Genomic DNA, 72,089 nt, shown 5'->3' with positions numbered 1-72,089 from the left:
TGATGCATTATGATGTGAATATGTGTACTAATGATGCATTATAATGTGAATATGTGTTCTAATGATGCATTATGATGTGAATATGTTTACTAATGATGCATTATGATGTGAATATGTGCACTAATGATGCATTATAATGTGAATATGTGTACTAATGATGCATTGTGATGTGAATATGTGTTATAATGATGCAATATAATGTGAATATGTGTACTAATGATGCATTATGACGTGAATATGTGCACTAATGATGCATTATAATGTGAATATGTGTACTAATGATGCATTATAATGTGAATATGTGTACTAATGATGCATTATGATGTGAAAATGTGTACTAATGATGCATTATAATGTGAATATGTGTCCTAATGATGTATTATGATGTGACTGTGTATTAATTGATGTATTATCATGTGAATATGTGTACTAATGATGTTTTATCATGTGGATATGTGTACTAATGATGCATTATGATGTGAATGTGTGTACTAACGATGCATTATGATGTGACTGTGTGCACTAATGATGCATTATGATGTGAATATGTGTACTAATGATGCATTATAATGTGAATATGTGTACTAATGATGTATTATAATGTGAATATGTGTATTCATGATGTATTATAATGTGAATATGTTTATTAATAAGGTATTATAATGTGAATATGTTTATTAATGATGTATTATAATGTGAATATGTGTATTAATGATGTATTAAAATGTGAATATGTGCACTAATGATGTATTATAATGTGAATATATTTATTAATGATGTAATATAATGTGAATATGTGTATTAATGATGTATTAAAATGTGAATATGTGCATTCATGATGTATTATAATGTGAATATGTTTATTAATGATGTATTACAATGTGAATATGAATAACCCAGAGGACCTCGGAGGAGGAGCTACGAATCCGAGAGGATACCCAGAGGACCTCGGAGGAGGAGCTATGAATCCGAGAGGACACCCAGAGGACCTCTGAGGAGGAGCTACGAATCCGAGAGGATACCCAGAGGACCTCAGAGGAGGAGCTACGAATCCGAGGGGATACCCAGAGGACCTCGGAGGAGGAGCTACAAATCCGAGAGGATAACCATAGGACCCCGGAGGAGGAGCTACGAATCCGAGAGGATAACCAGAGGACTTCGAAGGAGGAGCTACGAATCCGAGAGGATACCCAGAGGACCTCGGAGGAGGAGCTACGAATCCGAGAGGATACCCAGAGGACCTCGGAGGAGGAGCTACAAATCCGAGAGGATACCCAGAGGACCTCGGAGGAGGAGCTGCGAAACCGAGAGGATACCCAGAGGACCACGGAGGAGGAGCTACGAATCCGAGAGGATACCCAGAGGACCTAGGAGGAGGAGATACGAATCAGAGAGGATACCCAGAGGACCTCGGAGGAGGAGCTTCGAATCCGAGAAGATACCCAGAGGACCTCGGAGGAGGAGCTACGAATCCGAGAGGATACCTAGAGGACCTCGGAGGAGGAGCTTCGAATCCGAGAAGATACCCAGAGGACCTCGGAGGAGGAGCTACGAATCCGAGAGGATACCTCGAGGACCTCGGAGGAGGAGCTATGAATCCGAGAGGATACCCAGAGGACCTCGGAGGAGGAGCTACGAATCCGAGAGGAAACCCAGAGGACCTCGGAGGAGGAACTACGAATCCGAGAGGATACCCAGATGACCTCGGAGGAGGAGCTACGAATCCAAGAGGAAACCCAGAGGACCTCGGAGGAGGAACTACGAATCCGAGAGGATACCCAGATGACCTCGGAGGAAGAGCTACTCCGCCGAGAGGCGAGGACTCGGGCTCTGTCAGCGGGCTGCCTCACCCATTCCCGGCTTATATAGGTGGGACAAGTATGCCGTCGGCCTTACCCCGTCCTGCCTCATATGTATACCTGAGCTCGATTCTGTCTGCAAAAACTGATAAAGGTGGAGGAGTTTGCGGGCTCTGCCGGCGTGCGACCTAACCCCACCCCGCCTTATATAGGTGGGGCGAGGACTCGAGCTCTGTCAGCGGCTGGCCTCACCCATCCCTGCCTTATAGAGGTGGGGCGAGTATGCGGGAGGCTTTAACCCGCCCTGCCTTAAATAGGTGGGGCAACCACTCGCGTTCAGTCGCCGGGCGGTCCCACCCCGCCCCGCATTTTATTTTTTATGAAAGTCCTCGATATAATAAATGTGTTTCCACACCAAAATAAGATTTGAAATTTAAATTTAATATGTCCATCCTTTGCTCTTATGTTGTATTTTGATGATTGTTTTAGTTTATTAACTGATTGCAAAGTGTTTAACATGAAAGCTTTCGCAAATGGATATTGGTTTTATTTTTGGAGTCCACTGAAGTTGATTCTTTGAAACTGTTTTCATGTTGAATCAATGCTATGAGACATTTTCAATCTTTACTCAATAATCTGTTTTTGAAAGATAGTTTCAATTTGATGGTAAAATACTTGTGCATTGGTGCAAACAATAGGGCCATTATAGTTGTAAAAACATCAGCATTTACATGTTCTTGACTTTATTACTTTCACCAGTATCTTGACATGTTTTGGATTTTGAAATCTTCCATCACAATCTTAGCCATCAATTCCTCTCCTAAAGAAGTTCACCAATCTCTGTGATTGAGGACCAGGAAGCTCAATGATAAATTGCAGTTTTGTTTTCTGTGCATGTGAAGATTATTTTTCAGCGATAAACATGTGGCAATCCTCACTGACTGCTTGGACTCTGGAGACCACATCAGGAAGCAGATTCTTCACCTTATTTGGTCCAAGGGTGGTGAAAAATTCTCACTTATTTCCTTTGATGGTGAAGTGGAGATGGAAGTAACAATGGATGTCCATCACTTTGACGGGCGAGGTTGGGGCCCGTCAATTTTTAGCCACGTCGCAGACGCTGCTCATAGAGTGCCCGCTGCTGTTGTTATTGTTCTTCTTCTTCTCCTTGTTCTTCTTCTTCTTGTTGTTCTTGCAGAGAAGACAAAACCTCGAAGCTCCACCCATTCTGGGAACCATAGCTCCACCCATTTTGGGAGAGGCTTCATAAAAACAAATATCCACCCTTTTATTAACTCGCATAGCTTTGAGGCCTGTTTTGTAGGCCCGTGGTGTCTTCCTCTCTCACACAGTTTTATTTCAAATCAAATTCGATATATCATTTCTTTTTTCACAGTCGCTAACATAGTTTTAGACTCGGTTGAAAAAAAACGGGAAGAAAATCCGATGAAAGTTGCCCTTTATAGAACAAAATGAATGCTCAAAGGCCTGTAACTTCAAGTCCATTGAGATATATATTTTTTAGATCGCGGCATGGTCAGTCATACACCGCCAGAAATAAGAGACGGGAAAATGCCGAGATATATTAAAAATTCGTCCATTTGATGACAATCGTCACGATGAAATATTTAATTTATACGTCATCACAATAATGTGGAGAGAGGTGCATAGCTTCGTTCACGTGTCGCCACACACGGGAAATTGCCGAGATATATTTTTTTTAAATCGCGGCATGGTCATTCATACACCACCTGAAATAACAGACGGGAAAATGCCGAGATATATTAAAAATTCGTCGCCACACATGGGAAATTGCCGAGATATATTTTCACTTTGCACAAAAATAACATCAAGTAATCGAATCAATAGGAATGTCCTGTGCCTATAACGTCGACGTTATAGGCACAGCTGCATCTAGGCATTGTGTAACATCGACGCGGCTTTTGTTTTAATGAAAACTTTTTGTATTGTTTCCTTTGGTGGGCATTGTTGTGGATGTGTTAGTTTTATATCTTTTTTTTTTCATTCATACAGAGATATCCTTGTTGTCTTTCGATTGTCAGAGGAAGGACCTTTTTAGGTGTTGTATTGTTTTTTATATGGTTCAATCACGACTACATTTTATGAGCAACTGTCTTGCAACTTACATGAGATATATGTCCTTTCTCGTGGAGAGTAAGTGTGGTCCAAACCTCACCCAAGTGGGCGACCTCACCTCGCTGCGCCTTATAAAGGTGGGGCGAGGTATCAAGCCCTGTCGGCGGGGGGCTTCACCCCTCCCCGCCTTACATAGGTGGGGCGAGTATGCGGGAGGCCTGACCCCGCCCTGCCTTGCATATACTTGAGCTCAATTCTGTGTTAAAAAAGGTATATATATATATATATATATATTGTTGTGGATATGAGAATGTTTTTTTTTTTTTGTTGTGTAATGAATTGTTGTAAAATGTCACCCTCCTTCCTGCATTTGTTGTTGTATAAAGGTCAAAGGGCGTTCCCGTAGTTAATTCCATAAAACATACACGAAGGACACCATATATCCCGGTTCGGTAGTTATATCCTTATTATGTGTATTAGTGTAAGGCTGTGTCTTCCATTAATTTAAATACTCCATTGCACCAAGTGAAATAAGAGTAGATTCCCTTCACCTTCCCCTTCCAACAATTGCCAACTGTTCCCTCCGCGACTCCATTCGCCACGAGGTCGGCTCGGAGAAGAAGGGGGAGGAGCCGCCGAATCCTGGGCGTGCCCGCCCATCGTCATCAAGGGCGGAGCCAGAGGGCCGTGCCGACCAATCAGGGCCGAGGCGAGCTCACCGATGGGCGTGTTCTAGAGGCCGGCGGCTTGATTGCCCGGGGGGGTTATAAAGAGCACGCGCGGAAGCCGTTAAGAAGAAGTGCGCACGAGGGCGAAGCAAGAGAGGAACGTCCTGAGAGAGATACGTCCTAAGATATACGTCCAAAGAGATACATGCAGAGATACGTGCGACGATCAAGTGCAAGCGAGTCAGAGCGGCGAAGTGCGAAGTGCCAAGTAGGGAAAGTGCCGAGTGCGCAGAGCCAAGTGCAAGAGAGTTCAAAGGAGCAGCTTTGGAGAGCGAACGGTGCACCGGAGGGGCTTCGCCGTGCAGATTGGAACTGCGGCTGTTTTGGCGATCCCAGCTCGGGTATTGACGGCAGCTATCCGCTTCCGGCCCGACCGATCCCCGCTGAACTTTCCTCCCCCACCAAGCCATTCCTCCTTCCGATCCTCCCTGCCTGCAAATTCCCAATTCGTGTGAGTCCGTCTTTCGTTTGTTCTGTCCAGGGTTCAAAGTAAGACTGCCATAGATAAGCTAAGTTTCACTTTGTCCGCTTCTTCTTCTTCTGTTTTTATTTTATTATCCTTCCTTCTCCTTGGTTTCTTTGATTGTGTAAATAGTAGAAATAAATTTAGTAGCATTTCCAACCTTTTTGCTTTGGTGTTCTTCTTCTTCACAACCTTCGCTTTAGTCTTTTCCCCATTGAATATCTGTGGCGCGATTCGGCCAACGTTCAGGAATCGGGTTAGTCGGGGTAACTGTTCGGGCGCGGCGGCCATCCGCTCGGCAAACAACATCCTCGCCGCGGTCCCGTAACAATATACTCGATCTCGATTCTGTGTACAAAAAAAATAAATACATGATGATGTGACTGTGTGTATGAATGATGCATTATAATGTGAATGTGCGTACTAATGATGCATTATGATGTGACTGTGTGTATTAATGATGTATTTTAATGTGAATATGTGTACGAATGATGCATTATGATGTCAATATGTGGACTAATGATGCATTATAATGTGAATATGTGTATTAATGGTGTATTATAATGTGAATATGTGCACTAATGATGTATCATTATGTGAATTTGTGCATTAATGATGCATTATAATGTGAATATGTGTACTAATGATGCATTATGATGTGACTGTGTGTATTAATGGTGTATTATAATATGAATATGCACACTAATGATGCATTATAATGTGAATATGTGCACTAATGATGTATCATTATGTGAATTTGTGCATTAATGATGCATTATAATGTGAATATGTGTACTAATGATGCATTATGATGTGACTGTGTGTATTAATGGTGTATTATAATATGAATATGCATACTAATGATGCATTATGATGTGACTGTGTGTATTAATGGTGTATTATAATGTGAATATGTGTACTAATGATGTATCATTATGTGAATATGTGTACTAATGATGCATTATGATGTGAATATGTGTACTAATGATGTATCATTATGTGAATATGTGTACTAATGATGCATTATGATGTGACGATGTGTATTAATGATGTTTTATCATGTGGATATGTGTACTAATGATGTATCATTATGTGAATATGTGTACTAATGATGCATTATGATGTGAATATGTGTACTAATGATGCATTATAATGTGAATATGTGTACTAATGATGCATTATGATGTGACTGTGTGTTTTATTGATGTATTATCATGTGAATATGTGTACTAATGATGTGACGATGTGTATTAATGATGTTTTATCATGTGGATATGTGTACTAATGATGCATTATGATGTGACTGTGTGTATTAATGATGTATTATAATGTGAATATGTGTACTAATGATGTATCATGATGTGAATATGTGTACTAATGATGCATTATGATGTGAATATGTGTACTAATGATGCATTATAATGTGAATATGTGTTCTTATGATGCATTATGATGTGAATATGTGTACTAATGATGCATTATGATGTGAATATGTGCACTAATGATGCATTATAATGTGAATATGTGTACTAATGACGCATTATGATGTGAATATGTGTAATAATGATGCATTATAATGTGAATATGTGTACTAATGATGCATTATGACGTGAATATGTGCACTAATGATGCATTATAATGTGAATATGTGTACTAATGACGCATTATGATGTGAATATGTGTACTAATGATGCATTATGATGTGAATATGTGCACTAATGATGCAATATAATGTGAATATGTGTACTAATGACGCATTATGATGTGAATATGTGTACTAATGATGCATTATAATGTGAATATGTTTCCTAATGATGCATTATGATGTGACTGTGTGTATTAATTGATGTATTATCATGTGAATATGTGTACTAATGATGTTTTATCACGTGGATATGTGTACTAATGATGCATTATGATGTGAATATGTGTACTAATGACGCATTATGATGTGAATATGTGTACTAATGATGCATTATGATGTGACTGTGTGCACTAATGATGCATTATGATGTGAATATGTGTACTAATGACGCATTATGATGTGAATATGTGTACTAATGATGCATTATGATGTGACTGTGTGCACTAATGATGCATTATGATGTGAATATGTGTACTAATGATGCATTATAATGTGAATATGTGTACTAATGATGTATTATAATGTGAATATGTGTATTAATGATGTATTATAATATGAATATGTTTATTAATAATGTATTATAATGTGAATATGTTTATTAATGATGTATTATTATGTGAATATGTGTATTAATGATGTATTAAAATGTGAATATGTGCACTAATGATGTATTATAATGTGAATATGTTTATTAATGATGTATTATAATGTGAATATGTGTATTAATGATGTATTAAAATGTGAATATGTGCACTAATGATATATTATAATGTGAATATGTTTATCAATGATGTATTACAATGTGAATATGAATAACCCAGAGGACCCCGGAGGAGGAGGTACGAATCCGAGAGGATACCCAGAGGACCTCGGAGGAGGAGCTATGAATCCGAGAGGACACCCAGAGGACCTCGGAGGAGGAGCTACAAATCCGAGAGGATACCCAGAGGACCTCGGAGGAGGAGCTACAAATCCAAGAGGATAACCATAGGACCCCGGAGGAGGAGCTACGAATCCGAGAGGATAACCAGAGGACTTCGAAGGAGGAGCTACGAATCCGAGAGGATACCCAGAGGACCTCGGAGGAGGAGCTACGAATCCGAGAGGATATCCAGAGGACCTCGGAGGAGGAACTACGAATCCGAGAGGATACCCAGAGGACCTCGGAGGAGGAGCTACAAATCCGAGAGGATACCCAGAGGACCTCGGAGGAGGAGCTATGAATCCGAGAGGATACCCAGAGGACCTCAGAGGAGGAGCTACGAATCCGAGAGGATACCCAGAGGACCTCGGAGGAGGAGCTACACCGCCGAGAGGATACCCAGAGGACCTCGGAGGCGGAGCTATGAATATTAGAGCATACCCAGAAGACCTTGGAGGCGGAGCTACGAATCCGAGAGCTTACCCAGAGGACCTTGGAGGCGGAGCTACGAATCCGAGAGGATACCCAGAGGACCTAGGAGGAGGAGATACGAATCAGAGAGGATACCCAGAGGACCTCGGAGGAGGAGCTTCGAATCCAAGAAGATACCCAGAGGACCTCGGAGGAGGAGCTACGAATCCGAGAGGATACCTAGAGGACCTCGGAGGAGGAGCTATGAATCCGAGAGGATAACCATAGGACCCCGGAGGAGGAGCTACGAATCCGAGAGGATAACCAGAGGACTTCGAAGGAGGAGCTACGAATCCGAGAGGATACCTAGAGGACCTCGGAGGAGGAGCTACGAATCCGAGAGGATACCCAGAGGACCTCGGAGGAGGAGCTACAAATCCGAGAGGATACCCAGAGGACCTCGGAGGAGGAGCTATGAATCCGAGAGGATACCCAGAGGACCTCGGAGGAGGAGCTACGAATCCGAGTGGCTACACAGAGGACCTCGGAGGAGGAGCTACACCGCCGAGAGGATACCCAGAGGACCTCGGAGGCGGAGCTATGAAAATTAGAGCATACCCAGAAGACCTTGGAGGCGGAGCTACGAATCCGAGAGCTTACCCAGAGGACCTTGGAGATGGAGCTACGAATCCGAGAGCATATCCAGAGGACCTTGGAGGCGGAGCTACGAATACGAGAGGCGAGGACTCGGGCTCTGTCAGTGGGCTGCCTCAACCATTCCCGTCTTATATAGGGGGGACGAGTATGCCGTAGGCCTTACCCCACCCTGCCTGATATATATATACTTGAACTCGATTCTGTCTACAAAAACAAACAAACAAAAAAAAACCTCATCCCTCCCCACCTTATATAGGCGGAGGAGTTTGCGGGCTTTGTCGGCGTGCGACCTAACCCCACCCCGCCTTATATAGGTGGGGCAAGGACTCGAGATCGGTCAGCGGGCGGCCTCACCCATCCCCGCCTTCTAGAGGTGGGGCGAATATGCAGGTCGCAGGAGGCTTTAACCCGCCCTGCCTTATTTAGGTGGGGCAACCACTCGGGTTCAGTCGCCGGGCTGTCCCACCCCGCCGCGCATTTTATTTTTTATAAAAGACCTCGATATAATGTGCATGTTTCCACACCAAAATAAGATTTGAAATTTAAATTTAATATGTCCATCCTTTGCTCTTATGTTGTATTTTGATGATTGTTTTAGTTTATTAACTGATTGCAAAGTGTTTAACATGAAAGATTTCGCAAACGGATATTGGTTTTATTTTTGGAGTCCACTGAAGTTTATTCTTTGAAACTGTTTTCATGTTGAATCAATGCAATGGGACATTTTCAATCAATACTCAATAATCTGTTTTTGGAAGATAGTTTCAATTTGATGGTAAAATACTTGTGCACTGGTGCAAACAATAGGGCCATTATAGTTGTAAAAACATCAGCATTTACATGTTCTTGACTTTATTATTTTCACCAGTATCCTGACATGTTTTGGATTTTGAAATCTTCCATCACAATCTTCGCCATCAATTCCTCTCCTAAATAAGTTCACCAATCTCTGTGATTGAGGACCAGGAAGCTCAATGATAAATTGCAGTTTTGTTTTCTGTGCATGTGAAGATTATTTTTCAGCGATAAACATGTGGCAACCCTCATTGACTGATTGGACTCTGGAGACCACATCAGGAAGCAGATTCTTCACCTTATTTTGTCCAAAGTTGGTGAAAAATTCTCACTTATTTCCTTTGATGGTGAAGTGGAGATGGAAGTAATAATGGATGTCCATCACTTTGACGGGCGAGGTTGGGGCCCGTCAATTTTTTCCTTTGGTGGGCATGGTTGTGGATGTCTTAGCTTTATATCTTGTTTTTTCATTCATTCAGAGATATCCTTGTTGTCTTTCGATTGTCAGAGGAAGGACCTTTTTAGGTGTTGTATTGTTTTTATATGGTTCAATCACGACTACATTTTATGAGAAACTGTCTTGCAACTTACATGAGATATATGTCCTTTCTCGTGGAGAGTAAGTGTGGTCCAACCCTCACCCAAGTGGGCGACCTCACCTCGCTGCACCTTATAAAGGTGGGGCAAGGAATCAAGCCCTGTCGGCGGGGGCCTCACCCCTCCCCGCCTTACATAGGTGGGGCGAGTATGCTGGAGGGCTGACCTCGCTCTGCCTTGTATATACTTGAGCTCAATTCTGTGTTTAAAAAATGTATATATGTATCTATATTATAATAGGTTACGGTGATTCTGTTGGACGTCTGTCCGGGGGTGTGGCTTCATCCGTTTGCAGAGTAGCTCCACCCGTAGCTCCACCCATTCTTGGAGAGGCTTCATGTAAACAAATATCCTCCATTTTATGAACTCGAATGGCTTTGAGGCCTGTTTAGTTAGGCCCGTGCTGTCTTTCTCTCTCACACAGGTTTATTTCAATTCTAATTCGATATATCATTTCATTTTTAACAGTCGCTAACATTGTGTTAGACTCGGTTGAAAAAAAACGGGAAGAGAATCCCAAGAAAGTTTCCGTTTATAGAACGAAATGATTTCTCAAAGGCCTGTAAACTAAACGCCCATTTTATCGAATTCACCATCTGATTTAATTTTTATCGATGGTTTTCGACTCGGTGTCAGAAATAATTGAGAACATTCACAGACGCACGGGAAATTGCCGAGATATATTTATAACAAGTACAAAAAGTTTTAATTAAAACAAAAGCCGCGTCGATGCTACACAATGCCTCGATGCAGCTGTGCCTATAACGTCGATGTTATAGGCACAGGACATTCCTATTGATTCGATTACTTGATGTTATTTTTGTGCAAAGTGAAAATATATCTCGGCAATTTCCTGTGTGTGGCGACGAATTTTTAATATATCTCGGCATTTTCCCGTCTGTTATTTCAGGCGGTGTATGACTGACCATGCCGCGATTTAAAAAAAATATATCTCGGCAATTTCCCGTGTGTGGCGACATGTGAACGAAGCTATGCTCCTCTCTCCACATTATTGTGACGACGTATAAATTAAATATTTCATCGTGACGATTGTCATCAAATGGACGAATTTTTAATATATCTCGGCATTTTCCCATCTGTTATTTCAGGCGGTGTATGACTGACCATGCCGCGATTTAAAAAATATATATCTCGGCAATTTCCCGTATGTGGCGACACGTGAACGAAGCTATGCTCCTCTCTCCACATTATTGTGACGACGTATAAATTAAATATTTCATCGTGATGATTGTCATCAAATGGACGAATTTTTAATATATCTCGGCATTTTCCCGTCTGTTATTTCGGGCGGTGTATGACTGACCATGCCGCGATTTAAACAAAATATATATATCTCGGCATTTTCCCACCTGTTATTTCGGGCGGCGTATGACTGACCATGCCGCAATTTAAAAAAAAAAAATCTCAATGGACTTGAAGTTACAGGCCTTTGAGAATTCATTTCGTGCTATAAAGGGCAACTTTCATCGGATTTTCTTCCCGTTTTTTTTCAACCGAGTCTAAAACTATGTTAGCGACTGTGAAAAATGAAATGATATATCGAATTTGATTTGAAAGAAAACTGTGTGAGAGAGGAAGACACCACGGGCCTACAAAACAGGCCTCAAAGCTATGTGAGTTAATAAAATGGTGGATATTTGTTTATATGAAGCCGCTCCCACAATGGGTGGAGCTATGGTTCCCAGAATGGGTGGAGCTTTGAGGTTTTGTCTTCTCTGCAAGAACAAGAACAAGAAGAAGAAGAAGAACAACAACAACAGCAGAGGGCACTCTATGACCAGCGTCTGCGACGCGGCTAAAAAAATCGCGCCATGATGATACACAAAAATACACCGCCTAAAATAACAGTTGGGGAAAATGTCGACATATATTAAAAATTTGCTTTTTCTTTTCGTTAAGATATATTACTTTTACGTTTTATGAGAGTCGGCACAAAAACGACATATATCTTCGTTCTTTCTTATTTCATTCAACATTATTATCCGCAAGTAAAATATGTTTCACGAAATTACCGAGAGATATGCCTTCGTTTTTTTTTATTAGTTATGTGCGCATACACTTTAAATAGGTTTGGCAATAGGGGTTGGCGAGGAGTGTGAGGGGTTGTAGAGGGGTGTGAGGAGGTATTGGAGAGGAGTGCGAGGAGGCATTGGAGAGGAGTGCAAGGAGGAATTGGAGAGGAATGCGAGGAGGTATTTGAGAGGAATGCGAGGAGGTATTGGAGAGGAATGCGAGGAGTTATTGGAGAGGAGGGCGAGGAGGTATTGGAGAGGAGTGCGAGGAGGTATTGGAGAGGAGTGCGAGGAGGTATTGGAGAGGAGTGTGAGGAGGTATTGGAGAGGAGTGCGAGAAGGTATTGGAGAGGAGTGCGAGGAGGTATTGGAGAGGAGTGTGAGGAGGTATTGGAGAGGAGTGTGAGGAGGTATTGGAGAGGAGTGTGAGGGGTTGGAGAGGAGTGTGAGGGGTTGGCGAGGAGTGTGAGGGGTTGTAGAGGAGTGTGATGGGTTGCAGAGGAGTGTGAGGGATTGGAGAGGAGTGTGAGGGATTGGAGAGGAGTGTGAGGGATTGGAGAGGAGTGTGCGGGATTGGAGAGGAGTGTGCGGGATTGGAGAAGAGTGTGCGGGATTGGAGAGGAGTGTGCGGGATTGGAGAGGAGTGTGCGGGATTGGAGAGGAGTGTGCGGGATTGGAGAGGAGTGTGCGGGATTGGAGAGGAGTGTGCGGGATTGGAGAAGAGTGTGCGGGATTGGAGAAGAGTGTGCGGGATTGGAGAGGAGTGTGCGGGATTGGAGAGGAGTGTGCGGGATTGGAGAGGAGTGTGAGGGATTTGAGAGGCGTGCGAGGGATTGGAGAGGAGTGTGAGGGATTGGAGAGGAGTGTGAGGGATTGGAGAGGAGTGTGAGGGATTGGATAGGAGTGTGAGGGATTGGAGAGGAGTGTGAGGGATTGGAGAGGAGTGTGAGGGTTTGGAGAGGAGTGCGAGGAGGTATTGGAGAGGAGTGTGAGGAGGTATTGGAGAGGAGTGTGAGGAGGAGTGGTATTGGAGAGGCGTGAGGGTAGAGAGCAGTGAGGGGGTCACATATTATGTGAAATAAATAAGTTGTGTTCATTACACCATTTTAACCATTTTGTAAAATTTAATGTGCAGCATCTAAATCAAGATGTCCAAATGTCACACACCATACCCATGGGATTCCCACGGGTGACCCCACGAGTATATATATACTCGATCTCGATTCTGTGTACAAAAAAAATAAATACCTGATGATGTGACTGTGTGTATGAATGATGCATTCTAATGTGAATGTGCGTACTAATGATGCATTATGATGTGACTGTGTGTGTTAGTGATGTATTATAATGTGAATGTGCGTACTAATGATGCATTATGATGTGACTGTGTGTATTAATGATGTATTATAATGTGAATATGTGTACTAATGATGCATGATAATGTGAACATGTGTACTAATGATGCATTATGATGTGAATATGTGTACTAATGACGCATTATGATGTGACTGTGTGTATTAATGATGTATTATCATGTGAATATGTGTACTAATGATGCATTATGATGTGAATATGTGTGCTAATGATGCATTATAATGTGAATATGTGTATTAATGGTGTATTATAATGTGAATATGTGCACTAATGATGTATCATTATGTGAATTTGTGCATTAATGATGCATTATGATGTGAATATGTGTACTAATGATGCATTATGATGTGAATATGTGTACTAATGATGCATTATAATGTAAATATGTGTACTAATGACGCATTATGATGTGAATATGTGTACTAATGACGCATTATGATGTGAATATGTGGACTAATGATGATTATAATGTGAATATGTGTACTAATGATGCATTATGACGTGAATATGTGCACTAATGATGCATAATAATGTGACTATGTGTACTAATTATGTATTATGACATGAATATGTGCACTAATGATGCATTATAATGTGAATATGTTTACTAATGATGCATTATGACATGAATATGTGTACTAATGATGCATTATAAAGTGAATATGTGTACTAATGACGCATTATAATGTGAATATGTTTACTAATGATGCATTATGGCATGAATATGTGTACTAATGATGTATTATAATGTGAATATGTGTATTAATGGTGTATTATAATGTGGATATGTGTACGAATGATGTATCATTATGTGAATATGTGTACTAATGACGCATTATGATGTGAATATGTGCACTAATGATGCATTATAATGTGAATATGTGTTCTATTGATGCATTATGATGTGAATATGTGTACCCATGAGGCATTATGATGTGAATATGTGTACTAATGATGCATTATAATGTGAATATGTGTACTCATGATGTATTATCATGTGAATATGTGTACTCATGATGCATTATAAAGTGATTATGTGTATTAATGATGTATTATAATGTGAATATGTGTACTAATGATGCATTATGATGTGACGATGTGTATTAATGATGTATTATAATGTGAATATGTGTGCTAATGATGTATCATTATGTGAATATGTGTAATAATGACGCAGTATGATGTGAATATGTGGACTAATGATGCATTATAATGTGAATATGTGTTCTAATGATGCATTATGATGTGAATATGTGCACTAATGATGCATTATGATGTGAATATGTGTACTAATGATGCATTATAATGTGAATATGTCTACTAATGATGAATTATGATGTGAATATGTGTGCTAATGATGCTTTATAATGTGAATATGTGTACTAATGATGCATTATGATGTGAATATGTGTACTAATGACGCATTACGATGTGAAACGTTTGATGTTTGATGTGAAAATGTGTACTAATGATGCATTATGATGTGAATATGTGTACTAGTGATGCATTATAATGTGACTGTGTGTATTAATGATGTATTATAATGTGAATATGTGTATTAATGGTGTATTATAATATGGATATGTGTACTAATGATGTATCATTATGTGAATATGTGTACTAATGATGCATTATGATGTGAATATGTGCACTAATGATGCATTATAATGTGAATATGTGTTCTATTGATGCATTATGATGTGAATATGTTTACTAATGATGCATTATGATGTGAATATGTGCACTAATGATGCATTATAATGTGAATATGTGCACAAATGACGCATTATGATGTGAATATGTGCAATAATGATGCATTATAATGTGAATATGTGTACTAATGATGCATTATGACGTGAATATGTGCACTAATGATGCATTATAATGTGAATATGTGTACTAATGACGCATTATGATGTGACGATGTGTATTAATGATGTTTTATCATGTGGATATGTGTACTAATGATGCATTATGATGTGACTGTGTGTATTAATGATGTATTATAATGTGAATATGTGTACTAATGATGTATCATGATGTGAATATGTGTACTAACTAATGATGCATTATGATGTGAATATGTGTACTAATGATGCATTATAATGTGAATATGTGTTCTAATGATGCATTATGATGTGAATATGTGTACTAATGATGCATTATGATGTGAATATGTGCACTAATGATGCATTATATTGTGAATATGTGTACTAATGACGCATTATGATGTGAATATGTGTAATAATGATGCATTATAATGTGAATATGTGTACTAATGATGCATTATGATGTGAATATGTGCACTAATGATGCATTATAATGTGAATATGAGTACTAATGACGCATTATGATGTGAATATGTGTACTAATGATGCATTATGATGTGAATATGTGTACTAATGATGCATTATAATGTGAATATGTGCACTAATGACGCATTATGATGTGAATATGTGTACTAATGATGCATTATAATGTGAATATGTGTCCTAATGATGCATTATGATGTGACTGTGTGTATTAATTGATGTATTATCATGTGAATATGTGCACTAATGATGCATTATAATGTGAATATGTGTTCTAATGATGCATTATGATGTGAATATGTGTACTAATGATGCATTATGATGTGAATATGTGCACTAATGATGCATTATAATGTGAATATGTGTACTAATGATGCATTATGACGTGAATATGTGCACTAATGATGCATTATAATGTGAATATGTGTACTAATGACACATTATGATGTGAATATGTGTACTAATGATGCATTATGATGTGAATATGTGTACTAATGATGCATTATAATGTGAATATGTGTACTAATGACGCATTATGATGTGAATATGTGCACTAATGATGGATTATAATGTGAATATGTGTATTAATGGTGTATTATAATGTGAATATGTGCACTAATGATGTATCATTATGTGAATTTGTGCATTATTGATGCATTATAATGTGAATATGTGTACTAATGATGCATTATGATGTGACTGTGTGTATTAATGGTGTATTATAAAGTGAATATGTGCACGAATGATGTATCATTATGTGAATTTGTGCATTAATGAGCATTATGATGTGAATATGCATACTAATGATGCATTATGATGTGACTGTGTGCATTAATGGTGTATTCTATAATGAATATGCATACTAATGATGCATTATGATGTGACTGTGTGTACTAATGATGTATCATTATGCGAATTTGTGCATTAATGATGCATTATAATGCGAATATGCGTACTAATGATGCATTATGATGTGACTATGCATTAATGATGCATTATAATGTGAATATGTGTACTAATGATGCGTTATGATGTGACTGTGTGCATTAATGATGTATTATAATGTGAATGTGTGTACTAATGATGTATCATTATGTGAATTTGTGCATTAATGATGCATTATGATGTGAATATGTGTACTAATGATGCATTATGATGTGACTGTGTGTATTAATGATGTATATAATGTGAATATGTGTACAAATGATGCATTATGATGTGACGATGTGTATTAATGATGTTTTATCATGTGCGTATGTGTACGAATGATGCATTATAATGTGAATATGTGTACTAATGATGCATTATAATGTGAATATGTGTTCTAATGATGCATTATGATGTGAATATGTGAACTAATAATGCATTATAATGTGAATATGTGTACTAATGATGCATTATAATGTGAATATGTGTACTAATGATGTATCATTATGTGAATATGTGTACAAATGATGCATTATAATGTGAATATGTGTACTAATGATGCATTATGATGTGAATATGTGTTCTAATGATGCATTATGATGTGAATATGTGCACTAATGATGCATTATAATGTGAATATGTGTACTAATGATGTATCATTATGTGAATACGTGTACTAATGATGCATTATAATGTGAATATGTGTACTCATGATGCATTATAATGTGAATATGTGTACTATTGATGTATTATAATGTGAATATGTGTACTAATGATGCATTATAATGTGAATATGTGTTCTAATGATGCATTATGATGTGAATATGTGTACTAATGACGCATTATGATGTGAATATGTGTACTAATGATGCATTATAATGTGAATATGTGTTCCAATGATGTATCATTATGTGCCTATGTGTGCTAATGATGCATTATAATGTGAATATGTGTACTAATGATCTATCATTTTGTGAATATGTGTACTAATGATGCATTATAATGTGAATATGTGTTCTAATGATGCATTATAATGTGAATATGTGTTCTAATGATGCATTATGATGTGAATATGTGTACTAATGATGCATTATAATGTGAATATGTGTACTAATGATGTATCATTATGTGCATATGTGTGCTAATGATGCATTATAATGTGAATATGTGTACTAATGATGCATTATAATGTGAATATGTGTTCTAATGATGCATTATGATGTGAATATGTGTACTAATGATGCATTATGATGTGAATATGTGTACTAATGATGCATTATGATGTGAATATGTGTACTAATGATGCATTACGATGTGAATATGTGGTCTAATGATGCATTATAATGTGAATATGTGTACCAATGACGCATTATGATGTGAATATGTGTACTAATGATGCATTATAATGTGAATATGTGTACTAATGATGCATTATGATGTGACTGTGTGTATTAATGATGTATTATCATGTGAATATGTGTCCTAATGATGCATTATGATGTGACGATGTGTACTTATGATGTTTTATCATGTGGATATGTGTACTAATGATGCATTATGATGTGAATATGTGTACTAATGATGCATTATAATGTGAATATGTGTGATGATGATGTATTATAATGTGAATATGTGTATTAATGATGCATTATGATGTGAATATGTGTACTAATGATGCATTATAATGTGAATATGTGTATTAATGATGTATTAAAATGTGAATATGTGCAATAATGATGTATTATAATGTGAATATGTTTATTAATGATGTATTTTAATGTGAAGATGAATAACCCAGAGGACCTCGGAGGAGGAGCTACGAATCCGAGAGGATACCCAGAGAACCTCAGAGGAGGAGCTACGAATCCGAGAGGATACCCAGAGGACCTCGGAGGAGGAGCTACGAATCCGAGAGGATACCCAGAGGACCTTGGAGGAGGAGCTACGAATCCGAGAGGATACCCAGAGGACCTCGGAGGAGGAGCTACAAATCCGAGAGGATACCCAGAGGACCTTGGAGGAGGAGCTATGAATCCGAGAGGATACCCAGAGGACCTCGGAGGAGGAGCTACGAATCCGAGAGGATACCCAGAGGACCTCGGAGGAGGAGCCACGAATCCGAGAGGATACCCAGAGGACCTCGGAGGAGGAGCTACGAATCCGAGAGTATACCAAGAGGACCTCGGAGGAGGAGCTACGCCACCGAGAGGATACCCAGTGGACCTCGGAGGTGGAGCTACGAATCCGAGAGCATACCCAGAGGACCTTGGAGGCAGAGCTACAAATCCGAGAGCATACCCAGAGGACCTTAGAGGCGGAGCTACGAATCCGAGAGGATACCCAGAGGACCTCGGATGAGGAGCTACGAATCCGAGGGGATACCCAGAGGACCTCGGATGAGGTGCTACGAAACCGAGAGGATACCCAGATGACCTCGGAGGAGGAGTTACGCCACCGAGAGGATACCCAGAGGACCTCGGAGGAGGAGCTACGCCGTCGAGAGGATACCCAGAGGACCTCGGAGGAGGAGCTACGAATGCGAGACGATACCCAGAGGACATCGGAGGAGGAGCTACGAATCCGAGAGGAAACCCAGAGGACCTCGGAGGAGGAGCTACGCCGCCGAGAGGCGAGGACTCGGGCTCTGTCAGCGGGCTGCCTCAACCATTCCCGGCTTATATAGGTGGGAAGAGTATGCCGTAGGCCTTACCCCGCCCTCCCTCATATGTATACCTGGGCTCGATTCTGTCTACAAAAACTGATAAAGGTGGAGGAGTTTGCGGGCTCTGCCGGCGTGTGACCTAACCCCACCCCGCCTTATATAGGTGGGGCGAGGACTCGAGCTCTGTCAGCGGGTGGCCTCACCCATCCCCGCCTTCTAGAGGTGGGGCGAGTATGCGGGAGGCTTTAACCCGCCCTGCCTTATATAGGTGGGTCAACCACTCGGGTTCAGTCGCCGGGCGGTCCCACCCCGCCCCGCATTTTATTTTTTATAAAAGTCCTCGATATAATAAATGTGTTCCCACACCAAAATAAGATTTGAAATTTTAATTGAATATGTACATCCTTTGCTCTTATGTTGTATTTTGATGATTGTATTAGTTTATTAACTGATTGCAAAGTGTTTAACATGAAAGATTTCGCAAACGGATATTGGTTTTATTTTTGGAGTCCACTGAAGTTGATTCTTTGAAACTGTTTTCATGTTGAATCAATGCTATGAGACATTTTCAATCTTTACTCTATAATCTGTTTTTGAAAGATAGTTTCAATTTGATGGTAAAATACTTGTGCATTGGTGCAAACAATAGGGCCATTATAGTTGTAAAAACATCAGCATTTACATGTTCTTGACTTTATTACTTTCACCAGTATCTTGACATGTTTTGGATTTTGAAATCTTCCATCACAATCTTAGCCATCAATTCCTCTCCTAAAGAAGTTCACCAATCTCTGTGATTGAGGACCAGGAAGCTCAATGATAAATTGCAGTTTTGTTTTCTGTGCATGTGAAGATTATTTTTCATCGATAAACATGTGGCAATCCTCACTGACTGCTTGGACTCTGGAGACCACATCAGGAAGCAGATTCTTCACCTTATTTGGTCCAAGGGTGGTTAAAAATTCTCACTTATTTCCTTTGATGGTGAAGTGGAGATGGAAGTAACAATGGATGTCCATCACGTTGACGGGCGAGGTTGGGGCCCGTCAATTTTTAGCTGCGTCACAGACGCTGCTCATAGAGTGCCCTCTGCTGTTGTTGTTGTTGTTGTTCTTCTTCTTCTTCTTGTTCTTCTTCTTCTTGTTGTTCTTGCAGAGAAGACAAAACCTCGAAGCTCCACCCATTCTGGGAACCATAGCTCCACCCATTTTGGGAGAGGCTTCATATAAACAAATATCCACCATTTTATTAACTCGCATAGCTTTGAGGCCTGTTTTGTAGGCCCGTGGTGTCTTCCTCTCTCACACAGTTTTATTTCAAATCAAATTCGATATATCATTTCATTTTTCACAGTCGCTAACATAGTTTTAGACTCAGTTGAAAAAAACGGGAAGAAACTCCGATGAAAGTTGCCCTTTATAGAACGAAATGAATTCTCAAAGGCCTGTAACTTCAAGTCCATTGAGATATATATTTTTTAAATCGCGGCATGGTCAGTCATACACCGCCCGAAATAACAGACGGGAAAATGCCGAGATATATTAAAAATTCGTCGCCACACACAGGAAATTGCCGAGATATATTTTCACTTTGCACAAAAATAACATCAAGTAATCGAATCAATAGGCATGTCCTGTGCCTATAACATTGACGTTATAGGCACAGCTGCATCTAGGCATTGTGTAACATCGACGCGGCTTTTGTTTTAATTAAAACTTTTTGTACTTGTTTCCTTTGGTGGGCATGGTTGTGGATGTCTTAATTTTATATCTTGTTTTTTCATTCATTCAGAGATATCCTTGTTGTCTTTCAATTGTCAGAGGAAGGACCTTTTTAGGTGTTGTATTGTTTTTTATATGGTTCAATCACGACTACATTTTATGAGCAACTGTCTTGCAACTTACATGAGATATATGTCCTTTCTCGTGGAGAGTAAGTGTGGTCCAACCCTCACCCAAATGGGCGACCTCACCTCGCTGCGCCTTATAAAGGTGGGGCAAGGAATCAAGCCCTGTCGGCGGGGCGCTTCACCCCTCCCCGCCTTACATAGGTGGGGCGAGTATGCGGAGGCCTGACCCCGCCCTGCCTTGTATATACTTGAGCTCAATTCTGTGTTTAAAAAATTTATATATATATATATATACTCGATCTCGATTCTGTGTACAAAAATAAAAAATACATGATGATGTGACTGTGTGGATGAATGATGCATTATAATGTGAATGTGCGTACTAATGATGCATTATGATGTGACTGTGTGTATTAATGATGTATTATAATGTGAATATGTGTACGAATGATGCATTATGATGTGAATATGTGCACTAATGATGCATTATAATGTGAATATGTGTATTAATGGTGTAATATAATGTGAATATGTGCACTAATGATGTATCATTATGTGAATTTGTGCATTAATGATGCATTATAATGTGAATATGTGTACTAATGATGCATTATGATGTGACTGTGTGTATTAATGGTGCATTATAATGTGAATATGTGCACCAATGATGTGTCATTATGTGAATTTGTGCATTAATGATGCATTATGATGTGAATATGCATACTAATGATGCATTATGATGTGACTGTGTGCATTAATGGTGTATTATAATATGAATATGCGTACTAATGATGCATTATGATGTGACTGTGTGTACTAATGATGTATCATGATGTGAATTTGTGCATTAATGATGCGTTATGATGTGAATATGCATACTAATGATGCATTATGATGTGACTGTGTGTATTAATGGTGTATTATAATGTGAATATGTGTACTTATGATGTATCATTATGTGAATTTGTGCATTAATGATGCATTATAATGTGTATATGTGTACTAATGATGCGTTATGATGTGACTGTGTGTATTAATGATGTATTATAATGTGAATGTGTGTACTAATGATGCATTATGATGTGACGATGTGTATTAATGATGTTTTATCATGTGGATATGTCGACGAATGATGTATCATTATGTGAATATGTGTACTAATGATGCATTATGATGTGAATATGTGTACTAATGATGTATCATTATGTAAATATGTGTACTAATGATGCATTATGATGTGACGATGTGTATTAATGATGTTTTATCATGTGGATATGTGTACTAATGATGTATCATTATGTGAATATGTGTACTAATGATGCATTATGATGTGAATATGTGTACTAATGATGCATTATAATGTGAATATGTGTACTAATGATGCATTATGATGTGACTGTGTGTATTAATGATGTATTATCATGTGAATATGTGTACTAATGATGTATCATGATGTGAATATGTGTACTAATGACGCATTATGATGTGAATATGTGTACTAACGATGCATTATAATGTGAATATGTGTTCTAATGATGCATTATGATGTGAATATGTGCACTAATGATGCATTATGATGTGAATATGTGCACTAATGATGCATTATAATGTGAATATGTGTACTAATGACGCATTATGATGTGAATATGTGTAATAATGATGCATTATAATGTGAATATGTGTACTAATGATGCATTATGACGTGAATATGTGTACTAATGACGCATTATGATGTGAATATGTGTACTAATGATGCATTATGATGTGAATATGTGTACTAATGATGCATTATAATGTGAATACGTGTACTAATGACGCATTATGATGTGAATATGTGTACTAATGATGCATTATAATGTGAATATGTGTCCTAATGATGCATTATAATGTGACTGTGTGTATTAATTGATGTATTATCATGTGAATATGTGTTCTAATGATGTTTTATCATGTGGATATGTGTACTAATGATGCATTATGATGTGAATATGTGTACTAACGATGCATTATGATGTGACTGTGTGCACTAATGATGCATTATGATGTGAATATGTGTACTAATGATGCATTATAATGTGAATATGTGTACTAATGATGTATTATAATGTGAATATGTGTATTAATGATGTATTATAATGTGAATATGTTTGTTAATAATGTATTATAATGTGAATATGTTTATTAATGATGTATTATAATGTGAATATGTGTATTAATGATGTATTAAAATGTGAATATGTGCACTAATGATGTATTATAATGTGAATATGTTTATTAATGATGTATTATAATGTGAATATGTGTATTAATGATGTATTAAAATGTGAATATGTGCACTAATTATGTATTATACTGTGAATATGTTTATTAATGATGTATTACAATGTGAATATGAATAACCCAGAGGACCTCGGAGGAGGAGCTACGAATCCGAGAGGATACCCAGAGGACCTCGGAGGAGGAGCTATGAATCCGACAGGACACCCAGAGGACCTCGGAGGAGGAGCTACGAATCCGAGAGGATACCCAGAGGACCTTGGAGGAGGAGCTACGAATCTGAGAGGATACTCAGAGGACCTCAGAGGAGGAGCTATGAATCCGAGAGGATACCCAGAGGACCCCGGAGGAGGAGCTACAAATCCGAGAGGATAACCATAGGACCCCGGAGGAGGAGCTACGAATCCGAGAGGATAACCAGAGGACTTCGAAGGAGGAGCTACGAATCCGAGAGGATACCCAGAGGACCTCGGAGGAGGAGCTACGAATCCGAGAGGATACCCAGAGGACCTCGGAGGAGGAGCTACGAATCCGAGAGGATACCCAGAGGACCTCGGAGGAGGAGCTACGAAACCGAGAGGATACCCAGAGGACCATGAAGGAGGAGCTACAAATCCGAGAGGATACCCAGAGGACCTCGGAGGAGGAGCTACGAATCCGAGAGGATACCCAGAGGACCTCAGAGGAGGAGCTACGAATCCGAGAGGGTACCCAGAGGACCTCGGAGGAGGAGATACGAATCAGAGAGGATACCCAGAGGACCTCGGAGGAGGAGCTACGAATCCGAGAGGATACCTAGAGGACCTCGGAGGAGGAGCTATGAATCCGAGAGGATACCCAGAGGACCTCGGAGGAGGAGCTACACCACCGAGAGGATACCCAGAGAACCTCGGAGGAGGAGCTACGCCATCGAGAGGATACCCAGAGGACCTCGGAGGAGGAGCTACGATTCCGAGACGATACCCAGAGGACCTCGGAGGAGGAGCTACGAATCCGAGAGGAAACCCAGAGGACCTCGGAGGAGGAACTACGAATCCGAGAGGATACCCAGATGACCTCGGAGGAGGAGCTACTCCGCCGAGAGGCGAGGCCTCGGGCCCTGTCAGCGGGCTGCCTCACCCATTCCCAGCTTATATAGGTGGGACAAGTATGCCATAGGCCTTACCCCGCCCTGCATCATATGTATACCTGAGCTCGATTCTGTCTGCAAAAACTGATAAAGGTGGAGGAGTTTGCGGGCTCTGCCGGCGTGCGACCTAACCCCACCCCGCCTTATATAGGTGGGGCGAGGACTCGAGCTCTGTCAGCGGGTGGCCTCACCCATCCCCGCCTTCTAGAGGTGGGGCGAGTATGCGGGAGGCTTTAACCCGCCGTGCCTTATATAGGTGGGGCAACCACTCGGGTTCAGTCGCCGGGCGGTCCCACCCCGCCCCGCATTTTATTTTTTATGAAAGTCCTCGATATAATAAATGTGTTTCCACACCAAAATAAGATTTGAAATTTTAATATAATATGTACATCCTTTGCTCTTATGTTGTATTTTGATGATTGTATTCGTGTATTAACTGATTGCAAAGTGTTTAACATGAAAGTTTTCGCAAACGGATATTGGTTTTATTTTTGGAGTCCACTGAAGTTGATTCTTTGAAACTGTTTTCATGTTGAATCAATGCAATGGGACATTTTCAAGCTTTACTCAATAATCTGTTTTTGAAAGATAGTTTCAATTTGATGGTAAAATACTTGTGCATTGGTGCAAACAATTGGACCATTATAGTTGTAAAAACATCAGCATTTACATGTTCTTGACATTATTACTTTCACCAGTATCTTGACATGTTTTGGATTTTGAAATCTTCCATCACAATCTTAGCCATCAATTCCTCTCCTAAAGGCGTTCACCAATCTCTGTGATTGAGGACCAGGAAGCTCAATGATAAATTGCAGTTTTGTTTTCTGTGCATGTGAAGATTATTTTTCAGCGATAAACATGTGGCAATCCTCACTGACTGCTTGGACTCTGGAGACCACATCAGGAAGCAGATTCTTCACCTTATTTGGTCCAAGGGTGGTGAAAAATTCTCACTTATTTCCTTTGATGGTGAAGTGGAGATGGAAGTAACAATGGATGTCCATCACTTTGACGGGCGAGGTTGGGGCCCGTCAATTTTTAGCCACGTCGCAGACGCTGCTCATAGAGTGCCCTCTGCTGTTGTTGTTGTTCTTCTTCTTCTTCTTGTTCTTCTTCTTGTTGTTCTTGCAGAGAAGACAAAACGTCGAAGCTCCACCCATTCTGGGAACCATAGCTCCACCCATTTTGGGAGAGGCTTCATAAAAACAAATATCCACCATTTTATTAACACGCATAGCTTTGAGGCCTGTTTTGTAGGCCCGTGGTGTCTTCCTCTCTCACACAGTTTTATTTCAAATCAGATTCGATATATCATTTCATTTTTCACAGTCGCTAACATAGTTTTAGACTCGGTTGAAAAAAAACGGGAAGAAAATCCGATGAGAGTTGCCCTTTATAGAACGAAATGAATGCTCAAAGGCCTGTAACTTCAAGTCCATTGAGATATATATTTTTTAAATCGCGGCATGGTCAGTCATACACCGCCCGAAATAAGAGACGGGAAAATGCCGAGATATATATATTTTGTTTAAATCGTGGCATGGTCAGTCATACACCGCCCGAAATAACAGACGGGAAAATGCCGAGATATATTAAAAATTCGTCCATTTGATGACAATCGTCACGATGAAATATTTAATTTATACGTCATCACAATAATGTGGAGAGAGGAGCATAACCTCCCTCCTTTTCTTCATCCATACCACAACCACCACAGTCTTGTTGTGCTGGGTGGTAACATGCTATCCTGCCACTGCCTTGCAATCCGCAACCCTCCACAACTGTCGCTTCCTTACCACCACCAAATCCAGTTCTGTTCTGTGCTGTCCACCCCCCGAGGTAATATGGTGTCTTTACCACTTTTGAAAGAATGAACCAGCTATGGCCATTCCATTCTCGTCCACGAGCTCATGACCCTTTCTATTCCTTGTCCCCCAATCAAATTTACCAATGTGGCGGACACGAAAGCCCACTGGCGTGGTGACATCATTCCGCGCACCAAGTGGGCGTCGGCCACGCCCGAGGGGTAGGCGTGGCCTCAGGATATACACCGGGCGCGCAGCCCGGAGCAGGCCAGTGCTACAGTGACCTCTTTGAATAAAGAACATTAAACGTACCACGTTGGCCGCTTCCTCCTTGGTAGCAAGTCGTGCGCATAGCACCGCGTGCTTCATTGGTGACCTCCGACATTCGAGTCAGCCGTCGCTGACCACCCGAAACCACCGCAACAATGGCTACAAGCGCGGTCTCCATCAAGCTCCCCGAATTCTGGGAGTCACAAGCCGAAGTTTTGTTCCTGCAGGCGGAAGCCCAGTTCCGACTTCGAGGCATCACGGTGGACGAGACCATGTACTGCCACGTGGTCGCCGCCCTCGGGCCCGGCACGGCCACCCACGTCGTATCGGTCCTAAGGGATCCACCTGCCGACGGCAAGTACGAGCCGGTCAAGCGTCTCCTCCTCGCCATGTTCGGCCTTATGGTGGACGCATGGGCCGATCGCCTCTTGGACTTCCCCGAGATCGGGGACATGCGACCGTCGTCCGTATGGACCATATGCTGGCGCTCATGGGCGACGAAACCCCGAACGCTCTATTCCGGGCGTTATTTCGACGCCAGCTGCCAGCACGAGTCCGCCTCGCTTTGGCTGGTTTCGCGTTAACGGAACCCCGTGCGCTCGCTGCCGAGGCCGACAAATACTACGCGGCTTTGGACACGCAGGCGAGTCTTGGTGCGGGTGCCGCTCCCGAGGCTCCCGAGGCTCCCGAGGCTTTCCCCGATGCACCATACCTCGTGTCCGCCACCACGCCCCGCCCACCACCACCGCCGCCACCGCGAAGAAAACCGCGGCCTCCGACGCCGCAGCTGCCCACCTGGTGTTTCTTCCACGCCAAGTTCGGCCACGAGACTTGGCAGTGTCGCCCGCCGTGCTCATTCAGCAGGTCGGGAAACGGGCGAGCCGGCGCTCGGTGCCAACGGTGAGCGTCGGCAATTCAAACAGCCTTCTGTACATAACGGACACCTTGTCCGGGCGCCGTTACCTGTGCGACACGGGGGCGCAGGTGAGTGTCGTTCCTGCCGGTACGTCCGACAAGCACACCGCGGGCCGAGGTCCCGCGCTGCTTGCGGCCAATGGTACGTCTATACGCACGTACGGAAAACGCTGTCTCTCTCTGCGGTTCGGAGGGCAGGTTTTCCGTTGGTCGTTCGTTACAGCCGACGTGCCCATGGCACTGCTCGCACGGACTTCTTATGTGCTAATGGATTACTGGTCGATGTAAAGCGCAGAAGGCTTGTCCAGACTGAGACGTTCAGCTCGCTCGCGTGCGCGCTGCCTGCCTCGTTGAGCAGCTCACAGAGCGGCTCACCGAGCGGCTCGCCGAGCGGCTTGCTGAGCGGTTCCTTTCCGGCCAGGTTCATCTGTACGCTTCCGGCAGCAGACGAATTCGCCCGCCTCCTCGCGGGTTTCCCGGCCCTCACGCGGCCCACCTTTTCGGCGGGGACCGTCAAGCACGGGGTGGAACATCACATCCCCACCGCCGGGCCACCGGTCTATGCCCGGGCACGCCGCCTCGAGCCGACGAAGCTCGCCGTAGCTAAAGCGGGGTTCGCTACGCTGGAGCGGCTCGGCATCGTGCGGCGCTCCGAGAGCGTGTGGGCGTCCCCGCTCCACATCGTGCCCAACCCCGGCGGGGGATGGCGACCGTGCGGGGACTACCGGCGCCTCAACCACGCCACCACCCCCGACCGCTACCCCGTCCCCCACATCCAGGACTTCTCGCCCGGTTGGCGGGGATGTCCTTCTTTTCAAAGGTGGACCTCATACGCGGCTACCATCAGGTCCCTGTCAGGCCGGAGGACATCCCGAAGACGGCTGTCATCACGCCATTCGGGCTTTTCGAATTTCTTCGGATGCCCTTCGGTTTGAAAAATGCGGCTCAGGCGTTCCAGCGCCTCATGGACAGCATCTTGCGTGGCTTGGATTATTTGTACGTCTACCTGGACGACATCCTCGTCGCCAGCACATCCCGTGAAGAGCACCTTCGTCACCTCCGCACGCTCTTCGAACGTCTGGGCCAGCACGGCCTGATCGTGAACCCCGCCAAGTGCCGGTTCGGTGTCGCTGAAATCGACTTTTTGGGGCGCCGCGTCACCAGGCACGGGGCCGTCCCCCTACCGGCCAAGGTGGAGGCGGTGAAGGGGTTTCCGCACCCCCGCACGATCAAGGGGCTCCAGGAGTTACTGGGCATGGTAAACTTTTACCATCGGTTCCTGCCTCGCATCGCCCAGCTCCTGCGCCCCTTACACGAGGCCCTTCGAGGGAAGCCGGGCAAAGGTGACGTTACCTGGACCGAGCAGATGGACGCGGCGTTCTCGGGCGCGAAGCTCGCCTTGGCCAACGCCACCATGCTCGCGCACCCGGCACCCGATGCACCGATCGCCCTCACCACCGACGCCTCGGACTACGCGGTGGGCGCGATGCACGAGCAATGGGTGCGTGGTGCTTGGCAACCGCTGGTGTTCTTCAGCCGGCAGCTTCGCCTGCCCGAACGCCGTTACAGTACCTTTCACCGCGAGTTGCTTAGGCTTCACCTGGCGGTCAGGCACTTCCGCCATCTGCTCGAGGGCCATGCATTCACGGCCTTCGTCGACCACAAGCCGCTGGTTTTCGCGATGGGCAAGGTCGCTGAGCCGTGGTCGGCCCGGCAACAGCGTCACCTCACGGCCGTGTCCGAGTACACGACGGACATCCGACACGTCGTGGGAAAGGACAACCCGGTGGCCGACTGCCTTTCCCGGGCCGTCGCCCACGCAGTCCACCTTGGCATCGACTATGCCCGGATGGTGGCAGACCAGGCCGCCGACCCCGGGGTCCAGGCCTTGCGGACCGCCGTCACGGGCCTCCGCGTCACCGAGGTGCCCTTCGACGGCGCGGGCACGGCCCTCGTTTGCGACGTCTCCCTCGGTCGGCCTCGCCCCATCGTGCCCGCAGGCTGGCAGCGCCAGGTTTTTGACGCCATCCACGGCCTGTCCCACCCGGGCAGGAAGGCCTCCCAGAGGTTGGTCGCCGACAAGTTTGTCTGGCATGGCCTCCGGAAGGCCGTCCGCGGCTGGACCAGGACGTGCCTCGCGTGCCAGCGCGCGAAGGTGCACCGGCATACCCAGGCCCCATTGGCCCCGTTTACGGTGCCGGCACGTAGGTTCGACCACGTGCACGTGGACCTGGTGGGACCTCTGCCCCCCTCTCGGGGTTTCACCCATGTCCTTACCATGGTGGACCGCACCACCCGATGGCCGGAGGCCGTGCCTTTGGCGGCGACGACGGCGGCAGATGTCGCGCAGGCGTTCATCGCCACCTGGGTCGCCCGGTTCGGCGCCCCTTCGGACATCTCGTCCGACCGCGGCCCCCAATTCACCTCGGAGCTCTGGGCTGCGGTTGTGCGGGGGCTCGGGGTCCAGCTGCACCGAACCACGGCCTACCACCCCCAGGCCAACGGCCTGTGCGAGCGGTTCCACCGCTCATTGAAGGCCGCGCTCCGGCCACCCTCCGCGACGGCGGCTGGGTCGACAGGCTCCGCTGGGTCCTGCTGGGCCTCCGGACGGCACCCAAGGAGGACCTGCGCGCATCCGCAGCGGAGTTGGTCTTTGGACAACCGCTGCGGGTGCCGGGCGAGTTCCTCCCCGACCCCACGGCACCTTGGTCCGCGGCGCAGGAGCGTTCTGCGCTGCAGGAGACCACCTGGAGGTTCGCCCCGGTGCCGATGGCGCACCACTGGCACCCTCCTTCACACGTCGCCCCGGAGCTTCGTACCGCGGAGTACGTCTTCGTCCGGCACGATGCCCACCGGACACCACTGCGGCCCCCGTACGACGGGCCTTTCCGTGTGCTGGAGACCGGGGTGAAACATTTCACCCTGGACATCGGCGGCACTCCTGACCAGGTCTCCATAGACCGCCACAAGCCGGCCCACCTCGACGTGGACCACCCACCACCGGTGGCTCGGCCCCCGCGTCAGGGCCGCCCCCCTGCGGGCGGACCCCCGGCACCGCCCAGCACCGCAGGGGTACAGCCGGGGGCATCCCACCTGGCATCCCTGCACCCCGGACGCCGCCGGTCGCCAGAGGGCGCTTCGGCCGGGTCATCCGTTTGCCCCGCAAACTGGCCCTCCAGGTGCGCGGGAATTCTGGGGGGGCGCGTGTGGCGGACACGAAAGCCCACTGGCGTGGTGACATCATTCCGCGCACCACGTGGGCGGCGGCCACGCCCAAGGGGTAGGCGTGGCCTTAGGATCAGGATACACATCGGGCGCGCAGCCCGGTGCAGGCCAGTGCTACAGTGACCTCTTTGAATAAAGAACATTAAACTTACCGCATTGTCCGCTTCCTCCTTGGTAGCAAGTCGCGCGCGTAGCACCGCGTGCTTCACCAACACATTATTCTTCACCCGGCTCCGCTACTCCGACATGCATGTCAAAGTCCCTCGCAATGCACTGCATCACTTCCGTCTCAACCATTTACGTCATCATCTCCAGTGCATCCCCGAATTGCCGCTTCTCCGTCCAAGACCTTCCCGTTTGTAGCCCATCTACCGACAAAGCACGCACCACCATAACGCTTCTGGATCACCACCCATGCCATAACTATCTGTGCCTCCCATCTTTCCACGCTGACCACCTGCTCCCTTATCTCTTCCGATACTATTATTCCTGTGCCTTCCATCCACACCTGCATTCCCTTATTCCTACACCTTCCATATTACTCCACCCATCCACACTTGTGTTCAACTGCTTGTATGCTCCTACCAACCTCCCCACCCTGTCTCCCTTTCCATCTGGTCTCCTGTACACACAAAACTTCCAGCCTCCTACTCGGCATCATCTCCACCACCTCAACCCCTCTTCCCCGCACGCCCCCTCCCCCCCCCCAATTGATCCCACATTCAAACTACTTAGCCAAACTTCACTTCTGAACCGCTACCCGCCTGGCAGAGCTAGTACCATCCTGGTTAGTTTGGGACACTCAGGTGATCAATCAGCAAAGGCGGAGGTAAAAAAAAAAATGGAGTTCTAGAAAATTGAGCATGGACTGAATCCAAATTGTTCTATTTAAAAAATTCAAATCCATTCTTTTTAATACCAAGATGTAAAGATGCTTCACCAATGTTTTAGGTTTATTCAATATGCCATTGCTATTGACGATAACAATTGATATGAAGCCCCGCCCCTTCCATTGTGACTCACAGTGCTGTAAAGAAGCCATTCTTTTAAACATCCAACGAAGGAAGATGTGGTCCTGTTTGAAGAGGAGGAAAAACAAAAGAAGTGAAAATGAAGGGGAGAATCATCAGGTAATAATTGGATTATTGAGAATGAGACTTCATTTCGTGCTCTGTAACTAGTTTGAGTGATACCTGACAAACTACCTGCAGCATCATCCATGGTGTAAGTTACAGTAACTGTAAAGGTAACAATAAATTGGGAATGTTGAAAGATTTATAAATGTCTGCATGAAACATAGGGGCAATTCCCTTGGCGCTCACCAGGTAGAATAAACAGTATACTGCACTGACTAAAGGTATTTTAAACCAATTTCAATGGTTGCTAGAAGACATGGTTGTGGAATCATACTAACATAATCATAAGACCTCAAACAAACAAACAAACTAAAAATTCCTATTTTGGGGGACAACGCCCCCCCTCCTCCCACCCCATGTACCTCCTCAGGCCACAATTTTTCCAATGCCTTGAAATAACGTTGGTACATCACGGGTGAAGTTTGTGGTAAAGTTTTATCGGAATTGCATGTGTAGTTTCAGAGAAGAAAGCAAACACCTATTTTGGTGGGTCAAACCTGGACCCAATTTGACCCCTGTAAACCCCCCAGACTTCGATTTTCTTTGTTCCGTGAACGATCTTCGGTACATCACGGGTGGTGAAGGTTGTGGTCAAGTTTGATCGGAATAGTGTTTGTAGTTTCAGAGGAAATAGCGAATTGTTATTGTAGGGGGGTTGGGGAGGGGAGTCAAACCTGGACCCACTTTGACCCCCTTAGCCACCAATTTTTTTTAATGTCGTGAACAAACTTTAGTCACAACACAACAAATATCAATTGTTCCAAATTTGGTCGTAATCCCTTCAGCGGTTTCGGAGAAGAAGTTTCTAGTGTTGACGGTCGGGCGGAAGAAGTGGCGCATAAGATCCCCTGAACTTCGTTCCAGGTGAGCTAAAAAGAGCATCTAACATGGATCGGTGGCATCAGATAGTTACATTTTATACTCTTTACGAACTTTAAATGGTAAAAAGTTAACTTCATCAGAGGAACAATGAATGTTAACCATGTAATGTCAGATGGGTTCACTTTACAAACTTTACAATGTTTCAGTTTCACACTTATTTAATTTATTCGTGGTTCCATCTGATCAGGTTGGACACAGCAGCACAAAAACTCTGAGATCAAATCACACCACCTGTAACTTGGACCTCATAACGTAAAGCTTCGGGGACGTCTCCATATTACATACACAACAATAGCAACATTTTACCCCCATCCCTTCTCGGCCCCGACCTCACACTTTTGATCAAATACACAAAGATTTATTGTAACAATGTGAGTTTTGTGAAAAAACCGCCTTTGTAATGATAAATAGTGGGGGGGGGGGGGGGGGGTAGAAAAAGTGGTCCTAGACAATGGGCCCGTCGGACTTTCATAATGAGAAGTTGCCACCTATTTAGATATGTTTTACATATGTCTCGGAACAGGAAAATTGATGTTGCCAATTTTGGAGCTGTCAAATGGCGGCCATTTTGAATTCCAAAATGGCTGCCATGATCATGCTTTTTTCTTCAATGAATACAATTATTGCTCATATTTTAAAAATAATATCAAGATTTTATCCCATAATATGAGTGAACATGAATAGGAGAGACATTATGATTTATTGTATGCATATTTAAAATAATTATAAGGTCATTTTGAATTTTATAATTATAAGCATACCTGCTGCCTCTACTACATCCATACGCACATGGCATTGGACAGAAGTTTCTGCTGTATTGTCATGCAAAGTGATCACAGCATATATTGTTCGTTAGGTAAGTTTAAGTTACAGTACTTGTTTTTAATTGTGTTTTAGGTTAAAAATTAAGTAGTTCCCAAGAAGAGGCAGATACCAAGCTCATGCTACATGCTGTTGATGCCACCAACAACGGTGCTCCCTCATTGAGAATCTATTCTCCTGATAAGGATGTCTTGGTTTTGGCTATTAGGCGCTATCCAAATCTTGCAGTAGACACTAGTATGGTAACTGGTACAGTTCCATGCATTGTCCGAGGCAGATATTACCGGAAAGTTTGCAGGCAAAGGCAAGATAACATGCTGGAAGGTTTTAGATCATTTGGATGACAACCATGACATCGTTGTAGCATTGTCCCAACTTGGTGCGACAGGCACTGTCTCAGAAGCAACAAGTGCTGCTCTTGAAGCTTACGTATGTCAGCTCTATCTTCCTAGAACAACAAAAATAACAAACGTTGCAGATGCAACATGGTGGCTCTTCAAGCGGAAACAAGCCCAAGCAGAGAATCTTCCCCCAACTAAAGCTGCACTCACACATGCCATTGCCAGAGCACATTATCAAGCCATGATATGGTATAATGACATTGTTGCATTCCCTGAAATACCATCCCCAGAGAACTATGGCTGGAACTTGGCAGATGGAATTTTCATACCAGTGATGACACATTTGCCTCCAGCTCCAGATGCCGTCACACAGTTAGTGAAATGCGGATGTGGTCGGACCCGGTGTTCCAGTCACCAATGCAAGTGCAAAAAGAATGGACTGTTTTGCACAGAAATTTGTACATGCTGTGAAGGGGAAGAACGATGCGACAATGCTTCTTCGAACCCCGAAGTTGACTCTGACAATGAAGAGAACAGTGATGATGATGATGATGTTTAATACGGCTATGAAAGTAGCAAACTTGCAACAAGTTCATGTAGTTCCATTCTACATGGTTAAGACTGCATTTGTTGGACATGCGGTTGCAAGGTGTGTATAGTAGATGTGGGTGTGGCTATTGTGTCTGGGTTATGTGGGGTGTGTGCTGGTACTGCGAGCGCATGATACTGCACCTCATACATTTGTTATCCTCTGAAATGGATATTTAAATATTGAAGCTTGTAGAGTTAAAGTCTACAAATTAAGTCCATAGAAGTGACTGTGTTTATCGTTTTCTATACGAGCTAAGGTGTGTATCTGAGTACCAGTTGCTTAGGTGAGTGTGTAACTGTGCAAAAAAGTTTGAGAAAAATACGGTTAGGTATCGTTTTTAGATAGCACGTGTTACCACAATATCTAAAGGGGGATGGTCCGATTTCATCACATGCAGTTTTCACATTGATTGAATGGCTTTGACCCTCCACCCCAACTGTGAAGTTTCATGCTGTTATTTCAATCGTTTTGACAAGAGAGCTAAAAATGTGCATTTGCAAGCCCCAAAGAATACTGTGGTTCAACTAATTGGTTGTTGAACCAATTACTTGTTTTTACTTACATTGATATTACTTACATTGATTTTGAAGTGTTAACAACAATGAAAACCTATCATTTTGCTTTCAAAATTGAGGTAAAATACTTTCATTGAAACTAACCAAGCGAAAAATAGTGGCAAAACATCGGCCATTTTGAAATCCAAGATGGCTGCCGTCTGCACACTTCCAAAAATGACAACATGCATTTTCATGTACTTTGGTACCTAGATAATGAATAAAATAGGTGGCACCTTCTCATCATGAAAATCCTACAGGTGTCCACTCGCCCCCTCACTAAAAGGTGGAGCATGTTCACCAGTTGGATGAATCTGTGAAGTTTATTCATCGACATGTTGATTTTGAATGTTTCATTCTCAAATTACAAAGTGGCTAAGAGAAGAAACAAAATATCAGCTGATGTGGAAGAAGAGATTGTGTGTGTAATTTTATCAGAAAAGTGTTTCAACAACTTTATGAATCGACGAGGTACTGAATGGTACTGAACGAGGTACTGAATGAACTTGATGAAATTGTTAACTTTAAGAAGGCAAAGGGGTTTCAATTCCCACTTGTTTGCAAGTCTGTGTTTGAACATGGGAGTATCATACAAACAACGTATTTTACACACTCAGGAGCAGCGGCTATCATGAGACAAAGTTCTGTTAAGGGTGTATTATTGGTCAAAATAACAGGTGATGGCACATGGTGGATGGAATATGTCTGCCGATACAGACCGACCAGCCCACAGCATCATCAGAACTACTAGTTGTCATCTGCTTTAGATGTGAACTAGAACCACACTGGCGAGAGCGCATATATCTCCACCAGGTCGAATATTTCACATTTCGTATCCCACTGATAGACCGGATCTGCATCCAGACGTGAACCAAAATCGAATCACCTTGTACTTGTCACCTACCCGACTCAAACACCAAGTTTTGTCCGAATCCGTCAATACCATTTTTTGATATCATGATGTATATTGTGCCGATTTGGGAGATCCCGGGGAGATACATACCAACACATAAGGGAGTCCTAGTGCCGTTATCTCTGTAGTATATTGTTTAGCTAAAATACCAACTACCCTCATATCGGTGGAAAGGAAAGATGCGTTGTGTAGTTAAAGCTATCCCATTGATCTTTTTCTCACTCCCAAACCACTTCTCAAACTCCATTCTAAAACTCCCTTCTTAAACACTTCTAATTCTCAAGCACCACTAAACTCTTTAGTCTCAAACTAGATGGTATTCAAAGAATACTTACTCTGCGCAGTCAACTTGTTGCGAGCCAACTCTTCTGTTTTTGAACATTTTTTTATTTGATCCAATATGGCTGCCAGACCACGTGAGCAATGACATCATAAATTTATATTCGCTCATATAATTGTTGCATAGATCACTCTCAATAAATTTCAAACTGATCAGACCAAGTGTTGTCCCTGTTGAATTATGACGTCATAATTATGGCACCAATGACGTCATCGTTAACAACACAGATTCCCTATATGGAGCTCTACACAATGAGCCATGTTTAAATTTTTTCCATGCAGCGGTTTTGCAGATAGAGCAGTGCAACATTTTTCGGTTTTTCCAAGATGGCGCCTGTAACACATGACCTATGACGTCATGATTATCATTAAAATATTTCAAAGGAGGAGGCGCTCCGATGATGAAAATTTTGTGTCCATCAGACCAACAGTTGCTGAAATTTTTTAAAATAATGATCGGATAGTGTTTGTCTTGTCGAATAATGACGTCATAACGAAGGCACCGATGACATCATCATTAACATATCTTATTCCCCATGGGGAGTACTTGACGATGAGCCAGGTCTCAATTTTTTCCATGGAGTGGTTTCAGAGATATAGAGGTGCGACGTTTTTCAAAGATGTGCGCCTATACCACGTGACCTATGACGTCGTAATATTCATTAAAATATTCTGCAGGAGGAGGGCCTCCTATGGTGAAAATTTCATGTCAATCGGACCAACGGTTGCCAAGAAAATTAATTTTTAAAATGCGGACACGTACGGCACACAGCACACGGCACACGTACGTACGGAACTGAATGCTTAACCCTATTTTGCCTATTTTCCTATTTTGTGCCCTATTTTGCCCTATGCCCTATTTTGCCCTATGCCCTATTTTGCCCTATTTGCCCTATTTTCGCTTCACGAGCGCAGGGCAACAACACACAACATTCATTCCACAGACCACACCATCCATCCAGCAAAACGTCAAATGTGTGTGCTTGACATGGTGCCATCTGCAGCGCAATAACTTTGGGTTCAGCACGGTGGCCTCGTCATCAGACTCATTGCCATGCCGCCGGGGAACCAGCAGCCCACCCACAGCATTCCTGCAGCCAATCATGATGAGTGTATCACAGAGAACCAGCCAATCGGAGTGGCTGGATCATGGAAGGCGGACGTGGGAGAAGACGCAAGCAAGGCACAATAAAATGCCTGGCAGAGTTGAAAATTGAGACAGAAAAAGAGGGTGGAGCTTCTGTTAAGGCGTGAACGTGGTTGGTGAGGCAGAGCAGTCGTTGGAGAAAAAAAGTCGGAGGAGTCAAAGTCAAGGTGAGCCCCACCTGGGGGACAACGGAACAAGTGCTGTGAATGCCACAAAATGAGCGCTGGGAATGCACGGAATGAGCGGGGAGTCGCAGGCTCTCAAGCATGGTCACCACCTCCTCACTGACATGACCTTACATTCTGACTTTGTTAAATCCAACCACAAACTCTCGGGCATCAAGAGAATCAACAGTGGTTCACCTCAGAGATAACTTATCTCCTTAAACACCTTACTTATGCACCTTACATTATTGCACCGACCACCACACACAACTCATTGACTCGTTCGTCCTGGTTTTGCGGAGTATCAACAGAGTCCACAACAGTCCTTTTCAGGACTCAGGTACACTCACCTGCATACGCAGCACGTCTCACCTGCACCTTTCACTCACACACACCACACCCTCTTCATTATTACGTGAGCTGTCTGGCTCTTGTATGGGTGAGGACGGGGTCGACACCACACCTCACCTGCCTCACTCCTTTGTCTATAACTCTTTATTATCTCATTTTCCAAGAATGAATGAGACACCTGTGTTGTCGAACCTGTGATTAAGTGGTTGACTAAAATGGGCTACTGCGCTTGGGGTAAGAGCATTCTTCTGTGACACTGTTTGTAAATACGTGCTTTTAAAATCCTTATCAACCGTTTTTCAAACTGCCCGATCGTCTTCTTCCATTGGTTAGAACATAGTGTGTGGTTGGTGACAGGGAGTTCTACCCCCACCGTTTTGTTTTGTTTCATCATGAGTCAACGTTATGCTTACGGTATTGGTCGGCTGGTTTTGATTAATATCAGTGGAGGACTTGGAAGTCTTATCTGGCACAGTCTTATCTGGGGTGATTAATTTGCCGGGTTGGTAAAGTTGGATTAGAGTGCTGGATTCTACCGAAATTAAGCATCGCATTTGGTGTCGTTGTTTGCTTAGCAACCAGTCATGGTAGCAACCAACCTAGCAACTAGTTTGCCTAGCCTAGCAACCAGTCAACAAGTCACGGAGTTATCCTCGGTTCGTTGGCGTCAGGGTCATCATTTGCGAAGTGGATCTGAGAACTCCCTTCGCGAACCCCATCGTACCGAACCCGCAACATTGGACGTCAGGGGTAGGATTGGACCTGAGGTGTGACCATCTGTACCTCAACATTTTATAACGGAGTGTAGCGAGGGTGAACATTTAAATATAACTAGAAGGGCACTCAGCAGAGCGCATACCTCCTCCACCAGGCTGAACAGTTTATGATTTCTATCTCATTGATCGGCCGAATCTGGATTCGGACGTGAAACAAAATTTAATCGGCTTGTTCTTGTCACCAAACCAACTCGTCTACCAAGTTTATTCACAACTTGTGCACAACTTATTTTAGCCGCGTCGCAAGACGGTGGTCATCGAGTGCCCTCTGCTGTTGTTCTTGTCCTTCTTCTTCTTCTTCTTGTTGTTCTTGCAGAGAAGACAAAACCTCAAAGCTCCACCCATTCTGGGAACCATAGCTCCACCCATTGTGGGAGAGGCTTCATATAAACAAATATCCACCATTTTATTAACTCGCATAGCTTTGAGACCTGTTTTGTAGGCCCGTGGTGTCTTCCTCTCTCACACAGTTTTCTTTCAAATCAAATTCGATATATCATTTCATTTTTCACAGTCGCTAACATAGTTTAAGACTCGGCTGAAAAAAAACGGGAAGAAAATCCGATGAAAGTTGCCCTTTTCAGAACGAAATGAATTCTCAATGGCCTGTAACTTCAAGTCCATTGCGATTTTTTTTTTTTAGATCGCGGCATGGTCAGTCATACACCGCCCGAAATAACAGACGGGAAAATGCCGAGATATATATATTTTGTTTAAATCGCGGAATGGTCAGTCATACACCGCCCGAAATAACAGACGGGAAAATGCCGAGATATATATATTTTGTTTACATCGCGGCATGGTCAGTCATACACCGCCTGAAATAAAAGACGGGAAAATGCCGAGATATATTAAAAATTCGTCCATTTGATGACAATCGTCACGATGAAATATTTAATTTATACGTCGTCACAATAATGTGGAGAGAGGAGCATAGCTTCGTTCACGTGTCAGTTCGAGGAACACACGGGAAATTGCCGAGATATATATTTTTTAAATCGCGGCATGGTCAGTCATACACCGCCTGAAATAACAGACGGGAAATTGCCGAGATATATTTTCACTTTGCACAAAAATAACATCAAGTAATCGAATCGATGGGAATGTCCTGTGCCTATAACATCGACGTTATAGGCACAGCTGCATCTAGGCATTGTGTAACATCGACGCGGCTTTTGTTTTAATTAAAACTTTTTGTACTTGTTATATATCATGTTATATATCGCTTTCCACCTGATTCAATGGTGAAGAATCACTTCAAAATTAAATAATCCTCGTATCCGAATCCATATTCAGATTTTCACCAAAATCGAATCGATTCGGTCTTGTCACACACCCAACCTGTCCACCAAGTTTCATCCAAATCCATCCATAACTTTTTGTGATATCTTGTTCACAAAAAGAAAGACAGACAGGAGTGAAAACCTAACCTCCATCCAGCTATGGTGGCAGAGGTAAAAATGTCTGATCGAGACGGGCAGGATCAGGTGGGTTTATTAGAGATGGAAGAAGGTGCGTCCCCAGATGAAACTGTGGAAATATTCCCCTTCAGAACAGAGCCGGAATGCGAGGTGGAAGATAGGTTATAGTCAGGGCCCTTAGGGATATTTTGGGGCCGTTTGGTTCAAATTCTTCCAAAAGCACCAAATTTGGCCCAGATGTTGCCCATGCCATACTCTTTCGATTTTTGACGGGCGCCAAGACGGGCGCCCCCCCCCCCGGGGGGGGCCATATTGGCGAAATACTAAATGGCCGCCACCCGGATTAGAGGAAAATCAGTTAAATAACCAAAAGGGTTGGAATCATGTATGATACCACTTTTCAGGGGTTTTCGAGGTCGAGGAATCCAATTATGATGTTATTTTGATGATTCGAGGTCAAGGTCAACCCTCAAGGTCATCTTAAAGGTCATTTTTGTGTCAAACATGTCGGTTTTTGAGGTTTTTGTCAAGATTTACGCGAGGTTCAACATTTTATGTTTCTGGGTTGGGTAATCGAACTCTGACCTTATTTTTGACAATTAGAGGAAATATTTACATGTCTATTTCCTAATTTTCAGGCATATGCAGTTCATCAGTCTAATTACAAAGGTACGGATTTTGATGTTTTATGAACTGTATGCCATATCCTTGTGTTTAATTTTTGTGCGATCATGATCCGGATTCATATATACATGATTGTATACATGTCATAAATATGACGTCATAGGTCATGTGACCTGGCGGCCATATTGGATTTTATTAAAACCTTAAAAATGGATCCCTGCCTTCATTTTTCGATCGATTCATTTTGAACTTTGACCACTTATAGTATGCCATGTGATTGGATGCATATCCTAATTATGACGTCATAGGTCAGGTGACATGGCGGGATGGACCGGTATGGTCCCCGGATCATACCGCCCTTGGCGCCCATCAAAAATCGAAAGAGTATGGCATGGGCAACATCTGCGCCAAATTTGATGCTTTTCAAAGAATTTGAACCAAAATATCCATAAGGGCCCTGACTATTATGAACAATGCTTGAATGGGACAGAAAATTATTATTTAAAATGAAGAGCAGGGGTCAAACACTAAAATATTTATTGCTTGGGCCAGGAAATTAAAGGGGAAGATAAAGCAGGCTTGGCGGAGGAGACTGGTGGCACATGACCCCATCGGTGACCACCAGATTTTTTAAAATACCAGATTTTAAGATTTAAAAAAAAGAATTTAAAAATGTTTTAAAATTTTTTTAATTTAATTTTACATTTTCAAAGGGCTACATTTTATGTTTTGTGATACTTTTTTAACCTTCGCCGCTTGAAGTGCGTCAAGCAGCCGTTTCCAGTTGACTAACAGTTCGTCTACGCTTGCTCCACCGCAATAGAGATCATCGGCGAGTTCGGCCACAACACCCTCCTCCACGAGGTCTCCAAGGACGTGACAAGTTAGTTCAGCTAGTGCCGTTTCAGAGCCAGGCATACCCATTAGTCAGGTTGTATATGGTAGTTAAAAAGGTCCAGTGGGCATTTGATGGTTAAAGCAAACCACCTATCTAATTATCTTTATTATACCCCAAACAACTAACAAATACTTGGTGGCCATCTCAAAAACGTGCAGAACACCATTTTATGACGCCATCAAGATGGCCGCCATAAAACGATGTTTAAAATCATAATTTTGAAACTACTCAATCAAATTTAAAGATGTTGGGCTCAAAATGTTCAAAATAAAGCGACTGAACTGTTTATACTGTTTTCTGTACATCACACTACCTAAACATATTACAAATATAAAAAATGTGGAAAAAATATTGAACATTTTTATTTATTTATTTATTTATTAAAATAAAATAAATTTTATATAAAAAAATAAAAATAAATTTTAAAAAATATAAAAATAGGTTTTGCCCATGATGAAATGATGGCTACCATTGAATCTCTGAACCTCATTGAACAACTAGCTCAATTTGATGAGGGCAATGCCTGTTATCCACTATTCAAAGTGATGCAGCAGTACATGCAGATGGTAATGGAGATGGCAGTGTTTATCAGAGCTATTCGAACAGGAGACTGTGAATTACACCTGACAGCCCTCAAAGCATTTGTCAAATACTTCTTCGCACATGACAAACTAAACTATGCACGAATGATGCCCTTGTATCTAGCAGACATGGAACGCACAAAGGATTCAAATCCAGAGATATATGAGGAATTCATGCAAGGAACTGGGTTGTGAACAAAAACGCCAATGTGCCTTTCTGTGCAATTGGAGCAGATCATGCTCTGGAACAAATCAACCGGTCAATGAAAGTGGCGGGAGGACGAGTAGGAATTACCTTAAATCCTCGTGCTTGTGCAAAGTTTTTTCTCATTTCTCCAGAACTAGCCAGACTCTCAAAAAATGCTCAGCAGATGGCATGATTGTCTTCCCAGACATCATCATCGCATCATGAGCTTTCAGAGGCTGTACTGAAGTGACAAGAGACAAATATCCAGAATCTTGTCCAAACTCAGAGGGGTTTTACAAATCCATTCACTGAAGACTGTGATGATCTATTTAACTGTGCTACAAAACCAGTCTTGCCAGAGAATATCAAGAATGACCTCTGCAACAGGAATGAAATTGGCCAGGATCTGTTTGATGAATTTGTTTCAAAGAGAATCACAACCGGTGAAGTAAATCTCTGGGATTCGATGAAGAAGAGAAAGCTACAAACATGGAAACACACTGGGGAAAAAGTGGCAGTCAAAGCAGGACAGAAAATAGTTGAACTTCAGGAAGACCGATCACTCGTTGCCCGCATGCTCGTTGTGTCAAAGTCGAGGTCTGACATAAACTTGAAAGATGAAATTGGGAAACATGAATTTTCAGTACTGCCAAGGGCTCTATTTGCTGCAGATGGCACAATGCTGCACTGTTCAGCTAAGAGCAACCTTATGAAAATCGTTGAAGATGCCCCCAAGGCCTTACCAGAGGTAAATGCTGAAGTCGCTGAGCACCCAATCACAGAAATGAAGGTTGCCCTTATAGATGTGTCGCGGAAGTGGAGGGTGAGACTCAAGACGCCAATGGTCGGAAACAGGTTTTACAAAAGGTCTGGTTTATTAACTGGTTATTCACTTGATTCCATTTGCCAAATAATACCGCATTATTCAATGGCTGAAATTAACTCTTTTCCATGGTCCTTTTCGTTCGGCTGATGTTCCTCCGCCATGGTCCCGTTCGTCAGAGCTCCTCGCAGCAAGTCCTCTCGACTCCAGCCGCAGCTCCCGCTTATATGGACCAACTCGACTTAATCCTCTGTCCGCTGAACTCGTAATCTCCTCTCCGCCGACGTCACCGGTCGCCTTCCTGGCGCCAGCTAGCCCCCCCCTGCTGTGAGTTCCTTTTATCAAACAATAGGGGGGTGCTCCAGCCTGGGGCTGTGACCAGGTGTTTCAAGAGACCATCATGTTCGTGCACATTCCTAACTCATTTACAAACCCGTCCCCCACAGAGTTTGCATGTAAAATGCATCTGCTTTGTTACTAGGTCAACCAATAAGTTACCAGTGCCAATTAATAAGTTACACTGAATTACACTTCCACAATTCCCTCATCTTTTTGTTTTTGTTTATATTAACCATTAATCTAAACATCAATATAAGTAAACAATCAATCACTACAAGTAAACATCATTACAAGTATAAGTAAATAATCATAACTTTGGTAATCAAATTCCCTTAGGCATACACCGTCATCCTGCAAGAATCACAAAACATTTCGTTGGTCATTGACTCCTTCCATATTGTTCAATCTATTGCATTTGCATCACAAATATATTTTCAAAACAACACTTCACCATCACCAAGATACAACAATTTCACTTCATTTTCAAGTTTTGTAAAGCATCTGCACCATCTGGCAAAAACGTTTGCCTCCACACAAATGTTGACTTTGTTTGAAAGGAAGGGCTGATCACTTGTGTTTGAATCCAGGTATGAAACATTTTCTCCTAATGTCTTCATAGCTCCTGCACTACTTCGTGTAGGATTTCGCTGTTGTGGTAACATTGCGGAGTCATAGACTGACCCTGCTCTCCTTGTAGCATTCTTGCCACTTTTTGCTGTAAACCATAGTAATTCCTGAACAAGGCCTTCACCCAGTTGTAGTTGACTTGCCTCCTCCCTTATTGTGAGTGGGCAGCAAGTATTGGTGTGACATTGATTGGCCAGCAAGATGTGGAACAGGGATGCCGGATGCATCCACAATGATGTTGGGACCATGGTGTTCAGGTCATTCATGGTCCTTACCAGGAGCAATCCAGCAGAATCGTGCACAGCTGTTGTGACAAGGGCACAGCCGTTTTTTGCAGCTCCATGCTGGTTCCCCGGACGTTGGTGAAGTAATAACATATGTCCCCGCATTTCACAGAGGTTGCAGGTAAAATGTCGTTGTCCTGCAACTTCTGATGTGGTGAATGTTCGAAGTCTTCGAACAAGAGTAAGTGATCGCCTTTCTTTCATATGTTGCAGTGTGATCCAGGCAAATGGTCACATAAATTTCCTTGGTGAAGGTAAGCATTCATCTCCAAGTTACACGGGAGAATGTCTTCATCATTCTTTGAGAAAGAGGGTGTATGCCACGATTAACTTCATTTTTTAGCCACAAATTTTCTTTCTTTCTTCTTCCCAATTCCGTTAGCAATCCCTCCAAAATGTGATCTCGTCTTATCCTTATGCTCAGTCATATCTGAATCTGCTTTCCGCACACACTGAATCAGATAGGGTACATCTTACCATGAAATCAGCATAATCATGTATATCTTCCGACAGTTTCACATTCAACAATTTGTTGTTTTTCCTTAACACAAAAAGTTATATTCATTTATATGCGTCACACAAATAATATTCAATCAGGTATGTATTTTATTACTAAACTAAGAATAGCATTGTATATGATTACAATCACACACGGGAATACCTAATTCCCAACAACAATTTTCCCAAACCAACAAATTAAGCATAATGTATTATTACCATAATTCCTCTCCACTTTTTCTTTTCCCTCTTTTTTTTTTTTTTTTTTTCCTAACAGTGTGTCACTCGTGGTGATATGAGTTCATTGATATTGTAATTGACACAACTCATAACATTGTCGTTATGCCATTATCTTAATTCTACTGTATTCATTTGCAACATCACTTGATTTAGTCTTTTAATCTCAGTATTTATGTCGCCATAAAAGTCTTCCTTTTCTGGTTCCACATTTCTTTCCTCATTTGTCACTTCATGCGTTATCATCGTGTTGTTGGTTACCTTATTCAAACACACCGTCACTAAGGCTTTCAAGCAAGCCACCACTAAAACAATTGCCAATATAACTACTAAACCAACAAACAAGTCTGCTACTCCTTGTATATATTCATATCTATGACATAGTTATATGTCGATGACATTTAACATTATATACCAAACTAACAAGCTTCCTAAAAGGTAAATAAAGAAAATCCCTTAATATGTAACATAATCAGATTATTTGTCTTACCCTGATCCCCCTATCTCCCGGGGTTGAACTCAATCCCCTGATCATGAGTGTAGTTGTGATACATTTTTTCACTCATGCTGTATTAATATCAGCAGGTAATTGTATGTCATGTAGGCAAATAAATGTCACTATTCCAAGTAGGAATATCACATGTTGAAAATGTAATGTTTATCAATGCAAGGGGTGTTAAAATGTAATTCAAATGACTGTAAATCATGACTATCATTTTTCTACCACTGAATGTTCTGCTGGGCTGCTAGGTGCAGCCTCATTTTCTGTGGGATCGTCCACCTTAGCCCCATGTGCTTGCTTGCAATGAGAGGCATGAATCCAACTTTCTATTTTGGGTCCATATTTGTTTCTATTCTTATCAATCTCCTATGGTTTATCAATTCGTTCCAAGATACCGCAACCAAAGGTTTTAACCAAAGCTCTACCAAACTATTTCCAATTTGAACAAAAATGCCAGTGAAACAATGATTCGAAGGATTAACTTCAAGGGGTCAATAAATTTATTCTATAGCCAGATCTAATTTTCCCATCCAATAGTTTGCCTTGCCACATGTCATATTATAACACCTTAATAAACCTTCGAAAAAATGTTTCCCATCTCAACAAATTTCCTTTTTTACAAATAGCCATGTGTAACTTACGTATTTAACTACAATTTCCTCTCAATTTGTTTGGCCTAACTGGCCGCAAAAGTGGCTGCCAGCATGCAGTACCGTTTTTATCTACCAAGGAAGTGTTCCACACAAGACCTCTACCAAAATGTTGTTTGTAAAAACAAATCTGGGATTTCTGATTACATGGATGCACACTCTCAGGACATTTTCAGGCTGCTGTTAACAATCCACTACGATGACTTAATTCCTTTACCCACAATCAAATAATTAGTACAAATTGAGGATATTATCCCTATCACATTCTTTTATAGATTCATTATGTTGGATCTAATTTTTTTCCAATAATTTTCCACTGCTGTAAGGCGGAACAATAGCTCTCATAAGTCTTAGTAATATCGTACTTAATTTGCCCAGCAGAGAATAATTTATTTACTATCCTTTCTCATCTGTTAACCAGTGACTTTGTTTAAACTCCAGAACTGAAAAACCCACAATAGTTCAAACCAGCAAAATTTTCTTTACTCTTTTCCCATATCATCTATGCCTAAAACACATCCATACATACAGCACAATTTATATGCTGATAAAATTCAAGTTTATATATATATAATCCATGAGCAGAGTATTCTGGGAAGTCAGTGTAAGACCTCTCCCAAATTTGGATGATTTTGTACTTCCTCATTTCCTTTTATGAAGCTCATATCCATAAATAGATGTTATTCTCATATACATTCTATCAAAAATGGAATCCCAAAATTACTCACAATTTTACTATTAATTAATGGCTGCTCATAACCCAGCACATCAAATTTTTTTTATATTCCATTTCCCTTGACAAAAGAGATAATGTTCATAATCAAATTATATTTCTATTTTATTTTACGGATTCTCTGGATATTCAATCCCATCCACATATCCCAATCCCATCCACATATAACTATCCATTTCCAGACAGGCACACTGTCGGTGTCAACAATCTTGTAAGATTGATACACAAAAACACACACACACATGCATTATGCATATTTGTTTGCGTTGGAACCATTATTTACAGATCAGATGGGTGTCAATTTTATTTCAATTTCATAAAATTTGTCAATCAAATTCAAAATGCTTATAGACAAATAAACCAGAAGTCCATTCTTAGAAAACCCTTATGATGTCATATTGAAATTACCCTTTCTGCCTTCACAATAATCTATCCAAATTTTGACTACACACCCATTTGCATGTCAGTCGACCATTGACCTATCAATCGTGCGGAACAATAGTCCGAAATTCCCACCTGATCATCATGTGACTCTTGTTACTTGGTTTGCCAACAATTGCAACGCAATTGTTCCAAACTTTGTAAATTTAAAATTGCTGTGCCCAAAATAGAAGATCCAATTTTGGCATTTTATCAATTAATTATTAATTTGTTAACAAGCAAAAAGAAAAATGAATCATTCTTGCTCTGAAAACTTTTCAGACACAAGAATCATTGACAGTTGTTCATGTTTGTCCAGTAATCGAATCTGTTGAGGCCAATCATCATTTGGGATTTGCAGCAATGAAGGCCTAATCATTGTCTGAGGTACCGGTAAGCACTGGTACCCTTGATCTTGGTTTGCCCCATGACCTTGTCTTCCTGTTGACATACGGACATCTTCTTCTCCAATGTCCCATCTTTCCACACTCGAAACACCGGTTTCTGTCGTTGTCTGATCTGTGCGCCTGTGCACTTGTATTGCTGGGCTGCATCTCTACATCCCTGAGTTGCCACTGCAATCTCTCGTTATCTCCTGAAACACGAAAAAATTCTCTGTACCGTCCTTTTTGGGGAGACAACTGGAAATCAGATGGGACAACTGTGACTTTCATTCCTAATTTCGAGGGCAGTTGTGCATTTGTCTCCTCCACTGTATCCTGTATCCTTTTTATTTTAAGTTCTAGTTCCGTTATCCGTTCTTGCTGTTCCCGTTGTCTGGATTCACCATCCCAAAGATGGAATGCAAGCCAGTCTACCGTTAGATTCTGTCTCTTCCTGGCTTTCAATCTTTGTTCCAATCTTTCCAATCGACTTCGCTCAAATGTACCATCTCTTGGAAACTCCTCATCATGTCCCTTTGTCCACAAATACCAATTCTCGACCTGCCTTATAGCTTCGGCACCATAACGGTCGTACATATGATGTGTACAAGTACCTTTTTGTGGAATCTCTGGTTGTCCTTGTGTGTTCTTGCAGGCTCCATTTCCCATTCTGCCTTTTATCAAAGTAGCGTTGGATGTGTTGTAGCTTGTTCCAGGTTCCTCTAAAGCTTCACTCGTACCTCCAGGAAGGATCTCTCCACCTGTTCGCACGGTGATTTCCAGAGAATCTCCCTCAGCTGTGGCTTTTGCACAATCCAATCTCACAGATCAGTATTTGCAGATGAGCCGGAGGGTCAGTATGAAGTGGGTGAATCCTCAGGTGTCCGCTCTGTTTGACGGGGAAATCACACAATGGTAACCGCACATATATATCTGTATATAAACTCACCACCTTGCTCAATTTTCCCAGGTTGTCTCCACATTGATAATATCTCGCAAAGATATCAAAGCTTCTTTCTTGAGACCGCATTTTCATCAATCAAACAATCAATATATTCAATTCAATTTATTCAGTTCAATTTATGCAATTAAATTCAATCAATTAGATTCAATCAATTAACAATTCAATCAATTATTCAATTTCAATTAATTCATCAATATTCATCAATAAATCAAATTAATCATTTTGAATGACTCCTTGCATAAGCCCTTTCCCCAATGATGTCAGGACAGGTCCATCCATTGACTGAGATCGAATTTCATCGGTCGTCACCTCGGATTCGTACCTCATGTCAATTGATGAATCGCCGTCCTGTCCTAGGGTCATATCTGACATATTTTCCCATTTTGCCTGGTCTCCACAAATTTTTCTTTGCAACCACTAAAGGCAACTCATCCTTCATTCGTGAGACAGCCAAAATGGATGCCAGATATTAAAGTTCTTTAGGAAAAATATCTCATCATTTTCCTTTTAATAGTACCCAAAATCTCTTGGCAATATAAATTTCGTAAAACTCCTGTAATGGGACTGTCAAATTCCTTCAATCATGCTAAATTTTGAAACTCCATCGCTTGTAATACCCAATTTATCCCATAGGGCTTGAAAGTTCTTTCCCAAGTTCATGCAATCATTCTGCATTTGAACCCTATGATATCATTCATAATAATCATCATGATTTTATAGTCATGGTCCTATCATAATCATCTATTTAAACGAACATTTCCTTTATCACCACAGCTATGTGGTATAATCAACAATAGAATAAAACTGTACATAGCAACAGGCTACCTCATGGCCACTTAGTATACCTATTGACAAAAAGTCATAACAATATCGAATAATCATTGAACAATTCAAAAATCGCTTCCACTGCTCTAGCCGCAGCATCCGTGATATTTGTTTGCTCATTCCCTATTCCTGATTCGTCATCAAGGATCTCCATCATCACACAGCGTACTTAATTCCGCATTTTAATGAGAATTCAACAGGAATTTACGACTCAAAGGAAAAAGAACGAGCAGACCTTTTGCAGGATGATCGTTACAAAATCGTTACATATATTAAAGTATTTCTAATGTCGACAAATCATATCTTAATTCTTGCAAGATTTGGTTCTTTGAATAAATCACAGCACCGGGAGAACCAGCTCCAAAAATGGATCTTTGTGTTTATTCAGCACCCTAGTAATTGGTTCTTTGTGTACTAATTACACAGCACCCAGGCCCCGCTCATATGGATCTTTGTGCAGCGCTACACAGCACCTGAGCAAAAGGGGTTTCATCTACATTTTCCCTATCTGGTGTACCATCCGTGATATTTGTCTGCTCATTCACTATTCCTGATTCGTCATCAAGGATCTCCATCATCACACAGCGTACTTAATTCCGCTTTTTAATGAGAGTTCAACAGGAATTTACGACTCAAAGGAAAAGAACGAGCAGACCTTTTGCAGGACGATAACTGGAATTAGTCGTGAAAATATATCCAAAATACTCAAAATAGACACCCACAAAAATAAACAACAAACCCAAACAAACCCAAGGTCGACCATATTACACAATAAATTACATCATTTCAGCATCGTATTGATTGCTGAAATATTCCAGGGTTTATACACACCTCAAAAGAGGTATGCGTGGTGTTGCCCCCTCCCACGTTTATTCCAGGGTTTATACACACCTTAAAAGAGGTATGCGTGGTGTTGCCCCCTCCCACTTTTAATTCCTCATTAAATTCCTCATTAAATTACTCATTAAATTACTCATTAAATTACTCATTAAATTACTCATTAAATTACTCATTAAATTACTCATTAAATTACTCATTGAATTACTCATTAAATTACTCATTAAATTACTCATTAAATTACTCATTGAATTACTCATTGAATTACTCATTAAATTACTCATTAAATTACTCATTAAATTACTCATTGAATTACTCATTGAATTACTCATTAAATTACTCATTAAATTACTCATTAAATTACTCATTAAATTACTCATTAAATTACTCATTAAATTACTCATTGAATTACTCATTAAATTACTCATTAAATTACTCATTAAATTAACTTACATAGTTTCAGCATTGTATTGATTGCTGAAATATTCCAGGGTTTATACACACCTTAAAAGAGGTATGCGTGGTGTTGCCCCCTCCCACTTTTAATTCCTCATTACATCGTTTCCATTAAAAAACATCGCTTCTACTGCTCCAGCCGCAGCATTTGTCACTTTGTTTGCTCATCCGCATGACCAAAACGAAATAAAGGGAGCTCAACTATTACACAGCGCTTTTAATGGCGCCTGCCATAGGAACTCAACGCAATTTCGACTTGGCCAGAAAACGAGCAAATTTTGCAGGATGTTAACTGGAATTAGCCGTGAAAATATATCCAAAATACACAAAAAAATACACACCCACACAAATAAACAACATTTATTCCGATCAACAGAACAAACATTTCCTAATATCATGACATGCATGTCTTCAAAATTATATGACCAAGAAAAAGTAAAACTAATTAAAACTGCGGGCAGTGATGATCCGGGGACCATACCGCTCCATCCTGGTTGGACGAGTGCGTGCTAGAGTCGTTAACAACGACAGTCCAGATCCGATTGTTCAAAATTTCAACTCAATCGATCGAAAAATGAACGCAGGGATGCATTTTAAAGGTGCAGTGGCACTAACTGAGTTGCCACGAATATGGCCATCACAAAATATTTTCCTTAATCAATTGGCTCATAGCATAACCAATCATATCATTCAACTTCTTCCTGAGTGTGAAGAATATCCAATCATATCATTCAACTTCTTCCTGAGTGGAGAATATCCAATCATATCATTCAACTTCTTCCTGAGTGTGAAGAATATCCAATCATATCATTCAACTTCTTCCTGAGTGTGAAGAATATCCAATCATATCATTCAACCTCTTCCTGAGTGTGAAGAATATCCAATCATATCATTCAAATTCTTCCTGAGTGTGAAGAATATTCAATCATATCATTCAACTTCTTTCATAAGTGTGAAGAATATCCAATCATATCATTCAACTTCTTCCATAAGTGTGAAGAATATCCAATCATATCATTCAACTTCTTCCTGAGTGTGAAGAATATCCAATCATATCATTCAACTTCTTTCATAAGTGTGAAGAATATCCAATCATATCATTCAACTTCTTCCTGAGTGTGAAGAATATCCAATCATATCATTCAACCTCTTCCTAAGTGTGAAGAATATCCAATCATATCATTCAACTTCTTCCTGAGTGTGAAGAATATCCAATCATATCATTCAACCTCTTCCTGAGTGTGAAGAATATCCAATCATATCATTCAACTTCTTCCTGAGTGTGAAGAATATCCAATCATATCATTCAACCTCTTCCTAAGTGTGAAGAATATCCAATCATATCATTCAACTTCTTCCTGAGTGTGAAGAATATCCAATCATATCATTCAACTTCTTCCATAAGTGTGAAGAATATCCAATCATATCATTCAACCTCTTCCTGAGTGTGAAGAATATCCAATCATATCATTCAACTTCTTCCATAAGTGTGAAGAATATCCAATCATATCATTCAACTTCTTCCATAAGTGTGAAGAATATCCAATCATATCATTCAACTTCTTGGTTGTCCTTGTGTATTCTTGAAAGTAATTAATTCCGTAACTCAATATTACCTCTATTTATATATACTAGGGCGTGCCCGCACGTACGTGCTTGCAAAAAAACACACGTGCAAGCAACAACAAAAACTTTGAAACCACGTGGCAGTTACGACCACAAAACCACCCTCCTATTTGCATGGAATGGTTTGGTCCATTCGCAAAGCCAAAACGAACGACCACAGAACCACCCTCCTATTTGCATGGAATGGTTTGGTCCATTCGCAAAGCCAAAACGAACGGCTTGCGAGTACGGTGACCATACCTTGGGACCCCCTTGTCCGATTAATTTCAAACCTTGAAAAGGCACATCCTCGGGTCCCCAGCAATATACCTTACCAGGACTAACCTTACCTTACCTTACCAGACTAAAATTACCAGGACCATTATCAAACATTTATCCCACCATTTACATTTATCCCACCATTTACACCATCTTTCCATTTCCTGTAATTATCTCTCATAATCAGGATAAATTTGGAACAGCCCTTAAACTAACATCAAGCAGATCAATTTTTATATATCGCTTTTCACCCGATCTCTTGATGGTGAAGAATCACTTTAAATAATTCCATTTCCTGTAATTATCTCTCATAATCAGGATAAATTTTTATATATCGGTTGAGGTTTCACACAAACTGGTTAACTAAATAATACAGAATTATTATTATTATTATATCTCCGCCTTGGTGAACAGTTTATGTTTTGTATCCCACTGATAGGCCGGATCTGGATTCGGACCTGAACCAAAAATGGAATCGGCGTGTTTTTTTTTTTGTCACCTAACCACCTCGTCCATCAAGTTTAGTCATATTCATTCAACCTTTTTAAATATCATGCTATATATCGCTTTTGGCCCGATTTCTCAGTGGTGAAGAATCACTGAGAAATTAAATAATTCTCGTATCCGAAGCCATATTCAGATCTTCACCAAAATCGAATCGATTCGCCCTTGTCACACACACAACCGGTCCACCAAGTTTCGTCCAATTGGTATGCAATTTTCATTCAATCGCCATCTTTCACAATAATTCTGGACCGGCATGAGGTGGGATTGTCTGTCATGAATTTATTAGTCGATCGAACGAGTTTTTAGAAATGGCGGGAAAACTGAAAAAAAATTATTTATTTCTTTATTTAAAACGGGTGTACACAATTGTACACGTATACGGACCTTACCGAACCTTACCGAACCGGCAAACAAATCGCCTCATGGTGCACTTCATGAGCCGACTTGCCCGCAGACCAGAGTAAGGCTCTTAACACCCAGCGTATACCGTACGCATATGCAAGCACACGAATAATAGAATCATTTAAACCGTTCCATCCGTGACTTTTACCTTGGACGGTCGTGACAAAAATACTTTTACACTCCTTGGATTACCTACGGAATGCAAGTCCCACACACCAAATCCTCCATCTTCAGAGTTCATATTTCATAATGGACAGATCCCCAAGACGTCATGCTTACATGCTCACCTTGGCGACGTCCACTCGAAATTTCAGCGGTGCCTCCATCTTGTCGCGGAAGTGGAGGGTGAGACTCAAGACGCCAATGGTCGGAAACAGGTTTTACAAAAGGTCTGGTTTATTAACTGGTTATTCACTTGATTCCATTTGCCAAATAATACCGCATTATTCAATGGCTGAGATTAACTCTTTTCCATGGTCCTTTTCGTTCGGCTGATGTTCCTCCGCCATGGTCCCGTTCGTCAGAGCTCCTCGCAGCAAGTCCTCTCGACTCCAGCCGCAGCTCCCGCTTATATGGACCAACTCGACTTAATCCTCTGTCCGCTGAACTCGTAATCTCCTCTCCGCCGACGTCACCGGTCGCCTTCCTGGCGCCAGCTAGCCCCCCCCTGCTGTGAGTTCCTTTTATCAAACAATAGGGGGGTGCTCCAGCCTGGGGCTGTGACCAGGTGTTTCAAGAGACCATCATGTTCGTGCACATTCCTAACTCATTTACAAACCCGTCCCCCACAGAGTTTGCATGTAAAATGCATCTGCTTTGTTACTAGGTCAACCAATAAGTTACCAGTGCCAATTAATAAGTTACACTGAATTACACTTCCACAGATGCCATGGCAGAAGTTCAATCAATGCCGAAGCCGGAAAGGATAAAGCTGTGTTCAGATCTTGGACTTTACTTCACAATACTTGTCTTTAACAAGTTCAACCAACAGAAATATGATGAAGTGCATCTGGTATTTGACAGATATGATGTCTCCCAGTCATTGAAAACAACTGAGCGAGAAAGAAGGCAAGGTGGCACTCAACCAGTTGCTTACCACATAATGGACAATTCAAACATTGCACAAGCGCCCCTAAAGAAACTACTCTCTCATACAAACACAAAGATGGAGCTCTCAACCTACCTGGCACAAAAATCTCTTCAGCAAGGCACGAAAAATGGAATGAAGCTTGTTGTGGCCTGGGGAGACAAATGTGAAGCAACACACAGGGACATGAGCTACCTGGCAAGTGAACAGGAAGAGGCTGACACAAAGTTACTGCTGCACGGGCGCACGCCCTTGATGCAACAGCTCGTGGAGCTACTACGATAGACATTCATTCACCGTACACTGATGTTCTTATCCTTGCTCTCAGACGTTTCCCAGAATTATGTAAAGATTCATCATTCATAACTGGAGCTAAAGACAAGCACAGATCGATTCCTTGAGGACCAATATGTGATGCTCTAGGCAGTAACGAAGTTGCTGCCCTTCCTGGATTCCACTCCTTTACAGGAGCTGACATCACTGGTAGCTTGGCAGGCAAGGGAAAGCTAACATGCTGGAAGGTATTTCAGAACTCCACTGAAGAAAGCATTTCAGCCTTTCGCAATTTAGGCAAGACTCTCAAACCAACAGAGGACACTATGAAGGCACTGGAGCAGTATGTGTGCCAGTTGTTTCTTCCTCAAACACAGATAGATGAGGTGAAAGACCTGAGGTGGTGGTTATTCAAGAAGAAACAAGCCCAGTCTGAAAAACTGCCACCAACAAAAGATGCACTGAAACATTCAATCTTGAGAGCACATTACCAAGCAATGATGTGGAACAATGACAAAAATGTCCATGCCAACATTCCATCACCTCAGGATTATGGTTGGGATATGGTCAATGGGCACTGGGTGGAAATAACATCTACACAACTCCCAGCACATGAGTCAGTAATTCACTTGATAAAGTGTGGCTGTGCTACTACGAAGTGTGCTACAAGGCATTGCAAGTGCAGAAATGCAGGACTAAAATGTACTGAACTTTGTAATTGTGTTGATGATTGTGAAAATATGGAAGTGGATTCAGCCAGTGAGGATGATGAAGACACTGAGGATGAACTGATCTAACATGTTTCTGAGTTATTAGTTCATCCCCCACATTCTGTTATGCTTATCAGTCTAGACTGAAGGCTAGGCTTGACTTGGGAAATGCAATGTTTTGGAGTATATCAGTTTATTAAATGTTCATACATCCATATGTATATGTCTCAATTGATTGGACAAATACAGACTTGGCATTTAATATGGATTATATATTTTTTTCTTGACTTGGGTTTACTTTCTGAACTCAGTATATCAATCTGGTGAGTTTCTTTTACCCTTCGGTGATGTCTTTGTTGAAAGAACGATGTCACTGATTGTATTTCGCAGCAAGAAGTCAATAACAGGATTATATCACAGGTGGCGTGACAAAATGTAAGGACAGGTACATTTGACGATTGGCTTCACAATCGGGTATATAAGGGTTGTTGCGTTCTGTATTAGTGGAAAACAACTGCTGCACGTCTACAAAAGTTATTGCCGCTTTCTCTGGAGATGGTCCGTCAACTTGACAATGCTGTTTGTCATGGAGTGGTGGCTTTACGAAATTCTGGCATGAAACAGCGTGCTATTGCTCGGCAGTATGGCATCACTCAAGGTCAGGTGTCAAAGATCCTGAAACGAAATGCTCAGAGGGGTGTCCCTACTCCAATACCGAGGCCAGGACGTCCACGCATAACCACAAGGAGAGATGATCGCCAGCTGCACCGGTTAGTCTGTAATGGCCATACCAAGTCAGCTAATCGGCTTAGGGCTGAGTGGCAGCAACTGACATGTGCCTGTATCCAGAAGGCTAGTCAACCAATGACTGGTTCAAGCAGGCTATCGTGCCAGGCGTCCCCTGAGAAAGCCACGCCTGACCAGGCAACACAGCCAGCGCCGATTGCAGTGGGCCAGAGAGCACCATCAATGGCAGCCAGGACACTGGAATCACGTGACCTTCAGTGACGAGTCTAGATTTCTGGTCTATCGTCAAGATGGCCGCGTCTGAGTGCGCAGACAAGTGCATGAAGCCCACAACGAAGATTGTATAGTGCCAAGAGTCCAAGCTGGAGGTGGTGGGGTGACCGTTTGGGCTGCTTTTCATGCAGGGGGCAAAACTGACCTGGTTGTTCTGAATGGAAACCTGAACCAGTTCAAGTACAGGGTCATTCTGGAAGAAACATTGCTTCCATTTGTTCATGCAGCCTTTCGAGGAAACTTTGTCTTCCAAGATGACAATGCACGGCCTCATCGTGCTCGCATGATCCAACACTTTCTTGCTGACCGTGGTGTAGAGCATATGGAGTGGCCTGCCATGTCCCCGGATATGAATCCGATATAGAACTTGTGGGCAGGATTAACGCGTCAAATCGACAACTTGGACCAGCAGCCGACCTCTGTGCGTGAATTGCAGCAGGCTATTGTCACTGCATGGCAAGCGATTCCTGTCCAAACCTTGGCAAATCTCGTGAACAGCATGCCTCGACGTGTACGTGCTCTCCTGAATGCTCGTGGGGGTTACACTAAGTACTGAACTGTAATTTTACTGTCCGTAATCCCAGTCATAATTTAGCTTTTGTTTTTTTGAATTTTTTTTTGGCTAATGTGCAAAATAAAGAGATACTTCTGGAAAACGTACAGAAGTTTAACACAGTACTGTCCGTGAATTGAGTTCGATATCAGTTTACATTACTTTCAAGGATCAATTTATTTGCTTCGAAATGTCAAATGTGGTTTTTGTTTCTTTTAAAGGTCACATTAACAAAATCTAGAATAATTTCAACATAATTCCAATGAACTTTTGGTTCTAAGTCATCTTGAAAAGTAAGTTCACCCCCACAAAAAAAATATTCCATATTAAATGCCAAGTCTGTATATTAGTATAACGCATGGAGGGAGTGGGACGTCAAGCTCCATCTCCCGACGTTTATGAACCCCTTTCTCCCACCTCCAATGGGGAATACTGGGTACACATTACCTACTATATTTTCTTGTATAGTATTTGAGCCAAGAGCTGTTCTTATGTAGTTACATTTAAAATATATTTTGTCAATAAATTTCAATGTTCTAAAAACAAAATAATTTTATGTTATCTTTCCAGTATAGTACTATATTTTAATACATACAAAAAATACAAAAATTACTCATTTTTGACACAAATTTTATTTTTTGTTGGTAGAATATTATGTGAAAACAGTATAGATATCTCTGCAGCATCATTCTGAGCATTTTGAGCAAAACATCATTAAATTTTGTCGAGTAGTTTCAAAGTTATGACTGAAAATCTGATTTCAAGCATCGTTTTCATGGCGGCCATCTTGATGACGTCATAAAATGGTGTTCTACACATATTTGAGATGGCCACCAAGTATTTTGTGGTTGGTTGGGGTCTAATAAAGATAATTAGATTGGTGGTTTACTTTAACCATTAAATGCCCACGGGATTCCAAATGCTCCTACACGACATGGCGGATCGGGCATAGACTCTTAACACCACGAAATGGAGTCGCAACACCGCAGTACTTCATTGACTCTTTAGATAGTGGGATTTGATAAAAAGGCATTAGTCAAGTCAGTAGTGATAATGTGCTTCCATCTCCCGATTTGTCGAAGAGTTAAATCGACGTTGGGCATCAAGGAAGACTCGGGTTTGCTACATCGGCAAATGCCATGACCAGTCGGAACCCGCACTGGACTTTTTCACCAAGAAAGATGGGTTGAGGTACTCGACGTTGACTCCTGCGTCTTCCGGTTTGACAAGGACACCCATATCTTCTAGTTCATCAAACTTGCGTTGTAGTTCTGCATGGTTGCTGTGAGAATATAAAGGTATGCGACCCTGACGTTGAGGGGGCGGGACAGGACCCATGTTAACTACCGATTGGAATGGACCAGAGGCACCATTGTACCCTTTGGGCCTGGGGGCAAAGCCGTCTCGAACAGTGTTTGTCCGTCCGTATGTAGGTGTGTCCCCTCATACGTATACCAATCAGAGCTAAGGATCTGGTCACATTACAGGATTATGTAATTTCGTCTGATGTCATTACGGCGTACAATGGCTGACTCCACACTCCGCCATTTCAATTCCAATTTCGTTCATGCCGAGCATATCGTCGAACCTAGTCGCTGATATCACAATCGCCATGCTCCACCTTTATGTTTTTCATTCAGTGTGAAACAAACAAACCGATTGTTAAAATGATCATCAAATATCGAAATTGTAGACGTTACGAATCTTCCAACGACACAGGACTTATCGGCCCGGCAGGGTCATGTTATTAGCCCAATCCTTGTGGGGTATATAGATTACAGTAGATCTTCGCTCAGTTCTGCAAGTAAAACATACCTCACGGATGTCGGGATTCCTCCAAATTTATGTTTTTATTTTTTTATTTTTTTGTATACAATATCGAGGCTCATGTAAAAGTTAACATTGATCACAAAAAAGACAAACTGACACATAAAACATAAAACATATGATAAAGGGAGCGGGAGAACCAGATGGGGAGCAGGGACATCGGGAGATCTGTGGAAGGGAGAGGGCTTGGGGGGAAGGGGCACGGGAAGAGGGGTGGGGAGGAGGCATGGGAATGGGGGGTGGGAGGAGACATGGGAAGGGGCGGGGGGAGAGCAGGGGGGGGGCGGGGGGAGAGCAGGGGGGGGGGGCGGGGGAGAGCAGGGGGGGGCGGGGGAGAGCAGGGGGGGGCGGGGGGAGAGCAGGGGCGGGGGGCGGGGGAGAGCAGGGGGGGGGGGCGGGGGAGAGGTAAAAAAAAAAAAAACGTGGACACTGCTCGAACTTTCAGGAGAGAAGTCGGTATTTCACAAAAGTGGATCTGGGGTGAATTAACGGCGGTAGAAAAGATCACGGTTTTGGATGGAGGAAGATAAGAGATGGTGGTGGACAGCTGTTTTAAAGACATGGAGGGAGGAGAGGGATTGAAGAGAGCGAGGGAGTTTGTTCCAGAGGCGGGAGAAAAGAGGAATGAAAGAGTGAAGGTGAATGGAGAGTCTTGATTTTGGCAGTTTAACCAGAAGAGGGTTGCAGGCAGATCTTGTGCGACGAGGAGGAGTATTTGGTGGACAGAGCACAGACAGAGTAGGGGAAGCAAGGCCGGAGAGGAGTCGGTAGAAGTCTAGAAGACAGAAAGACCACCAACCTGCCTGCGGTGAGTGAGTGAAAGGCCCTCAGAGTTAGCTTCATCGCGGGAGATTCCAATGATTCTGAAAGCTTTGATTTCAACAGCGTGAGGCCGAGCCACGTGTGAGACAGGAGCTCCAGCCCAGAGGGGAGAGCAGTATTCCATTGAGCTGCGGATGAAAGCCTTGTATGTGGTGAGGAGCTCAGGTGTGCCAAGGAAGGTCTTCACACGAGGTAGGATGCCCAGTCGGCAATTGGCTTTGGAGTCCAGCTTGGAAATATGGCTTTCCCAGTAAAGATCATGGCAGGTAGCAAAACACAAGAGCTTGAGTGACAGAACTTCTTTGAGAGGATTGTTGAGAAGGAAGATGGGAGGGTTGTCCAGACGGTCTTTTCGGAGAGACATCATAAGAGTGTGAGATTTGTCAGGATTGAAAGACATGTTCCACTTGTTTGACCAGTTTGTGATTTTATCCAGGTCTACAGAGAGGCCTCGTGTGTCCAACCACCGCAGCTGCAGGAAACAACCCCCTCCTCGGGTTGTTCTGCCCCTCCCTAGAGCTGTTCCAAATTCACCATGGGGACCAGTTTCTCCAAGGCTCTATTTCCCGCCTCTTCGACGTTATATAGGTGGGGCGAGGACTCAGGCTCTGTCAACAGGTGCCCTCAACCCTCCCCGTCGTATATATGTGGGGCGAGTATGTGGGAGGCCTTACCCTGCCCTGCCTCATATATATATACTCTAGCTCAATTCTGCACACAAAAAAAGAAAAAATTGGATACTTGAGCTCGATTCTGTGTACAAAAATAAATAAATTATTATGTACACTGGAGCTCAATTCTGTATACAAAAACAAACAAACAAAAAAATTAAAACCTCACTCCTCCCCACCATATCTAGGTGGGGCGCGTTTGCGGGCTGTGTCGGTGTGCGACCGAACCCCTCCCCGTCTTATATAGGTGGGGCGAGTATGCGGGAGGCATTACCCCGCCCTGCCTTGAGCTCAATTCTGTACGAAAATATATATATATATATAATTATATATACTAGGGCATGCCCGTACTATATCTATATCTAAAATTATATCCCCCCCTCTATTTACATGAAATGGTTTGGTTCATGAAATGTTTTGGTCCATTCGCAACGCCAAAGCGAACGGCGAACGCTTTACATGAAATGGTTTGGTGCATGAAATGTTTTGGTTCATTCGCAACGCCAAAGCGAACGGCGAACGGCTTGCGAGTACAGTGACAATCCCCCCGGGGTTTTAATTAGTTTTAAAACATAGTTTAACGCCAACATAGCGCCAACATAGTTTGCCGACGGGAAATAAATGAATACGCTCTCAAATGTGCCATCCGAGGCAGAGTGTGTTCGCCACGTTCGGCACACGCGATAGCTCGCTGCTCTCTGATTGGTTGAATCGTTTTTTGGACATAGCTCGGTAAGTAATTGTCCGATTAATATGAAACCTTGAAAAGGCACATCCTCGGGTCCCCAGCAATATACCTGGCAAGTTTAAAGTATATCGGACCCGTGGTTGTCGAGAAACAGCGGTCACAGACAAACAAACGTACAAACGTACAAACAAACACACAGAGATTACTGGAATTATAGATAGATATAAATATACCCGATCTCGATTATGTGTACAAAAAAAATAAATGCATTATGATGTGACTGTGTGTATTAATGCTGTATTATCATGTGAATATATGTACTAATGATGCATTATGATGTGACGATGTGTATTAATGATGTTTTATCATGTGGACTAGGGCATTGCCCGTACTATATCTATATCTAAAATTATATCCCCCCCCCCTCTATTTACATGAAATGGTTTGGTCCAAAGCGAACGGCTTCCGGAGTTTGGTAAAGAAATCGCCATCGCGTGCACAAACGCGCAGGAAAGCGAATGAATCGCAAATTCGTTTTTATTAGTTTTAAAACATAGTTTAACGCCAACATAGCGCCAACATAGTTTGCAAACGTGAAATAAATGAATACGCTCTCAAATGTGCCGTCCGAGGCAGCGTGTGTTCGGCACGTTCGGCACACGCGATAACTCGCTGCTCGCTGATTGGTTGAATCGTTTTTTGGACATAGCTCGGTAAGTACTTGTCCGATTAATATGAAACCTTGAAAAGGCACATCCTCGGGTCCCCAGCAATATACCTGGCAAGTTAAAAGTATATCGGACCCGTGGTTGTCGAGAAACAGCGGTCACAGACAAAGAAACGTACAAACGTACAAACGTACAAACGTACAAACAGAGATTACTGGAATTATAGATAGATATGTGTACTAATGATGTATTACAATGTGAATATGAATAACCCAGAGGACCTCGGAGGAGGAGCTACGAATCCGAGAGGCTACCCAGAGGCCCTCGGAGGAGAAGCTACGCCGCCGAGAGGATACCCAGAGGACCTCAGAGGAGGAGCTACGAATCCGAGAGGATAGCCAGAGGACCTCGGAGGAGGAGCTACGAATCCGAGAGGATACCCAGAGGACCTCGGAGGAGGAGCTACGAATCCGAGAGGATACCCAGAGGACCTCGGAGGAGGAGCTACGAATCTGAGAGGATACCCTGAGGAGCTTGGAGGAGGAGCTAAGAATCCGAGAGGCTACCCAGATGACCTCGGAGGAGGAGCTACGAATCCGAGAGGATACCCAGAGGACCTCGAAGGAGGAGCTACAAATCCGAGAGGATACCCAGAGGACTCCGGAGGAGGAGCTACGAATCCGAGAGGATACCCAGAGGACCTCGGAGGAGGCGCTACGAATCCGAGAGGATACCCAGAAGACCTCGAAGGAGGAGCTACGAATCCGAGAGGCTCCCCAGAGGACCTCGGAGGACGAGCTACGAATCCGAGAGGATACACAGAGGACCTCGGAGGAGGAGCTACGAATCCGAGAGGATACCCAGAGGACCTCGGAGGAGGAGCTAAGAATCCGAGCGGATACCCAGAGGACCTCGGAGGAGGAGCTACGAATCCGAGAGGATACCCAGAGGACCTCGGAGGAGGAGCTACGAATCCGAGAGGATACCCAGAGGACCTCGGAGGAGGAGCTACGAATCCGAGAGGATACCCAGAGGCCCTCGGAGGGGGAGCTACGAATCCGAGAGGATACCCAGAGGACCTCGGAGGAGGAGCTACGAATCCGAGAGGATACACAGAGGACCTCGGAGGAGGAGCTACGAATCCGAGAGGATACCCAGAGGACCTCGGAGGAGGAGCTACGCCGCCGAGAGGCGAGGACTCGGGCTCTGTCAGCGGGCTGCCTCAACCATTCCCGTCTTATATAGGTGGGACGAGTATGCCGTAGGCCTTACCCCGCCCTGCCTTGTATATACTTGAGCTCAATTCTGTGTACAAAAAAAAAAAAATACATGATGATGTGACTGTGTGTACTAAAGATGCATTATGACATGAATATGTGTACTAATGGTGTATCATTATGTGAATATGTGCACTAATGATGTATCATTATGTGAATATGTGTACTAATGATGCATTATAATGTGAATATGTGCACTAATGATGTATCATTATGTGAATATGTGTACTAATGATGCATTATAATGTGAATATGTGTACTAATGATGCATTATAATGTGAATATGTGTACTAATGATGCATTATAATGTGAATATGTGCACTAATGATGCATTATAATGTGAATATGTGTATTAATGGTGTATTATAATGTGAATATGTGCACTAATGATGTATCATTATGTGAATATGTGTACTAATGATGCATTATAATGTGAATATGTGCACTAATGATGTATCATTATGTGAATATGTGTACTAATGATGCATTATAATGTGAATATGTGTACTAATGATGCATTATAATGTGAATATGTGTATTAATGGTGTATTATAATGTGAATATGTGCACTAATGATGTATCATTATGTGAATATGTGTACTAATGATGCATTATAATGTGAATATGTGTACTAATGATGCATTATAATGTGAATATGTGTACTAATGATGCATTATAATGTGAATATGTGCACTAATGATGCATTATAATGTGAATATGTGTATTAATGGTGTATTATAATGTGAATATGTGCACTAATGATGTATCATTATGTGAATATGTGTACTAATGATGCATTATAATGTGAATATGTGTATTAATGGTGTATTATAATGTGAATATGTGCACTAATGATGTATCATTATGTGAATATGTGTACTAATGATGCATTATAATGTGAATATGTGTACTAATGATGCATTATAATGTGAATATGTGTACTAATGATGCATTATAATGTGAATATGTGCACTAATGATGCATTATAATGTGAATATGTGTACTAATGATGCATTATAATGTGAATATGTGTATTAATGGTGTATTATAATGTGAATATGTGCACTAATGATGTATCATTATGTGAATATGTGTACTAATGATGCATTATAATGTGAATATGTGTACTAATGATGCATTATAATGTGAATATGTGTACTAATGATGCATTATAATGTGAATATGTGTATTAATGGTGTATTATAATGTGAATATGTGTACTAATGATGCATTATAATGTGAATATGTGCACTAATGATGCATTATAATGTGAATATGTGCACTAATGATGCATTATAATGTGAATATGTGTACTAATGATGCATTATAATGTGAATATGTGTATTAATGGTGTATTATAATGTGAATATGTGCACTAATGATGTATCATTATGTGAATATGTGTACTAATGATGCATTATAATGTGAATATGTGTACTAATGATGCATTATAATGTGAATATGTGCACTAATGATGCATTATAATGTGAATATGTGTATTAATGGTGTATTATAATGTGAATATGTGCACTAATGATGTATCATTATGTGAATATGTGTACTAATGATGCATTATAATGTGAATATGTGCACTAATGATGTATCATTATGTGAATATGTGTACTAATGATGCATTATAATGTGAATATGTGTACTAATGATGCATTATAATGTGAATATGTGTATTAATGGTGTATTATAATGTGAATATGTGCACTAATGATGTATCATTATGTGAATATGTGTACTAATGATGCATTATAATGTGAATATGTGTACTAATGATGCATTATAATGTGAATATGTGTACTAATGATGCATTATAATGTGAATATGTGCACTAATGATGCATTATAATGTGAATATGTGTATTAATGGTGTATTATAATGTGAATATGTGCACTAATGATGTATCATTATGTGAATATGTGTACTAATGATGCATTATAATGTGAATATGTGTATTAATGGTGTATTATAATGTGAATATGTGCACTAATGATGTATCATTATGTGAATATGTGCACTAATGATGTATCATGATGTGAATATGTGTACTAATGATGCATTATAATGTGAATATGTGCACTAATGATGCATTATAATGTGAATATGTGTACTAATGATGCATTATAATGTGAATATGTGCACTAATGATGCATTATAATGTGAATATGTGTACTAATGATGCATTATAATGTGAATATGTGTACTAATGATGCATTATAATGTGAATATGTGTACTAATGATGCATTATAATGTGAATATGTGTACTAATGATGCATTATAATGTGAATATGTGTACTAATGATGCATTATAATGTGAATATGTGTACTAATGATGCATTATAATGTGAATATGTGCACTAATGATGCATTATAATGTGAATATGTGTACTAATGATGCATTATAATGTGAATATGTGTATTAATGGTGTATTATAATGTGAATATGTGCACTAATGATGTATCATTATGTGAATATGTGTACTAATGATGCATTATAATGTGAATATGTGTACTAATGATGCATTATAATGTGAATATGTGTACTAATGATGCATTATAATGTGAATATGTGTATTAATGGTGTATTATAATGTGAATATGTGTACTAATGATGCATTATAATGTGAATATGTGCACTAATGATGCATTATAATGTGAATATGTGCACTAATGATGCATTATAATGTGAATATGTGTACTAATGATGCATTATAATGTGAATATGTGTATTAATGGTGTATTATAATGTGAATATGTGCACTAATGATGTATCATTATGTGAATATGTGTACTAATGATGCATTATAATGTGAATATGTGTACTAATGATGCATTATAATGTGAATATGTGCACTAATGATGCATTATAATGTGAATATGTGTATTAATGGTGTATTATAATGTGAATATGTGCACTAATGATGTATCATTATGTGAATATGTGTACTAATGATGCATTATAATGTGAATATGTGCACTAATGATGTATCATTATGTGAATATGTGTACTAATGATGCATTATAATGTGAATATGTGTACTAATGATGCATTATAATGTGAATATGTGTATTAATGGTGTATTATAATGTGAATATGTGCACTAATGATGTATCATTATGTGAATATGTGTACTAATGATGCATTATAATGTGAATATGTGTACTAATGATGCATTATAATGTGAATATGTGTACTAATGATGCATTATAATGTGAATATGTGCACTAATGATGCATTATAATGTGAATATGTGTATTAATGGTGTATTATAATGTGAATATGTGCACTAATGATGTATCATTATGTGAATATGTGTACTAATGATGCATTATAATGTGAATATGTGTATTAATGGTGTATTATAATGTGAATATGTGCACTAATGATGTATCATTATGTGAATATGTGCACTAATGATGTATCATGATGTGAATATGTGTACTAATGATGCATTATAATGTGAATATGTGTATTAATGGTGTATTATAATGTGAATATGTGCACTAATGATGTATCATTATGTGAATATGTGTACTAATGATGCATTATAATGTGAATATGTGTACTAATGATGCATTATAATGTGAATATGTGTATTAATGGTGTATTATAATATGAATATGTGCACTAATGATGTATCATTATGTGAATATGTGTACTAATGATGCATTATAATGTGAATATGTGTACTAATGATGTATCATTATGTGAATATGTGTACTAATGATGTATCATTATGTGAATATGTGTACTAATGATGCATTATAATGTGAATATGTGTATTAATGGTGTATTATAATGTGAATATGTGCACTAATGATGTATCATTATGTGAATATGTGTACTAATGATGCATTATAATGTGAATATGTGTATTAATGGTGTATTATAATGTGAATATGTGCACTAATGATGTATCATTATGTGAATATGTGTACTAATGATGCATTATAATGTGAATATGTGTATTAATGGTGTATTATAATGTGAATATGTGCACTAATGATGTATCATTATGTGAATATGTGTACTAATGATGCATTATAATGTGAATATGTGTACTAATGATGCATTATAATGTGAATATGTGTATTAATGGTGTATTATAATATGAATATGTGCACTAATGATGTATCATTATGTGAATATGTGTACTAATGATGCATTATAATGTGAATATGTGTATTAATGATGTATCATTATGTGAATATCTGTACTAATGATGCATTATAATGTGAATATGTGTATTAATGGTGTATTATAATATTAATATGTGCACTAATGATGTATCATTATGTGAATATGTGTACTAATGATGCATTATAATGTGAATATGTGCACTAATGATGTATCATTATGTGAATATGTGTACTAATGATGCATTATAATGTGAATATGTGTACTAATGATGCATTATAATGTGAATATGTGTATTAATGGTGTATTATAATGTGAATATGTGCACTAATGATGTATCATTATGTGAATATGTGTACTAATGATGCATTATGACGTGAATATGTGTAATAAAGATGCATTATGACGTGAATATGTGTAATAAAGATGCATTATGACGTGAATATGTGTACTAATGATGCATTATAATGTGAATATGTGTATTAATGGTGTATTATAATGTGAATATGTGCACTAATGATGCATTATAATGTGAATATGTGTACTAATGATGCATTATGATGTGAATACGTGTACTAATGACGCATTATGATGTGAATATGTGTACTAATGATGCATTATAATGTGAATATGTGTACTAATGATGCATTATGATGTGAATATGTGTACTAATGACGCATTATGATGTGAATATGTGCACTAATGATGCATTATAATGTGAATATGTGTACTAATGATGCATTATGATGTGAATATCTGTACTAATGACGCATTATGATGTGAATATGTGTACGAATGATGCATTATAATGTGAACATGTGTACTAATGATGCATTATGACGTGAATATGTGTACAAGTGATGCATTATAATGTGAATATGTGTACTAATAATGCATTATAATGTGAATATGTGTACTAATGATGCATTATGATGTGAATATGTGTAATAATGATGCATTATAATGTGAATATGTGTACTAATGATGCATTATGATGTGAATATGTGTACTAATGATGCATTATAATGTGAATATGTGTACTAATGATGCATTATGATGTGAATATGTGTACTAATGATGCATTATAATGTGAATATGTGTACTAATGATGCATTATGATGTGAATATGTGTACTAATGATGCATTATAATGTGAATATGTGTACTAATGATGCATTATGATGTGAATATCTGTACTAATGACGCATTATGATGTGAATATGTGTACTAATGATGCATTATGACGTGAATATGTGTACATGTGATGCATTATAATGTGAATATGTGTACTAATAATGCATGATGATGTGAATATGTGTACTAATGATGCATTATGATGTGAATATGTGTACTAATGATGCATTATAATGTGAATATGTGTACTATTGATGCATTATGATGTGACTGTGTGTATTAGTGATGTATTATCATGTGAATATGTGCACTAATGATGTATTATAATGTGAATATGTGCACTAATGATGTACGTATTACAATGTGAATATGATTAACCCAGAGGACCTCGGAAGAGGAGCTACGACTTCGAGAGGATACCCAGAGGACCTCGGAGGAGGAGCTACGAATCCGAGAGGACACCCAGAAGACCTCGGAGGAGGAGCTACGAATCCGAGAGGATACCCAGAGGACCTTGGAGGAGGAGCTACGAATCCGAGAGGATACCCAGAGGACCCCGGAGGAGGAGCTACAAATCCGAGAGGATACCCAGAGGACCTCGGAGGAGGAGCTACGAATCAGAGAGGCTACCCAGAGGACCTCGAAGGAGGAGCTACGAATCCGAGAGGATACCCAGAGGACCTCGGAGGAGGAGCTACGAATCCAAGAGGATACCCAGAGGACCTTGGAGGAGGAGCTACGAATCCGAGAGGATACCCAGAGGACCTCAGAGGAGGAGCCACGAATCCGAGAGGATACCCAGAGGACCTCGGATGAGGAGCTACGCCGCCGAGAGGATACCCAGAGGACCTCTGAGGTGGAGCTACGAATCCGAGACCATATCCAGAGGACCTTGGAGGCAGAGCTACGAATCCGAGAGCATACCCAGAGGACCTTAGAGGCGGAGCTACGAATCCGAGAGGAAACCCAGAGGACCTCCGATGAGGAGCTACGAATCCGAGGGGATACCCAGAGGATCTGGGATGAGGTGCTACGAAACCGAGAGGATACCCAGAGGACCTCGGAGGAGGGGCTACAAATCCGAGCGGATACCCAGAGGACCACGGAGGAGGAGCTACGAATCCGAGAGGATACCCAGAGGACCTCAGAGGAGGAGCAACGAATCCGAGAGGATACCCAGAGGACCTCGGAGGAGGAGCTACGAATCCGAGACGATACCCAGAGGACCTCGGAGGAGGAGCTTCGAATCCGAGAGGATACCCAGAGGACCTCGGAGGAGGAGTTACGAATCTGAGAGGATGCCCAGAGGACCTCGGAGGAGGAGCTACGCCGCAGAGAGGATACCCAGAGGACCTCAGAGGAGGCGCTACGAATCCGAGAGGATACCCAGAGGACCTCGGAGGAGGAGCTACGAATCCGAGAGGATACCCTGAGGACCTCGGAGGAGGAGCTACGAATCCGAGAGGATACCCAGAGGACCTCGGAGGAAGAGCTACGAATCCGAGAGGATACCCAGAGGACCACGGAGGAGCCGCTACAAATCCGAGAGGATACACAGTGGACCTCGGAGGAGGAGCTACGAATACGAGAGGATACCCAGAGGACCTCGGAGGAGGAGCTACGAATCCGAGAGGATACCCAGAGGACCTCGGAGGAGGAGATACGAATCAGAGAGGATACCCAGAGGACCTCGGAGGAGGAGCTTCGAATCCGAGAAGATACCCAGAGGACCTCGGAGGAGGAGCTACGAATCCGAGAGGATACCTAGAGGACCTCGGAGGAGGAGCTATGAATCCGAGAGGATACCCAGAGGACCTCGGAGGAGGAGCTACGAATCCGAGAGGAAACCCAGAGGACTTCGGAGGAGGAACTACGAATCCGAGAGGATACCCCGATGACCTCGGAGGAGGAGCTACGAATCCGAGAGGAAACCCAGAGGAGCTCGGAGGAGGAACTACGAATCCGAGAGGATACCCAGATGACCTCGGAGGAAGAACTACTCTGCCGAGAGGCGAGGACTCGGGCTCTGTCAGCGGGCTGCCTCACCCATTCCCGGCTTATATAGGTGGGACGAGTATGCCGTAGGCCTTACCCCGTCCTGCCTCATATGTATACCTGAGCTCGATTCTGTCTGCAAAAACTGATAAAGGTGGAGGAGTTTGCGGCTCTGCCGGCGTGCGACCTAACCCCACCCCGCCTTATATAAGTGGGGCGAGGACTCGAGCTCTGTCAGCGGCTGGCCTCACCCATCCCTGCCTTATAGAGGTGGGGCGAGTATGCGGGAGGCTTTAACCCGCCCTGCCTTAAATAGGTGGGGCAACCACTCGGGTTCAGTCGCCGGGCGGTCCCACCCCACCCCGCATTTTATTTTTTATGAAAGTCCTCGATATAATAAATGTGTTTCCACACCAAAATAAGATTTGAAATTTTAATTTAATATGTACATCCTTTGCTCTTATGTTGTATTTTGATGATTATATTCATTTATTAACTGATTGCAAAGTGTTTAACATGAAAGCTTTCGCAAATGGATATTGGTTTTATTTTTGGAGTCCACTGAAGTTGATTCTTTGAAACTGTTTTCATGTTGAATCAATGCTATGAGACATTTTCAATCTTTACTCAATAATCTGTTTTTGGAAGATAGTTTCAATTTGATGGTACAATACTTGGGCACTGGTGCAAACAATAGGGCCATTATAGTTGTAAAAACATCAGCATTTACATGTTCTTGACTTTATTACTTTCACCAGTATCTTGACATGTTTTGGATTTTGAAATCTTCCATCACAATCTTAGCCATCAATTCCTCTCCTAAAGAAGTTCACCAATCTCTGTGATTGAGGACCAGGAAGCTCAATGATAAATTGAAGTTTTGTTTTCTGTGCATGTGAAGATTATTTTTCAGCGATAAACATGTGGCAATCCTCACTGACTGCTTGGACTCTGGAGACCACATCAGGAAGCAGATTCTTCACCTTATTTGGTCCAAGGGTGGTGAAAAATTCTCACTTATTTCCTTTGATGGTGAAGTGGAGATGGAAGTAACAATGGATGTCCATCACTTTGACGGGCGAGGTTGGGGCCCGTCAATTTTTAGCCACGTCGCAGACGCTGCTCATAGAGTGCCCTCTGCTGTTGTTGTTGTTCTTCTTCTTCTTCTTGTTCTTCTTCTTCTTGTTGTTCTTGCAGAGAAGACAAAACCTCGAAGCTCCACC

Source organism: Myxine glutinosa, chromosome 4, assembly GCF_964187855.1.
Source record: "Myxine glutinosa chromosome 4, kmMyxGlut1.1, whole genome shotgun sequence".
Taxonomy (NCBI): domain Eukaryota; kingdom Metazoa; phylum Chordata; class Myxini; order Myxiniformes; family Myxinidae; genus Myxine; species Myxine glutinosa.
Note: the sequence above shows the minus strand (reverse complement) of the source record.